This window comes from Haemaphysalis longicornis, unplaced genomic scaffold, assembly GCF_048455015.1.
Source record: "Haemaphysalis longicornis isolate Haplotype H1 unplaced genomic scaffold, Haemaphysalis longicornis Haplotype H1 scaffold_1, whole genome shotgun sequence".
Classification (NCBI taxonomy): domain Eukaryota; kingdom Metazoa; phylum Arthropoda; class Arachnida; order Ixodida; family Ixodidae; genus Haemaphysalis; species Haemaphysalis longicornis.
This window is the reverse complement of record NW_027526203.1, coordinates 426,102,743-426,174,831: the sequence shown is the minus strand read 5'-3', so window position 1 is coordinate 426,174,831 and position 72,089 is coordinate 426,102,743. Positions and strand designations below refer to the sequence as shown.

Below are 72,089 nucleotides of genomic sequence, written 5' to 3'. Positions count from 1 at the left end.
GTTTTGGTGTCCAACGTTACAACCAGTATGTTCTTTTTGTACTGGACATGTATCCCTGCAAAGCCTCTCGAGCTTGATTGGTGCGGACATTACAACGCGAACCCCAGCCCTCTGCCCTATTTTCTTTAGCCGATGTGCGATACCGTGCAAATACGGTATAACTGCCGTCTTACGGCGCTCGTTGCAGTCATGCTCATTTGTTTCGGCCGCTTTTATTACCTGTTTCTCACGCCTGCGGACAGCCTCAATGACTGCCACAATGACGTGTTCAGGATACCCTGACCGTCTCAGCCGAGAGACCTGCGCCTCCACAGCGCTCTGCACGTGATGGACACAGGATTTCTTTGGAGCATTGCTGAAGCACATCGTTGCTACTGAGCGTTTCACCAGTTTGGTGTGTGCAGAGCTAAATGGCAAGAGGGGCTTCTGGCTGCGGGGTGCGTAACTCCAGCAAACCTGGTTGTCCGAAAACATGAGGCTCATGTCCAAGAACTTCAGCGCGTTACCTTCTGGTACTTCGTGAGTTATCTGAAGTGGTTTCAGGCAATCTTCGAAAACTGCCAGTGTTGATCTCACATCATTGTCAAAGCTAGACGCACCCCTACGAAGGACAACCAAAAGATCATCCACGAACCTGTACACTTTGACGACATTTGTTGACATCAATCTATCCGCCAGCACCCGGTCGATCAGGCCCAGAAAAAGATCGCTCAGCACTGGAGCAACACAAGGCCCTATACAGACACCCTTTTTTGTATGAAGGTTTTGCCGTTCTAGGAAACATAGGTTGACTGAACTTTATAGAATACCAACTAGCCCGAACGCAAGCCCTTCCCCAATAAAGAAGATTGCTTCACTTTTTTTCCTGTGGAGCGGTACGGGACTTTCGTCTATCTACATCACGACAACTGTGAGTCTGTGAGCGAAAGCATCGCAAAGAATTCCTTAAACAAATATACTATGCGACCGAACGCTTGTGTCCTGAATTTTCGGCTTCATGCCTTTAGCCCTATTTTTATTCCTGCCCCTATGTTTCCTCGTATTTGGAGAAAACGGGGCGTCGCCTGTTGTGGCCGTGGATACACCATTTTTTACTTAAACGCCAGTGTGGTGCAGACAAAATGTAGAAGTTTTTGAGCCCACTCGAAGGGAAAAATTATTAAATTTGATTAACTTGCGCAGACCAACGCAACGACATAGCCATGGAAAATGCGAGAAAGTTCCCAGTCAGCTTTTGACGTAAATACACAGAGACTTCTTGACAAGAAATGGTGTATTCGCCGCGAGCTCGACATGTAGGTGGCGACACCGTCGCGCTGCTAGTGTGGATGCTCCGCAGAGCGGCCCGTAGGAATGCACACTGTGGGCGCGCTTCGTGCTTTTTTCTCGCAGTATGAGCGCACGAAAGGTGCAAACAAGAGTGGTATGCTGTAGTTCGGTTCCTCAACGTTCAATGTATAGCATGGAAGCGGCAGTCAGTTTTTATTACTACGCCAAAAAAAGCGACGGCTCATCGGGAATCTCAGAATGGCCGTAATTGTGACAATGAACTTGTACGCTGTGGCTCGTAGCAAGCTCGATCTTTCCCGACTATGGCTTTGAGCCTTCAATAACAGCATAAATAGAAACAAATCAGGAAGCCTCGATCTTTGAAATTCAGTTTACAACGGCAATCTCAATCGCTTTCACTGGTAGCATGACGCATTCTTGCATTTGTGGGATGCCCTGAAATGGTAACACTACTTAACTGCCCCGAAATTCTTTCTAAGAGCTTACGATATTTTTTGTGTGTTCAAAAGGCAACATAAAATTACTGAATTTTGATCAGCGCAGAGATATAAATGTAGCCGCTCTAACGGGTCTTTTAAATAAAATTTTAGCGACTCTGAAGGAAGGTTTGATGAATAACGGTTTCGGATCACTTATTTACGGCTTTCGTCGCAAGTGAACTTGCGAATTGAATTGTCAACGCACGCAGTACAATCAACATCTCATGTTTAGCTAGGTTTTAGCAAAGTGACAAGCAGGTTTACAGTGTGCAAACCAAGCTTCTGGGACCTCACAGTGAGCACAAATTTTCTGTTACGGCTGCTCTGTTGACCTATTGCGTTCCTTTTAAAATCTAACAGGTGCCTGCAACACTGAGATGTGTTTGCATTCTTGCGTATAAGGTCGCTTACGAACCCTAAAGATGGCAATAAATGAAGTTGCGCTGTTGCAGCGGTTCCCTTTCCTTTCCTTTTTATTTCTCGTTGCGAATCAGCGCAACGGGTTCCCGGTAACTACTTTGTTTTGTAAACTGAATATCGCCTTTGTCTTTTATTTCTTGAGGATTGGTTAAAAAATGAAATTCTGTGCATTTCCTTTTTTTTCGTGAAGAGGGGGGAGGTCCTGCCAACGGTGCAAGAGCAGAGAGAAGAGAACGCGTGTAACGCGAAAACCCAAACTACGGTTATCACTATTACTTACAATCGAAACTACACTAGGCGTTGTGTTCTGTAGCGGTGAAAAAGCAGTACTTTAACACGTATTTTCAAAATTAATTAACCCCCCTTTGATCCGAGATTGTCCAGGAATTGTGGCTCGCCTTTTTCAAAACTGTATTGAAAGCAAGCATTGTGGGAAAAAATTAAAAACAAAATCAGCGAGTGAAGGCACACACGCCCCTCACACATGTGGGCAACAACGTGCATTATATTACGCGTTTTCTCCTCTTTCTTTAAACTTAGGTCCACCTTAAGAGGTTAAGACGTGACCATATTAGGCATTTGGTTATGCTGAGTGAGACACGTTTCTGGACAAGGTGATTCATGTCGGATTTGAAATATATGAAAATGACACACGAAATGCCACATGACAGACGCAAACTCACAACTGCTTAATTTTACCGAAAAATCCCCCCTAAATACTCTTGCGCATCCATAGAAACGTATTTTAAATAATACGTAAAATTAGCAACTCAACACAGCTGAATAAATGTTTATTCCTCCTCCTGAGTATAAACAACGACTGTCCAAAAATGGTATTTATTTTAGAAATATATGGGAAGGACACGATCACACAGGCGCTTGCTGGTGTAAAATACGTGTCCGGTAATGTATGGGCGATAGCTCAGGGGTCGTGTGCAGTGTAAATGTTTTTGTTTGTTTCTTCTTTCTATAAGGACACAGCGCAGTTTTACAAGGGTGTGGAATTTGCACGCGTACGCAGGTCTTGTCGCTTCTTACCCGTTTCGCGTACTTAACTTTTATGCTTTAAATAATCACCACGCCATCCTAAAAAAGCACCCTTCGACGTTCCCGAAACGGCAGACGACTGCACTCAACAATAGGAAAAGTGCAATGTGTGGAAGCAATGTTCACACTCAAGCGGTGACCACGGCGAAGATGTTTCGTGGAATTAAACCAGCGCATTAACCCACAACGGCCGCTGATTATTGCGTTTCTAGAGGAAATGCGCAAGCAGAGGTAACTATGTCATTGCTTACTGCCAAACGAGCACACATATTGGTTGTTTTGTCGTGTGCAGCAGGCGTCTTGCGCCGCACGCAACGTGAAAAAGCAGACGACGCGAGAGCGCCATCCACACTAGGAGCGGTTCGTCCCGCCGCCGCCAGGGGCCGACTCTGTTCGCGCTCGGGGCGAATACCGCGTGTAAAGTACGGTAAGAGTGTTGAAAAGCTTTCAATATCTTTCACTGACCCAGGAAAAGGCGTGCGAATGCTGATAAGGCACGCAACCAGGACAACGAGATACGCTCAACGACACTTGGTCTCTTCGATTCACCTCTCCCGAATAGTCCTGGGTAGTTGGCGAGTTTGCAGACATCCCAAGGTCTGCCTTTCCCATAAGAATGCATGGGCAAAGAAAAATATTACACTGCATCTAGATCAGTTCGAGACAGTCCGAAACTCAGGAGTTCATCCCCGATTTAGCGAAAATCGCACGAGAAGGGGGGGTGGGAGAGGGTGTTCAAGGGGCTTGCGCTTTTTTATCGCGCTGTTTTACTTAGGTATACGGCTCGACTGGTTTTTTTTTTTTTTTTTGTCAACAAATGGTGCAGTAAACGCTGCTAATAGGCAGAAGTACACTAAATAACCTTTACGCAAGCATATTACAGAGATAGGTAGATATAACAAATACTTTAGCTGGCAGTCCAAAGAAAAATGCCTAAAAATTCCCTGTTTTGCCTTTCGCCCTCCCCCATACACCTCAATTGAACTGCTGGTGCTGCCGCTTTATGCACCTGAGACTTAAATTAAAGGCAACGCTAGTTATCAATGTATTACACTTTATCACAATGCCACATGGCTGTACAAAACTAGGGAAAGATGCGTCTCGAAATAAAACGCGAAGTGCCAATAAATGGTGAACTGCGAAATATAGTCGCGCTCAAATTTTGAACGGCGGTTACCTCTGTCTCCCCAGTCTGTAGGAACAAAAGGGGGTGGGGGACTGGATTTCTTTTCCCGGGGGGGAGGGTGTGTCGAAATCCTCTTGGAGTTGTTAAAGCGTTGTTGGGGGTATGTGTATAAATTCCTGTCGAGATCGACCTATAAACTGCTCATTATATGTGCCCACGGTGGCTGTGCCACCAATGGAAGAAATCGGTGAAGGGGAGCAACGACGGAATGGTGCCGCCCCCTGGCTGCACGCCCACGAAACGCACGCACATGTGCAAGGACAGCACGGGATTCAAAGCTGGGCTCTGTACTCATCTCGCAACAACGGAACCCATGTTAGGGTTATGTGCAGCAGTAAAACCTCTGTAATTCGATGTCGCTCAACCCGACATTCCGCAAAATTTGTAAAATTTTAGCAGCGCTGTAATTTCCCCATGTAAATATGACTGGATAATACGAGCGCCCAGCGCGCCTACCCAGTGCGCCTCTGTGACTTAGCACAAAATTCTTCTGCGACATCCACTTCGCTAACGCCACAGAAAATGGGTGTACCTGGCTATGTGTAGGTCGTTCTCAGGCTGCGCATTAATTGCCAAATGCGAGTCAGCAGTTCACGTGGATCCAGCTTAGAACAAAATTAGCTCAAATGCTTCCTTGCCAGCTCAGACATATTTTTTTGACGCGCTCCTGCTGCGAATGGCGCTAAGGCGTTCATTATTCCCTGTTCAGTGGTGAACAGCCTTTGGCATCAAGCTCTCCCGTGTTAAATATTGTGACTGGGCCATCGCAATATCATCCACTTCCTTCCGTCGTCGTTTTTTTTTTTTTTACTTAGCAAGCATACAGAATTCAAACTAGGGGAAGAAATTTCTTGTGGTCAACCCTTGTGCTTGCGCTGTGTTTGATTTATTAATTCATCGATTTCTCGGTGCATGTCCCCAGGGCCGGCCTTACCTCATTTGGCGCCCTGTGCGAACTGCTGCCAAAGCGCCTTCCACCCCCCCCCCCCCTTTCACCCAAGCCCGTCAAACTCAGTTTTACAGAGAAGCTGTCTATGGCTAGGATCCAGCGGACCGTCTCCGACCTGTAGACAAAAATACCACGCGAGTGTAGCGCCATTTTGCGGCGCCCACTCAAATCCCTGGAATCGTAAAACTGAACGCTACACCTTGAGCGTAAGAAAAAATCATAAAAATGAATAAAAAATTACTCCCACCTCCCCTCGCGGGAACCCCTGTGTAGATGCGACGCATAGGGGGTTCCGTTGTTGTTTCGTTAGATTGATTCTCCCATCGGGTGAAACGTGCCGTGAACCCCCTGCCGCGGCTATGACGCAACGTGGCGCGGCTATGACGCAACACAATCCAACACAATCCACTTTAATCCAATCCAATCCAATCCAATCCAAGCCAAGCCAAGCCAATCGAATCCAATCCAATGCCCCTCGCGAGAGTTCGCTATCGGAGAGGAGAGGGGGTGAGTGGCGGAGAGCGCAGCTCGCGCGGCGAGGAGAATGGGGGAGGGGTGTGGACGGACAACAACGCCGTATGGAGGGACAAGGCGAGTGAATGAGATGCAGTCGCATCTAAAATTGGCTCCAACCCACGCTGTGAAGGTGGGAGGAAAGCAAAGCTTTAAACGACGCCCACAACAATTGCCCATGGGACGTCACTTGAATTCACACACTTCGCTCTACAAAGAGTGAAACCAGAGATCCTGCCAGCCGTTACCTGGAATTCGCGTGGGCGGCGTCCCGAACGCAGGAGCGTCGGCCACGGCCGGGCTAGAGCGGCGGACGGCACCGCCGCTGTAGCCCGGCCGTGAGTCGGAAGTGAGAGAAAATGGAGAGGAGCGTCTTTCGAAGGGTGACACAGCTGAACCCAACGCTGAACCTAGCCATCCTGATGTGCTAGCTTCGGGCTACACCAACGTGCGACACATGCGCAGACACCGAAACGATTCGGCATGTGAACTTAGTGGTCCCCATTTATACCGATTTTAACTAGTTAGTTTAGTAAGTTTGAGAATTGCGAGAAAGCTGAGGGAACTTTTATAATCGCTATTTATCAGAACCAGTTGCTCCTTTCGCCCTTTGTTATAACTCTTAAAACACAACCGAATTGGTATTCCCCAATTTCGAAAACGGAGTCCCATTCATGGCAAGCAGTGCGCAAAAGGTAGCGTTTCTGTAGCGGCCAGATGTATGTATGTGGTTTGTACTATCGGCGTCAAATGAAACGGGAAAACGAAAATATGAACCTTAACGCATATATAGCGCGATTTCTTTCCATGAAAGCCAAAATGACGCGTGGCTTAGTTACAAAAACATAGTTGGGAAAAGTGGATTTCCAAATATACTAATAGCGCGCCATTATACGAACTCTACGAACAGTATTTTTCAATTTTGCACGTTCTGGTTCATATTTTCGTGTTCGCGTTTCATGTGACGCCGACAGCACACTTTGTTTTCCCGCCCTGCAAACCAATGCTTAACGTATTTTTGCTGTACGACCACTTAATTCCGTCGTGTGTGGATTACCCAGGAGGTGCTGTCGAACAAGTTAATCAAGTCGTGCGAAGGAAGCGCGCAGTGGACTCGAAGCTGCGCCAAAATATGCCCAAAACAACCGTCGCTAAAACAGACGACAAAGCCGTACCGCCGACGCGCCCGCCGGCGAGCAGGCACCTCCTCGCGGGGAACGTGCCACATTGCCTGTTCTGCAGTGAAGCATGACCATCTACGAAGGGAGTATGATTATTGAAAACGGATCTAACTCTTCTGTTATCAAAATTATCCCGAAACAAACTACATTAAAATTACCCGCCAAGACGACTGACCCTACATGCGTAAAACCTAGCTTCTATTGTGTTGAAACGGTCAGTTAAAAATCGCGAAAAAGGAACGGTTGTGTAATTATACATACATCGATGATGAAGGAGGAGTACAATAGTATACATCTCATTAATCACGTATCGGTATATATTTAGATTTTTTGTAAATGCGTTGTATAGGGCGCAAAAAATAGTCACTTTTGCGGTTCTCTCAACTTTCTTTAGGAAGGGATGCTAGATGTTTTGTAATTAGCTTTTTGCGATTGAATGAATGAATGAATGAATGAATTTATTGTCGAGGAAACGGAAAGGAAAGACCACCAGCAGGCGTAAATTGTCACACCTAGGGGTGGACACTGGAACGCCTGCTGGTGTGGGAGTTGGGGCAGATTCTTTTCGTTTTTGTAGGAGGATGTCTAATCATAAAACAAAATTGGGTTTGACAGTTCATTCACGCGAGCTATGTATTTCCGTGGCCCCCTTCAACGGGGACCGCGAATCAGTGCGCCAGCCAGAATTAGGTTCTCATGCATGACGCCACCTGAGGTACGATCAGGTCACAGACCATGTACATTGCAAGCAGATAAGGCTGCTTAAAATGCACAAACAAAACGAGGCTTGTCAGTAAAAGAAGTATTAACGAAAATTCCAGACAACTGCAGTTATTCATCAAGATGCTAGATCACACTAGCGAAGCCCCAATATTGTCTTACTGACTGTCTGATTTTGTCTCTCTGATTTTAAACCTTCTGTTGACTGTCTGATTTCAAGCCTTTATAAGCAACCAACCAGTGCTAGAGGCACAAATACGACGGGTATTACAGCAAAACAACTACTGCTATAGCTACTCTCAGACAGCAGGAGAAGGAATAAGATATCCGCATTGAAGGGACCAATAAAGCGCCATTTTTCTTTTCGTAGAATGCACCCAGAAAATTATGAATTTTTTTTACAGTACCGCGTGCGCGCGCCTTCTTATTGTTCGAATGTGCGGCGCAGAGGGCCAGACAGACAATAAAACATCGGCGAAATGCGGAAGTTGGGGTCTTAGTACTACAGAACTAAAGCACCGGGTGCGCTAGCTTCAAGTAGACACCTCAGGTAACACATTGACAGAAGGACAAAATTCCAGCGAAACACTTTATGACAGTGGAGTGGGGGTATCTTTTGGCTTTTACATAGAAAATGCACATACGGTAATCCCTCGTTAACTCTAAGTCGTAAAATACGCTAAAAATTTTGAGATACGCGGAGTTTCGAGTTAAGCGGAATGCCGAAAATTTGAGGATAGGTCGCTCATATAAGAGCTAGTGCTGGTAGGACATGCTGCACTGCACAGGGGAGCTTTCGTGATAAAGGCAAAATAATTCGCAGGAAAGCCGAATTTTTATTATTTCGGGAGAAAGAGCTGCGCGATGCTCGCCCGTTTGATGTTTGATTTTCGCCCAGAAAGGCGTTTACGAGCTTCTCAATGCATCGCATCAATCGTAGGTTGTCACCGCTACATTATACTTTGTTGCGAAGCAGGCGCAGCATTTCCTTGTTTCTTTCATTGTAGGCACTTCTCGAGACTTTTCGTCGCCTGCATGATCAGCTCGTCGTCCGCAGCTATCTCAACGATGTAGGCGACGGACAGCATTCCGGTAACGGGGACAGCCTCGTACAGGGCGCACTTCGGGTAAGTTTGCCGTTCACGACCGCTTTCGGCGCATGGTTGGAGCTAAGGGTCCGAACAGAGAGCGCAGCAGCTGCCTGCAGCGGACTTTGCCTTGCGTCCTCTCTGCCAACATTTCGAGATATCCGTGGTCCCCCGAAAAAGCGTTTGAGATAGGGAGGGGGGGAGGGAAGGGGGAATACATATCACCTACGGAAGGTAAATGCGCGGAGAAAAAAAGAGTTTCAATTTAACCGATATTCTGAGATAACCGAGTTCGAATTAACGAGGGATTACTGTATATTTTTTATAATCATGGATTAATTCGGTTCTGTATAAAATTGTCTAGGCTGTGGTCTGGGGTCGGTGCACCACTTTTCCTCCCACGCATGCGCAAAAGTCAAGCGGAACCAAGAGATTGCTGTCAATATGAGCACAACCTCCTCAAGTAATGTTGTAAACTGTGCGAGATTTGTCAGGATAGATAAGGTTAGTTAGCCTAATGCGAAAATTAGGCTTTCTCTTGCACTTTAAAGGGCATTCAGTCTCTTCTATTTCTCTTTTGAACTTTAAACACACGGTAGTAATTTAAGTATTTCTGTCTTTTTTTTTTCTTTAACAAACAGCCATGCTTAGAAATGTACGTAAGAGAAGACAGCTGTATCCACGGGTCGCCGTAATAAAGTTTCTATTCAGTTTGTTTGCAATACGGGAGGGAGGTTATTTCAATCGAAGCCAAATAATCCCAGGGATGCCTTCCACGGAGTGAAGCCCATAACATCAGCCCCTGTTCGATAAATAAAGATTTATTCTCTTTCTCTCTCTTAAAATAAAACCAACCCGGGCTTTAAAATAATGTCAGACCCCGGATATGCAATCTCTCTTTTGAAGTAGTCAGACCATTGAACGAAATGTTTTTTATATCCATGCACAAAGTAATAATGGTAGCAAAAAAAATCCTTCTTTACACAAAAAAAAAAGGTTGATTCAATTTTGTGCGTCACTTTTTTCTGCCTTAAATATATATCTATAGCTTACTTTTCGGGCCGATAACTTCGCGACAAGGCGCCCTTTCAGTATAAGTTTTGTGCTTGTTTCAGTATTTTGTTTAAGCACAAGTGTCGGAAGGCAAAAGTTACACGAGTTAGTTTTGTGAATAATGTTTCCCGAAGCCTCCTGAGGCGGTTTCTCGGAAGGTCAATTCCACCTACGCGCCCCCCTTTTTGGGTGTGAAATTGTGGGTCCATGTTGCTCGGTATCGGCTTGATAATTTGGGATTGTTTGGACATAGGCGTTTTCTCCCTCAGTTCATAGTGCACCGCCGAAGTATCTTCTTTTGATGGCCGGAAGACACAGCCGGGTGGAGAGAATAGGGAGGCAGAAAGGGGGGGGGGAAGGCGTTCAATGCAGGTCGGCGCCCTTTTCGCCGGCGCCGTGAGCGACCGCCCTGGTCGCCCACCCCTAAGACCGGCACCGCATATACATACCAGCAGCGCCTGCAGCAACGTGCGCTGAAGTTTATAAAGCGTCGTCCAAAACCCTACTGCCGCGGGTATGTGCAACTTGGCGGGTATTTATTACGTGGCTAGCTCAAAACAACTGTCGGTTATATGCCGGAGCGTATGCCGAAAATTAGGTTTAACGTTTCGCTTTGAAGTCTTAAAACGTCAACCGGCACCCGGAGCTTGAAGTACGTTGGGTACAGTGAATACTTTTTCCTGTGAATACCATACCCAATCGTGGGTATGCGCTAGTCAGTGGGCGGGTAACAAACACTTTGCTATGCTTTAGTGTCCAGAGTGCGAACACAGAGGTTATGTGGTTTACACCTTCCTATGCTCTGGAAGCGATTGATTGAATAAGAACGCGGGTTCGATTCCCGGCCGCGGCAGCCGTGTGTTGAGATTTGGGAGAACGTTAAAGATATCCCTTTTGGCCAAAATTAATCCGGAACCTTCCGCTACGGCGCGCCTCATATCCCTGGTATAGCTTCGACGCGTTCAACCCCACAATCAATTGATTGATTGATTGATTGATTGATTGATTGATTGATTGATTGATTGACTGATTGATTGATTGATTGATTGATTGATTGATTGATCGATCGATCGATCGATCGATCGATTGATTCATTGATTGATTGATTGATTGATTGATTGATTGATTGATTGATTGATTGATTGATTGATTGATTGATCGATCGATCGATCGATTGATTGATTGATTGATTGATTGATTGATTGATTGATTGATTGATTGATTGATTGATTGATTGATTGATTGATTGATTGATTGATTGATTGATTGATTGATTGATTGATTGATTGATTGATGTGCTAGCAGCGCCCTTAGCAACGCGCGCTGCAGCAGCATACATGTCTGTTTATAAAGCATTGTCCAATACCCACAGCGTGTATGCATAGCTCTGCATGTATCACTTTGATTCTTTGATTAACTCCCGGCCGCTCTTCGTCGCTGCCCCAAGCGGCGGAGTGCCCCGGGAGTCGACGGGGTGACATACCAGATGTCGCGCAATCTGGACGTATCCAACCTGCCACCGCTTCTGCGGTTCTTTAACCGCATCTGAGATCTGGGGTACTCCCACCGACTATGTTGGTGGGACTTATCTCGCCCACACTGAAGGTGAGTAAGCCTTCCGCAGATCCTGGCTCCTACAGGAATGTATAGCTGACATCTGCTGCTGGGAAGTGGAGGGAGTGCATCGTCCTTGCCCCGCTGGGGCGGATCGCGTACAATCGCGGTGTCTTCCCAGAGCGGCAAAGTGACTTCAGGCGCCACCACTCTACGGCTGACTCCGTAGGGGACGTCGTGTCCATGCTCGAGCAGGTCCGCCACGAGAAGGAGGTGGCCTTCCCGCTGCTGCTGGACATGCCTTCGACTCCGTCTATCACAGCGTCATTATGGAGGCCATTGGCGCCATCGGGCCGGGTCACGGGTTGGGCGCTACGTAAGGTATACCTGGAGGACCGGACTCTTCAGGTCAAGGTCGGCCGAGCCACCGGCGCACCCCGAGACGTTCGAGCTTGGGTGCCCTAAGGGAGAGTTTTGAGTCCATTTTAATGTGGTGATGGCTCCCGACTGTATTCCTGCTGGGAGCACGTAAAAGGTGTGGATTGCGGTGTATGTCGACAATGTGACCCTGTGGACGCACGGGCCGACAGCAGACTGCTCGGTCCAGGAGGCGCTTAGAGGCGCTGGGAGAGGTAGCAACCTTTATCATTAGCAGTAGTCACCAGCTATCCGCTGCGAAAACGCAGGCTGTGATCGATGTACCCGCATGGCAACAGAGCCCGCTGGTTGACGCCACCCATCTCCATTCAAAGACAGCCCCTGGTCCCCTTCCGTGACGCTTGACTGTGAAGCATCTGAGCCTGCTCATCGACAAACAGCTAACGTGGCTGCAGTGTGAAGCTACTGCGGGATCGCACCGCGGCTGTGTTAAGAGATGTACAACAGCTCTTGGTACGTACCAACGGGTGCACGTATGCCGTAGAACAGAGGGTGTTTCACGGCATAACCTCCTCGGCCACACGCGCTGTCTGTGTTCCACCTGGAGCCCTCCGCTGAAAGGAGTTGGAAGCCGCCCGGCACCACGCCATACGCCTCTGCCTTGGCCTACCACGGTCATCCCCGGCGGCGGAAACGTACACGGAGGCAGCCATGGCCAATCGAGATGAGAACCCTCCTGGCCCGACTGAATTGTGTAAAGCGCGCCTAATGAGCGCGCCGGATGGGGCCGCCTTGCTGCTGCGGTTCCGCAGCCGGCTCAACTCTCAAATGGTCATGTCCATCTTTGAGGGAAACGTGGAGCTGCCTCAACAGCCACGCCTGGAGCCGCCACCATCAGATACGCAGAAGGCCTTTCGCGTCGTCGAAACGCTCCCAAGGTTGCGCAACAAGCGGAGCACACCACCTTACGACAATAAGTCACTGCCCTGATGCAGGACGAAGTTGGCGGCTTCCTGCAGATCTTCCCATACGGCACGGTCTTCCCCACCACAGGCGAGGCTGCAGCCACCTGCACAGCGCCGAAACTCGACATCAGTCAGGTCTGCCGCCTGCCTTTACCCTCTTCGTCCGCCTGTGCTGAACTGGCTGGACTGCAGCTGGCTGCTGACCTCCTCCTCGAAAGGGGCTACCGGGGTCCAGGAGCCGTACGGACTCAAGACCTGCCCTTCTGCGGCTTCATGGGGCTGACCAGCCGTACAGCAACATCGGCTACGTGGAGCGGTTCCTCCCGGCGAAGCCGGCCACTGACCCCTGAAGTTGCGACATCAGGCTACACTGGCTGCCGACCCACTCCGGCAGCTGACGCTCTTGCGAGGGGCGCCCACCAGGCGAGGATACCTGCCTCCCAGGACGTGACTGCATTATATGCAGCCCGCACCGAGCTGGCCCGCGAGGTCGAGACCACGCACCCTGTCGTCAGAGGCCAGGCTCCGCAGGCACTGCCCGCCCGAATTAGCAGAGGCCCGCTCGGTCCTCCTCCGGCTGCGACTGAACTCCTGCGACGCAGCGGCCCAGCTATACGGGCAAATACGCAGCGCCCCTCCCCTCCCCCCCCCCCCCCCCCCCCGCATGCCCTGAACTGGGTGCGCTGGAACACCTGCAGTGCCCCCACTCCACCCAAGGTCCGACTTGCAGGCTGCCTACCAGCACCTGGGCTCCGCAGCATATGCCTAGCGACCCTCCGGTTCCCCAAGGGCCCCGACTTCATCCGCCGGGAGGCCTTCTGTCACCTCCTCATCTTCCTCGAGAAAACAAGGCTGATCCGGGAGCTGTAGGGAAATATACTAAAACCTGTGGCGCGGAGTGCTGTGCAGCGTCAACATCTGTGTCGTAACATGTGGGCTGTGCAGAGCGCCGCTCAGGTTTTCAGTGCTTCAGCATGCGAGCTGCGCTCTCCCGCCTGCAAAGGATGACTCCAGGTATACGGCGGCCCTAGACTTCCAACAGCGGAGCTGTTCAAGCTGCAGCTTGGTCCGGTGACGTCAGTAAAAAAATCCCAAATTGCGCCGCCTGTAAAGGGTGCACCACTGCAGATAGGGCACTACGACAGTGAAGCCGGCTTTCGCACCTGCTCGAGTGTGAGCACAAGGGGAATATGTGCATGCGCACCCCTAACTATACCATTTTAAAGGTGATAGCCCTTCTGGAGCAACTAAAACGCAAAAAAAAATTGGCGCAGCTTGCACTAGTGGTGCAAGCTTGGCTGGAGAAACAGCGGAGCTGGGGGTCGACCTTGCTTCTTCTCTTCTGGTACAGTGTTCAGTGTGGGGGACCGACCGGAATGGCCTTGTAAAATCCGGCTAAACTTGGCCTCACCCCTCAACACTTAGCCTATCCTAGCAAGAACATCGCAAAACCTAACAAAACTTAGCAAAACCTAGCAAAAATTAGCAAAACCGAGAGGCTAGGTCGACCCCCAGCTCCGCTCTTTCTCTAGCCTTGCACCACTAGCGCAAGCTGCCCCCATATTACACTTCCCTCTTCTATCCTATATTTTCCTCCCCCGCAATCCGTTGTATGCGGTGCAATGTTACTGGTGCAATCTGTTACTGGGTGCAATGATACCCGCAGTGCAACCTTCCCTTCTCATGCCCTTTCGAATAAAAAAATCTACTCCCAACGCCGGATTTTTCACCTCGTGCGGTACAAGAGGCTTGCGCCTTAGTAAATAGGGAACTGGCCAGGAAAGACCCAGATGGTGCAGGGGGAGCCTCCAGGTATCGGTTGCAGGGGGAGGAGAACCGCCGGAGAGATGGCAGGAAGCGAGCAATGGTCTCCTCCCGGAGAAAAAAGCCGCACAGGGCCGACGGCGCAATGCGTGCCCGGTGAAGGTAAAAATTCAAAATAGGCACTCAGCAGCGAAAGCTGGTCGGTGTGATTTCGCACAGCAAGACAGGTAAAACTCACACTTTCAAGAGTACCGGAAGTGCTCTATACCACGGCAGCCAAAGGTACACTCTGGCGAAAAACTTTTGGGAAACAGTACCCCCGAAACGTAGCGGAAATCACGTGAGCTACCTGAGGGACAACCCCAACTGCAGAGGCCCATTCAGCATCACGCCTACTAGATTTTCATCGTCTTCATGAATGCGGATACCACGTACTGTACCTTGGAACCCGGACCAGGTGGATTTATCTTATACGGGCTGATATGACCACTGATGGGTATTGGCGAAGAGGGGCGTTGATTGCTGTAGAGAGAGCGGAGCACACTGCAAGAGAATCGGTAACAATGGCCACCTATAAGGGATCCTCACTGAGCTAGTTTCGAACAGCCAGAGTGAATGCCAAGAATTCTGCCAAAAACACTAATATAAACTCGGGAAGGCACAAAGAATATAACCAGTCAAGCGCAGGCAAAAATATTTCTATACCGGCTCTTTTGCCTCGAAGCGAAGTATCCGTTACGGTTACCCAACGGTTGATGATGATTATGATAGTTATAATGATAATAATGCCCTTGATATGTCTGGCATGTACCCACAAAGGGTGACTGACCAGGGCTAAAGCATTGTCTGTGCTCTGGTTTAATTTATTTTCCAGAGAAGCAAATTGGGCTGTGAAATTGGTCAACACATCTCAAAGAATGTCAGTCATACGGCCATACTTAAACAACTGAATGGCCTTAACTGCGGGGAACGTAGCTACAAATAAATTCGGGACTTCCTCGACGGCCGAAAAGCCATTCTGAAGGTGGGAGGTTTAAAGTCCAATACAATTTCTCTCGGCAACAAGGGCACACCCCAGGGTGCGGTCCTTTCCCCCTTGCTGTTAAATGTAGCCCTCGTAGGCCTCCCTCCGCTCCTGGATGCCATACCAGGCATACACCATGGATTATATGTGGATGACATCACCATATGGGCCACTCATGGGTCACTGGGGGAAATGGAGACCAACCTACAACAGGCAGCCGACATTGTCTGTGAATACGCACGACAATGTGGCCTAGCGTGTGCGCCGCAAACATCTGAGCTGCTTATCGTGTCACCACGTAAAAAACTCCCTCCCGGGTCGCCAACCATCTCCCTAGAAGTGGATGGCCACCCTATTGTTCCAACTCAGCAGGTGAGAATCTTAGGCATGCTTCTACAAGCGGATCGCTCCAATACCAAACTGCTGGACCGACTTAAGCACACCACGGAGCAAGTCTCCCACATGATCCGCAGGGTCAGCACAAAAACGAGAGGTATGCGAGAGGCGGATGTGCTAAGGCTAGTCGAAGCCTTTGTCATCTCTAGGATTACTTACGCCATCCCCTACGCTGTGCTCTCGAAGGCTGAAAAGGACAAGGTAGAGACTATCATACGCAAGGCATACAAGCTGGCGTTGGGACTGCCTGTCAGCACCTCGACATAGAAACTACTACACTTGGGAGTTTGTAATACCTTGGATGAACTCCTCGAAGCTCATCACATGAACCAATTATTACGTCTGAGTTCAACCTCCACCGGCAGAACAATTCTGAACCAGCTATGCCTGCGCTCACCGATTCAACACCCACAGGCCGATGCGACTCAGCTTCCGCATGTGATTCGCCAATATATTGATGTGGCCCCACTGCCCCGGAACATGCATCCAACCAGGGGTTTCCCCAGGCATCGAATCAAGGGGGGGGTGTCTCAATGGCTCTAAGGGGGGGGGGTCATAAACTAGAAAAGCTGTTTTTTTATCCCACTAGTTAAATAATAGACGTCTGTTAACCAAACGCTCATCCCCGTGACGTACGTTTTTCATTTTCTATATATATATATATATATATATATATATATATATATATATATATATATATATATATATATATATATATATATATATATATATATATATATACACACCTGAGAGGCGGTGCCTCTATTCAATCTAAGAAAGAAACAAATTTAGAGAAATTCATTTTTTACCATGAAAGGTCCGTATTCAGTTTTTTTTTAATTTCTCGCCATTTTTCAACGTATAAGGACATTTTCAAACTTGTTACCAGGGCCAGTGACGAAATTTGAGTTCTTGAAACAATGTTTAGGTAATACACGAATTATGCAGCACTTATAAATCAGGCACCGATTGTACGCTCCCGATTTATTAAAACGCTAGGATTAGCTTCCGTAGCGTTTTGCCTCGCCAAATTGCTCATTTTAAATGTACATGCTGAAAGAGCTTCTGCAAAGATTAAGGTTGTAAACAAAGAACGGCATCGAATCAATGAAGAAAGTAAATTATATGTGTGTTTACTGCACTTAGTTCAGGTCAAAGGCGGCCTCAGTCGAAGTAATTTTGAGTGAGTGCTTGTCGATATATGCTTTGCTCGTACCTCCTCACGGGCTTGTTCTTGCTCTGTACCAGTGGCCTCTGACGAATCGATATCTTATTTATTTGCAGTTCTTATAAGTAAACTTGCACACGTCTTACTTGACGCAGCGTGAAAGCAGCGCTAATCATCCAGGGTCCATAAAAACAAAAGCAATTGAAGACCGGGCACATGGTACTAGGCCAAATAAAGACGCTGAAAAAAAATGTTCGAATTTTTTCATTTTCGCTACTCCCTGGCTGGTAGCAATGTGCTCGCAGCGTGGTCAGCCTCAAACCACTTTGCCCCTTTCCTTTGAAAACCTTTTTTGTGTGGACATACGGACTTGCCACGAGCTGTCTAAAAAAAGGAAATAAATACGTGCAACGCTAACAGCAAGCTCGGGGGACGCACTTTTGTTTATTTTGCCCGAGGCTACTGCCAAGAATAGCAGACGGGCAGCCGCGCATGCGCAGATCGATACTGGAAAAAGGCCCATACAAGGACTGACAAGAGTGAAATTTGGGGATTCAAGGGGGGGTGTCCAGAAAAACTAGGGGGGGTCTACACACCCCCTAGGGGGGGTGTAGGGAAATCACTGCATCCAACACACCACCAGGATCGCAGAGATGCCAGAGCGAAAGCAATCTTCAAACGGTACGGCCAAAACTCCACCACAGTATACACGGACGCAGTATCCTATCCCGGGAGGAGAGCTATGACCGCTGTTGTGACTACAGCTCAAGCCCTCCTCACAAGTGCATCAATTCCTACCACCCATGCACTACAGGCAGAAGAAGTGGCCATAGCCCTAGCAATTGCTCAAACCCCTGCAGAGATCATCATTACAGACTGCCAACAAGCATGCAGAACATTCTCGAGCGGCTTCCTCTTACCCTGTGCCACACAAATTCTACTGCAGCATCCTCCACAACACCGTGTAAGGATTATTTGGGCTCCCGCCCATGCCGACGTCCCCGGCAACGAAGCTGCCCACCAGCATGCCCGAGATTTGACACACCGGGCTAGTCAGGAGTTCGGCGTGCAGTGGCGTGTCTGTCCCCTTTTGTCGTACACAGAAATCACGCAGCACTACCGCCTGCAGCGATCAATGTACCCTCCTCCACACAAAAACCTCACAAAAGAGCAAGAACACCACCTTCGATGCATCCAAACCAACACCTTTCCCCACCCAACTAGAGCCCACATTCTGGCCCCCACCCTCTACTCCTCGGAATGCCGCTTCTGTGAGGCTCCGGGCACGCTTTACCACATTGTGTGGGGCTGCGAGAAGAACCCCAACCTACCCCCCCTGCCCTTCCCCTCCCCTGAGCACTGGGAGAGAGCACTGTCCAGCTCGGACCCTGTCACCCTGATGACCAGCTTTGGCTGGTGAAGAGGGCTCAACAAGCCGGACGGTCTCAAGGGGTCCTGGAATAAGGACTCTTCCCCAAGGCGAACTGCTTTATAGGGACGTTTATCCTCCTCGTCCTCCTCTTCTCCCTTAGAGTGGTGGCTCATACCTACGCAGAAGGTTCGGCCAGGGCTTCTTGGCGAGCCATTTAGATAAAAGTGCAAAGTAAAGAATGAATTTATTGTTATATCCTCCTGAGTTCCAGCTATGCAGATTTGTCCAATTTATTGGACATCAAATACCACTACACGAAGCCGCCTGCGACGTATTTTTGCCCGTAAAACCCAGTTGACCAATATTTTGGACACCTACTAGTGCCATCTATGAAATTTTGTCGAAGTTGAGCCAACGGAGACGGCAGTAGGGGTGAGGACACGGCGGCATTCAGCAAAGAGATGTTTTACGGCGACCGCCGGAGAAATAATACTTTATTAGCATACATATTCTGGGATGCGCAAGCAGCGCGCATGCGCAAGCAGCGCGCGCCCTTCCACGACCCACCGCGCTGCTATCACGCACCTGTTAGGCCGAGACCGCGACGGAGCGAACGGGCTGACTACGACGCATGCGCGCGCCAGCTGCTGTTGAGAGAGCGGAGGGAAGGAGAGGCGCACCTGCTGCGGACGCGAAACTGTTGACACCGTCCGACGCAGGAACAGGCGAGGCTAAGAAATGCTCTGCATTTAAAATTTGCAAGAAGCAATCTAGGGCCCACTTTTCTTTGTACCTTTTTTGACATTTGTAAAATTTTGTTTAATAAACGGTTCTTCAAGCATTTTTACTAATTTTCTTCAGCAAAGTTGGTTCGTGTTACTGCAAACCCTTTAGTTCACGACTTACCGGATAAAGTTCTATTGTCCAATTAATTGCACATCATGGCACATAGATTAATGAAATAAGAATTGTCACTTTTCAGCCTACACTTGTTAGTTTGAAAATTTCACAAACATTTGTGAACCCCAATATAACCCGGAAGTCGGGAGTATATACCACAGTAAGGAAAGTCCACCAGCAGGCGTAATTTGTCTCACCTAAGGGTGGACGCCGGAAAGCCTGCTGCTGCTGGGGGGGGGGGGGGCAGGCAGGAAAGGGAGAAGAAAAAGTGGGCGAGGATACATATATACCGGACAATACACTATTGGCGGTGAGCGCGACCACGGGCGGCGCTGCAACGCGCGTCTCCGTCTCTCCGTGACGTCGGCTTAGGGATTCTCGCATTTGGCGTCTGCTTCACTCGGGATCGCTCTCCCTGCTGTTTCTTTGCGCTCGGTTGACTTTTTGTGCATGCAAGCACCAGATTTTGCGTGTGCGAAACTTTTTATAGTAATAAAAGACTTAAAATCGCATACACTAGCTAAAGGCGTGATTTTAGGTAAAGTTTTTGACACCACTCCGGAAAAAACATTGCCGGCGTCGCCCCATTCCTTGCGAAGGCGGTCCTGTGCGGAGCGCGAAGAGTTGGAGCTAGGTGTCAGCTTCTGTATCCAGCTTTCGAACAGAGGGAACAGCCAGCTGCTAATAATTCCGAGCAGCGAAAATGCAAGAACAATACAAATTTCAGGCCTTCGGGGCTGTCGGCTTTGGCAGAAGGCATTACGATTCCCGGTAATCGTATGTAAAATTGAACAGTTCTTGCGAACTTGCCGAACGCTCGAAAGTATTGTACCACATCCCTTTACGTTGCCATGCATGAAAGTATGCCGACATGCACTATGGGCCGCAAAAAATGTAGGTTGAGTTCCAAATAACCTAATGTGTGTTGTGGGGATCCGCTTGATCCCCTTTCCTCCTCACGCGAGCGCGATGTTCGAACGAGCGCGCTTTCCCGCGCACGTGACGTCACCTCGCGGGCCGACGCGCCGGCGGGCACCGACTGTCCTGCCGCCGCGGTCGCTCCTCCTCGCCCGGGAACCTGCCTCCTCTCCCCCGCCCCTTATAAGCTCGACGCGCGCGCCTCGCGCTCCCTCGCTCTGGCTTTTGCTCGGGGCTCTTGCTCCGGCTCTGGCCCCATGGATAGGGGAGATGGGGGGAATGGAGGAGATGGGAGTCGGATACCGGGGCGCTCCTTGTCCCCGGCTGGCTCGTCTCCTCCCCGCCGCGCCGGCCGGTCGGGCGCTGTTTGGCCCTGATCGGACGCGCAGGGTAGGCCTCTGGTCACCTCGCGAGCGGCCCGCGTGCAACCTCGGCCATGGTCGCCTGTTTGGGCGACGCCGTAGGACGCGTGTCGGTACAGTGTAGTTCTTAACCCGGTCTTGGCGTTATTATGCACTGTACGACTCGGCCAATAAACCCCATGGTTCGCCCTGGCCCTTTGGAGCCTGTCGTCGCCTGTGTCGGTGAGTCGAACCCGTCGCGGCGTCTCCCTTGTGGACGCCGCGTACCTCTCTGGGGCATTTTGGATGGGTCATTTCCGGGCGTCGAGCAGACATCGTCGCTCAACGTCTCTAACGAGGCTCGCCGGGGTCGTTTGTTGTCCCGTAGCCAGACCCAGTATGCCCACATTGGCGCCCAACACGGTATCGACACTGCGCGACGGAACAGGCCCCTGGCCTTAGTCCCTGTGCGATTTACTGTGAGGTGAGCGGTTAGGCTTTTGAGCACCACGCTGTTTTTAGCAACGTGCTCGGGCCATCCGCCGCTGCCCGCGGACCGAGGCACTTATCGCCCAACCCGCGCCAGCAATCGGCTTTTGGGAGCACGACGCTTCGGCGTAACGCGCTCCCGCCGCTCACCGCTGCCCGCGAACCGAGGCACTTATCGCCCGACCCGCGCCAGCATCTCCTGTGTTCTGTACTACTCAACGTAGCGGCGATCCTGAGCCTGCGAACTTGACGTACGATATGAACCTGGAGCAGAGCCATACGCTCGCTACGTCGGAAACGAGAACACCTTTTGCTCGGACGACGTTAGCCTGCGGCCAATGTATCTCCACGTGCAGACGACAAACGGCTTTTGTGGCCAAGTTTGCGTTTCGCCAAGGAGCCCCTTGCGCCTCGTCGGGGAGCATCCTGCTCCGACGACGATAACGCGCATTCGTCCTACCGAGTGCATTATCGCACGCGCGGACGCCAAGGCCCTGTCGCAAAAGAGCGCATATTGCTCCCACGACACGGCCGGGACCGCATAGCACATCCCCGCGCAGGCATTGTACGACGCTTTGTTGTCGATCTTGCCGGCGCGCGTGAGATGCAGTGCGCTGAGTCCACAGCTAGGCCCACTGGGGAGCACTCTGTTTCCCAGGCATAGCTCGCCTTACGATCTCGTGTTTCCAAAGCACGGCGGCCCGCTCGCCGCGTAGTGCTACGGACTACTTAGAGATCGGGCCACACGTTCTGAACGAGTTTGACCGTTTCGTCGACAAAAGTTCGTTCGTAGTGGAGACGGACCACGTGGCATTCAGCTGGCTTAAGCGGATACGCGAACCACGCGTGCTGGCCATATAAGCTGCGCCCGTGAAAACGTCACCGTGCGCAATGGGAGCGGTAGCACCACGTGGTGGCGGATACATTACGTGAGCCCCCGCGGCCGCTTGAATGTTCCTAACGCGCCTAGCACCCGACTGGCCCCGTAGCCACGTGCTGAACGTCGGCCAGTTGGTGCGAGCCCCGAAGGGAATGCATTAAGCGTGCAAACGTTGCAATTCCCGGGCGATATCGCATACCGAGCAGACCCATTGTCAGCCGGTATTGCATTCAGCAGAGACGAGCAGGTGCCCGGTGATCAGAACGATCCGTGTTGTAAATATGATTTTAACTGGCTCTGTGTGAGTCGGGCTCTGTGTGAGCGGGCGACGCGGTCGCCGGAGGCTACTAACCGCTGGTATTGTGGTCAGCCTCGAGCGCTTTGCAGCTCGTACTGCTGCAGGCGCGTTTTTTTTTTATTTCTCGGATTCGTATCTGCTACACGCTCAATGTCTCTCGCTGAAGTTTATCTCACCGAAAGAAATTCCCCCTGAGAGTTTCACGGTGGTGAGCACCCGCAGTTGGAGGAAGGTATACGATACTTCCGTGACTCGCGGGCGGCTGGGCGAATGGCCGCAAGACTTCCCGAAGTTGTGCCGCTCCGCTACCTGGCCAGGCATGTAGCGAGCTGATCTCCACTATCCTCGCTCTTGCCGTTGCGCTGAAGGAAGGGAAACGCGAACGTGGCGGCAAATATCAGCCCCAGTCGCTAACCCGGAGTTCCTGACGCGCGCCGCACCTGACGGAACCTATCCCCACGTGCTCGCACGTGTTCGTCGGTGCGATCGTCGAAAGGAGCACTGCCACGAATTTGGCAATCCCTAGACGAGAGGCGCACCCGGGGACCATATGTTGTCCGCCGGCATCGCCTTATGCAGAACAAACCTCCTCCGAACGCAGCACGAAGGTCCGATTTGTAAATATGTAAATAGTAGGTCGTTTTGGCTCTGTGTGAGTCGCGCTCCGAGATGGAGCGGGCGACGCTTTCGTTGGAGGCCTATAACCGCTGGTACTGCGGTGGGTCTCGTGCGCTATGCAGCCAGGCTGCTGCAAGCGCGTTTTTATTTTTGCCACGGACCCGTGCCTGCGAGGAGCGGATGGGAGTTCTGCCGATAAAATCTCACCCGATAAGGCCCCACGAAGCTCAGTAAGGGTGGCGATTTACCGCAGTCTAGGGAAGCCGCGTCGAGCTTCCCCGACTCGCGAAGGGCCGGATAAGCGAGCGACCGTAAGACTTTTATTAAGTTGTGTCACTCTGCTTGAATTCGGGCCGAGCGCACATCGAGGAGCCTTTTTGCTTCTCGCTCGTGCAGCGCGTGCCACAGCGCGAAGTCCGGATCCCTCAATCTATCCGACTTCATGCAGCCAATCGAGAGGCGCAAACCACGGCAAAATACGGCGTACACTTTGGGGACTCCATCCCGGGGGCCGTAGTCGTCGGTTCCTTTCGGGCTGCCGCTGTTTGCTTCGCTGATGGGCGACATTTTTCGCCCTGCGGAAGCACTAGGCATGGCGATGAGGACAAAGGACCGCGATATTCACCCGTTCGGCTTTCTCCGCGGGCCTGATCACGCGTCCTCACGTCCGAGCGGAGCGTTGGCGCGGGGCGACGTTTCCGCCCCATGACCAACCCTACCGAGCGCCAGCGAGCGCCAACGCCGCAGCCACGGAGAGGTTTCTTCGCGACGCCCGGCTGGGCAGCGAGTTTGCCCCCTCTTCTCCGTGGCGGGCGGAAGCGCGTCACGTCAGGCGATGGCAACCAACTGGCCCAATAAGCCCACGTGACACGGCAGGTAGACCCTCTCTCATGGCGGACGTTGGAGAGACACCGCGGGAGAGGGCACGCCACTCAATCGGCGGCCTAGGGAACGACGCGGGCCTCACGCCCTTCGTTCCAGTATTCTTCCCTCCATGCCTTCGTCGCCGATAGCGACGGTTTGGAAGGGGGGGAGGATGGCCGCCGATGAAGCGAAACGGGGAATGCCGGCTACCTTCCGTGCGACCGCTGTTACGCACCACGCAGCCGTTAGCTCTCCCCAGTTTCTCGCGGCACCGGCGTTACGGCCGCTTTTTCGGCCCGAGCCTTTGCACGCCCCTATCGCTGTTCCCGGCAGGTAGTTTTGGGTTTCGCCTTTCGTCTCCCTTTTTTGCAGCACTGTCCCTTGGCTCGGTCCCCAGCCCGGGTTTCTTCAGCTTCAGTTGCCGCACCGCACACGGCCCTTGCCACACACCATCCTGCATCGACCAGCGGCTTCAACGTCGCCACTCGCCAGGGCCATGGCACACCCAAGCAACTCGGGCGCTCCAGCGCTTTCCCGGGGCACTCCCTCACGATGCCTCGTGCGGCGTCGCTCGCTGCGGCTCCTCTCCCTGGTGCCTTCGGCGAGCGCGCCCTGGGTGCTCCTTCGGGACCCTCAGCCGGTACGGCACCCTGCAGCTGCTGCTACTTCCACCTCCGGCGGCCCTCTACTGCTGCAGCTGGTCGAGCCACACCTGGCGGCTTCAACCCTCGAGCCTGTTGCTCGAGCGGCCGGCGTGAAGCTGCCCCGCGGCCTGGCGGTCTTGGGCCTGCTCTCCGGTGTCCTGGCGAGTCATCTTGACGGCCCCTGCTCGTGCCGACCACTCTGGCGCTGGGTCGAACTCTGGAACGGCGTGTCTTCGAAGTGTGGGCGTGTGTGCGTGTCGGCGTGGACTCCAACGTGCGGACATTCGCGGACTTCTTTGGCTGGGGACCCGTTGTAACCTCGTAGGGTATGTGCTGTGCCTGCAGTTGTCGAGCCGGTCCTTCAGACCGGGCTCGGTCTTGAGGAGGGGGGGATGTGGGGATCCGCTTGATCCCCTTTCCTCCTCACGCGAGCGCGATGTTCGAACGAGCGCGCTTTCCCGCGCACGTGACGTCACCTCGCGGGCCGACGCGCCGGCGGGCACCGACTGTCCTGCCGCCGCGGTCGCTCCTCCTCGCCCGGGAACCTGCCTCCTCTCCCCCGCCCCTTATAAGCTCGACGCGCGCGCCTCGCGCTCCCTCGCTCTGGCTTTTGCTCGGGGCTCTTGCTCCGGCTCTGGCCCCATGGATAGGGGAGATGGGGGGAATGGAGGAGATGGGAGTCGGATACCGGGGCGCTCCTTGTCCCCGGCTGGCTCGTCTCCTCCCCGCCGCGCCGGCCGGTCGGGCGCTGTTTGGCCCTGATCGGACGCGCAGGGTAGGCCTCTGGTCACCTCGCGAGCGGCCCGCGTGCAACCTCGGCCATGGTCGCCTGTTTGGGCGACGCCGTAGGACGCGTGTCGGTACAGTGTAGTTCTTAACCCGGTCTTGGCGTTATTATGCACTGTACGACTCGGCCAATAAACCCCATGGTTCGCCCTGGCCCTTTGGAGCCTGTCGTCGCCTGTGTCGGTGAGTCGAACCCGTCGCGGCGTCTCCCTTGTGGACGCCGCGTACCTCTCTGGGGCATTTTGGATGGGTCATTTCCGGGCGTCGAGCAGACATCGTCGCTCAACGTCTCTAACGAGGCTCGCCGGGGTCGTTTGTTGTCCCGTAGCCAGACCCAGTATGCCCACAGTGTATTGGCGCATGCTGGTTTTACACCAGGCTTCTAACTAGTATGAAGGCTTACTGAGCAAAACAGGTCACGTGTACGGTAAAATTACATGTACTAACACTATGTTTCTTCAGACCTGGAGGGATATTTCGGTACATTTCCTATCATATCTTCCCAATATTCAGATATGCGTTATAGTAAAACTGCACTCAAGAGGAGGACGGGGAGGCAGAGAAAACTTTATTTAACTGTAAAATCGAGCTGGTTAGAGGGCGGGGTCTTCAGTCCAGGACAAGAAAGTAAGAATAATTTTCTTCAATTCACAGAACGCCATTCCGCGTAGGCCATGATTTCTTCTTTCGGCCTAAAAGGGTTGGAAAACAATAAAAAGCTGCTTGGATCGGTTCCGGTTCTTGTTATAGTGGAAACCGGAACGTATACTATTTATTACGCTTGTTCGCGAGTATATAAAACCTTCACACCATAATCATGTACTAACTGTTCGGGTTGGGAGTTATTTCGTTGTGATAACGATGGTTACGACAGAAAATCGGGGCACAACAGCCGCCTTCGTGTACTCAACTGGACGTCTGCGCCGTTTCGCGGTGGCGTAGCACAAACTTTCTCATTGCATTTGCATGTGAATAAACAACGCACGCTGCGGATATGCATCTTGTACGCAGCCATAGCGAAAGCCAATTTGATTGATTGATTGATTGATTGATTGATTGATTGATTGATTGATTGATTGATTGATTGATTGATTGATTGATTGATTGATTGTAGGGTTTAACGCGCCGACGCACCGCAAGCGATGAGGCGCGCTAGTGGAGTGCTCCGGATTAATTTTGAGAACAACGTGCGCCGAAATCTCGTACACACGGGCGTTTTTGCTTTTCGCCTCCATCAGAAAATCCGCCGCCGCTGCCGCGAAAACCAATTTGTGAAGAAGGTACTGTACGCCTCGCAGACTGAAGAAAATATCCAGACGAACTTGTGAGCCTCCCGAACATCCTCAAACCTCCTAATAAGACGCCTGTGACGGTGCAGAAAAATGAATGCGTTGGTCCCAGAAAAAAATTACGCCCACCTCCCCTCGCGGGAACCTTGGTGTGATGCGACGCTGAAGGGGGTTCCATTGGCGTCGCATCAAGCAATAGTCGGGTACGGCAAGAGAGCAAGCGCAAGCGCAAGTGCGGACGACCGTCGACTGAGAGACCGGCCGGAGCGCGGCACTCCGCTTCTATGCGCAGCGCGCCCGAAGGAGAGGAGACCGCGTAGAGAGAGATTACTGCACATGCGCACAGTGCGGAGCCGCGCGCAGCGCGACCGCATATGTTGGGAGAGAGTTTTCGCTATCGGAGAGAGGACAGGAGGCGAGCGGAGGAGAGACGCAGCTGTGCGGACGCGGACGACGGAGGCACGCAGGACAGGGCCGCCGGCAAGAGATGCTCCTCTCAGCGTCGCATCTAAAAAAAAAAAAAAAAAAAACATTCATCTGATACAAGTCAATAACAACGAAAGAAATAGAAGACGGCTGTTTTATTTACTGCTGCACGATGCGTGTGTAGTGTCCCGTTGCTTGGGGCGCAGCATTAGACTCTTGAGTCTTCATAAGAGCATCTAAAAAGTACTTTAGAGAGGTCTACGCATTTTGAACACTTATCGAGGAGCTCTGAGCACTGAGTCTCGCAAATAAGCTAGAAAGGACGCGTTCCAGACGATCGTCTGACCGATGCACTGAAGAAAGTTGTTCTCTCTCTCTCTGCTTGTGTGTTGCAAACTTGTGCGGGATACACTTCGAAACTATTCAGAGGTGTCATAAGCTGCCTAAATAACTCAGTTACTGGAAATACGACTGAAAACACACACACACACACACACACACACACACACACACACACACACACACACACACACACACACACACACACACACACGCACGCACACACGCACACACGCACGCACGCACACACACACACACACACACACACACACACGCACACGCACACGCACATGCACACGCACACGCACACACACACACGGCCACTTCCGGGAGAGAAAGCGGAGCGGAGGGAGGACAGGGAGGAGTCCCGAGGCCTCCAGGTAGGAACCCACGGGGCCTCATTGACTCCGTCCCGCTCCCTGGCACTGCCCGGCGGCCACAAGATCTGTTCAAAGGGCTGATCCTTTGAGCGCGGCCAGCAGTTCTGCCCTCCCTACCACAAATTGTAGGCATTCGAGCACCAAGTGTGACAGGGTCTGGACGGTCGCTTGGCAGTGCTGGCACAACGGAACATTATCGCTTCACCTCTGTGTGGAACGTGTGGTGCTACAGGCGACATCGGTCATTTTATTATGGACTGCCGAGAGCATGCGGAGGAGCGGTTAGCTTTGTTTAAAGAACTGCGAAGGATGGCCGCTCCGCATGCCTCTTTGAACGATTTAATTTTCCCGGAAGGCCATTGGATCACGAGGAGGGACATCTTTCGTTTGATCCTGCAATTTTTACGTGTCACAAGCCTCAGCGAGTCATGGTGAATTCCCGCGCATAGCGGTAAAAAGGTGGACCACGCAAGGCTAGGTCCACCCGTCAATAAACATCATCACCACCACCACCAACGGGTCGTTGACCAGCTCCACGCGGTGTTTTCGCTTGGCCGTCCACACGCACCCCACGCGGAGGCGCAGGACAGCCGAGCGCTGCTGGCGTGCTAGCCCGCACGCCAGCAGCCCGTGGTAGCCTGTGCGGGCTGCCGTGCGACCCGCACGGGTACTCGCTGCCCCAGACTCGAGCCACGGGTGGTGGGGACTCTCCAGCGTCGCGAACTGCTGCCTTCTCGGAAACGGCGCACAGCTGCTGCGTCGCAGGAAGTGGTCGCGTGGTCAGCGAACGCACGGCGGCGCGCGCTACTCTGCCATTTTAGCATAGCGGCTCCCGTACGCTACGCTAAGGTTAGCGGGTAGCGTGACCGGACTGCGCATGCGCGCGCGGGGAGTGCGAGGAGGTTGCCCCTCAGCGGAGCGAAAGAGCGGGCATGGCGAAGGTAGGCCGCGCGGAACTAATCCACCCCACCGTGACGAATTTGCTCTCCCCAGTCGCGCCCCGCTACCCGCCGCCGTAGCGTTAGCGGACGGACACGCCATAGCGTGCTCCGTCCGCTAACGTAAATCGTGTTTGAACCTTCCGCGCAAATGTCACGTGGTCAATTGGATGAGCCACGCGACGAGGACGACGACGAATGTCTGATGCAATGTACGTGCAGCACGTAGCGCGTGCTAGGTTTCTGTGCTTTTTGTGCACTTGAAAGAACAAGACGCAATTGCTTTCATGGATGCCTGGTTTTGAGTCTCCTTTCTCGGGCGCCAAAAGACATCGAGGTGCGGTTTTCACACACGTGTCTAGCGCGCCTTCGGCATTCTGCCCTCCCCTCACTTTCGCCATACTTTCATCGTCCGCTTTCCTGATCGCTCTATCTTCGGTGGCCTCTTCGTTCTCTCGGTTATCTCGTACCTCTCGTGCCGCCTGGGCATACCGCTTTCTCCTTCGCACCGTCGCCCCACTTTCCTCCTCCGTTTTCCTTCTGTCTTCGATGTCGCCTTCGTTCGCTCGGTTGCGAGGGGCGACGGCGCCGTCAAACCACATTAGCGGGCGCTTAAGTGCTGCGCACTAAAAAGAATAACATAAAGAAGAACCGGAGATCATACCTTCATAGGGATGAGGGAAAACAACAAAATGGGTGGAATGTATCAGCAAAGCAGCCTTCCAGTGGCTGAAATGAAATCGCGAAACGGGGTGTATTTTACAGGGGAGCTGTTCATCTCTAGCCCCTGCATGCATGTCATGCGTGCTTTAGCCGTGTTATGTACCCGAACCAGGAAATGTTCGTGCAGAGAAATCGTGGCAGGGAGAGAGGGTGCAGCGAGGAGGTTTCAAAGCCATGAGGAGTTCCATAGCGCCAGCAGTAGCGAGAGGTGGCCGTCCCACGCCAGTATACCACACACAGAATACAATTGCCACAATGCAAAATGGGAGGAAAACATTGTTTGCACGCTCGAGGAGAGGTGGCGACAGCACAACCGCGAGTGTGCTTGGCAACGTTGCGTGCAAGGTGCCGATGAAGCACACATTCGCAATCGTCAAGTGTGTGTGTCTGAGGCTGCATCCAAGCGCCAGAAACATTACCACCTAGCTCCTTCGAGTTTCCAAGAGGATGTTTCTGGACGTGGAGTTTGGCCACAGTTATTTGACTTTTGCTAAAATAACAACGCAGCACCTCAGACAGATCACACAGGTCACACAGACCTCACACAGGTCACAAGGACAAAGACGATTTGTGACCTGACGCTGGTGAAAGAAGAGGATGACACAGACGCGACAGCTTCAGTGTCCAAAAGTCGCACATACCCTGGCCACAAACTGCTTTCGTAACACGGCCTTTGTTGTTTCTCACTAGTCTATGGCCGCAGTTCAATTTTTGTGCAATCCTTACTAGACTTGTATGTAGCACACTGGTCTGCTTCCGTACTCACTCATTCAACCTCATCCTTAGATGTCATCTTCGATAAAATTTTCCCCACGGATGCTAAATTACTCCCGGCAATTGCCTTTTGAAAAATCCCCTCACTGGTTTCCCCTCTGGAATGAGAAGGCAGGCGTAGGTATTTTTTCTCCGTGGTTAGGTTGGGCTTTTTTTCTCAAGTTACCCAACTTCATTACTTCTTTTCGTGCACAATTTTTAACAAGTGTCCTAGCCCTTCATAACCTAGATTCTGCTAAACAACGCACAATAGTACTTGCCAATTCTTTTTCTGTTGGCCCTGTCCTATCGTCCCCAAACACATCCACCCCACGTCAAGCCTTTAAATATTTATTGCCTCCATCCTTACAAGAACTTCATTTGGCTTCGGCGACTGGCTTACCAAATCGACAGACCGACAGACACTCCAGCGGGCATTGCATTGGATGGCCTTATGCTGGCGCCGCTAATAAATTTCACCATTTCGGCACGTTTTCATAGATCTGGCCTACTACAATGCATGGCAGGATCTACTTACATAGGTACAAAGCTAGAGCACCTCTGATACTCACGGAAGTGCCAGATTAGTCAGTCATGAGCTTGCGAAGTCACCCGTACTGGCTTTCGCTATTACTTACACCGCTGTGATTTAGCTCCTTCGCCACTCTGTGCACTTTGCAACGAATCAGAAACAATAGAAATTTTTTTCCTCTTCTGCCGACGGTTCTCCTCTAAATGACAAAAATACTTGGAAGCCAGGTTCAATCAGTTGGCCCTCTGTTCCTCTGATTTTATCATTCCGGGCGAAGGTACTCAGATTTTTCTGTGGGGATCTTTGCCGCACAGACCACTTATTCATTTCTGAATCTGGTCATCTCCCATGCTTGCTGCCAGGTAGTCCTGCCAAGCCCCTCTCTCGAACCTGCGTGCATTTTTGCTCACTACCTTTCCTCTCACTGCCTCGCCTGCACCACCTTCTCTCCGAGTTTCATTTTTTTTTACATACTTTTTCATGATGTCTTTTCCTCTTTCCTTCCCTTTTTAATTTCGATTTTATTGTTGCTTTTTATTTTCTCCTGCCATATCCCATTTTCCAGCAGTATATTTATTTTTTACTTATTTCTGTTTAATATCCTCACCTTTGTTTCCAGTTTCTCTCGGTGAGCGTCCCTTTCCTGGCCGATCCCCGAGTGGGTATCGGCAGTTTTTCTGGCCCCACCATTATCTTTACAGCGCGGATCGGAGTATGGCTGAGGCTGCTTGCACCAAACGAGGGAAGTACTACAGCCTTTAGCTCAAGACCGAGGCACTCAAATGGAACGAACAGTAAGGTAAACTGCTCTCTGCCCGTAGAAGCAGTGACATAAAAAAAAAGTATTGTTCTAGTGGCTTTGTTACAAATCAGGCAAGCATCTTTTGATGCCGAACCATACCTGTACAAAATACTTTTGGAAGGTGAGATCTCAGGGCTGTGAGACACACTTTACCCTGACAAAAAAGCAGAACAATGAGAACCATTTCAGTTGCTTCAGTTGTTGGTGTGAGATTCAGCTGCAGATGCACTACAGGGCCACCAAAGACATATTTTTTATTTTCGTATATTTCCGCACACGCGTGACCATTTCTAGGTGTTTCTTAGACTTCACCGGGTTGTAGCCACTTGCACCGCTGACCTTACTGAAAAGAAAAACTTTCTAGGCTACAGATGCATGCTCATGGCGCTCACCCACATCATCCTAATACCAGACTATTTAACGACAAATACAAACCACCGTTCACGAGGGTCAAATTATTAAAGCCTAAATTGCTTTCTCTTTCATAGCTAGTTTCAGCTGATGGTCAGGGACTGAAAAACAATTCATACCAATGAAAGTGGCGAGCAGCAGCCACATAATTTTAACTTAAAATCATTTCACACTTTTGTCTAAATGAAGGCATTCAGTTTGCTTCAGCATGAAGTGATTTGCATAAGTGCTTTAGCATGAAGCCATGACATAAAAGATGTAAGCTTTGTGCATGATTTAACTTTCAATTTTAACATGAAATTAATAACTGCCAACTGAGGTAGTGCTACGCTTTTGTACGATGGATATTCCTGCACTCATTTCAAGAATCGATGCTGCATTTGGCCTGCCGGCAGAGAAGAGTTTGCAAAAATAAAAATAAAACTACATTTATTCCCACAGGCCCCTGCTGCCAGGGACTAAGGCAGTGATCTCATTGTCAGCAATACATATTAGCCATTACGCCTCCACAGCAGATGATACATTAACAGCATAGGACAAGTGAAGACTGTATTAGTAAAATGTTCAGCTTTTGCAGAGAAAAACTAATTTTGCTTCACCTAGAACCAATCTTCGTGAGCACAACACAAGGGCTCCTTACTTAGAATTAACTTCACGAGTTACCAAGTTTGCAATAAGGAAAAACAGCCTCCGTTTCAAGACACTTTTTTTTCAGTTTGCTAGTTTAAAGCAGCCCTTAAATATGGGAATGATATGACGTACTGAAGGGAAAAAAAGAAAAGATACAAACTGCTTTGGCTGGTGACCTGGAACCAGTCTAATTGTCCAGTGCAGTTCAGTTCACCACTGCAATGGTTCTCGGACTCCATTCATCCGAATCATCACCCCATTCATCAGCCTGTTTGTGTACACTGTGAGACAAGGGCCTCTCCCATGTTTTTGCAAATGCCCCTTTCCTGCACTGCCTGAGTCCATTCTATGCTCCCTAGTTTTACAATTTCATCCTCCATCGAGTTGGTGGCCTCCCTCTACAGTTAAACTTCGATGTAATGAAGTCCGTGAAATTCGTAATTTACTTCGTTACATCGAAATTTCGCTACATTGAAATTCGCGGTTATAATGAAGTGTTCATTGCGTGAAGCGTTTCCTGCAAACGAAAGCGTGGCGCGCTGTTTCTGTCGGAGCTTAATCGTCTACGCGGGCATCAGCGTGAACCGCATGGAGCGTTTTCTCCCCGCAAAAACGCACCCCGCAAGCCACAGGCGCGCTGACGCAGCCGCGGAGACCAACCGCGCGATGTGGGTAGCACCGGCGGCGGCTTCTTACCGCTCGCTGAAACGCAACTATAGGGGCAAAGGAGAGGGGCATGCGAGAAAAAAAGCGTTAACGCAGGCGAAATTTTCACTGTAAAACGTCAGACGCGCCGCTTACGAAAGCGCCCATCAAATATCCTCCACGGTCGTAAGCCTAATCGTCTCTGGCGGGGCCAGCCGGCATCCCCTAGCGCTTCGAAGCTCCCGCCATAGGGTGCGCGCCTTCCCATTGGCGAAACTGGTCAGGCTCCTCCCACTGTCGCGCGCAGTGCGAGTCGCTTTCTGGCCAAAGGCAAAGGCAGCTAAGGCGCCGCCGGCGCGCATTCGCGGTCGCGGTCGTGAAAAAAACGCGCGCGCAAGGCTCAAAGATTCACAAATGCTTGCTGGAACGATTGAACCCATAAGCATGAGCGAACTCGAAGGGCAAAGCGGCTTCATGCGGCGACAGCGGCCCCGCTAGAGACGATTAGGCTTACCACCGTGTAGGATATTTGATGGGCGCTTTCGTAAGCGGCGCGTATGCCGTTTTACAGTGAAAATTTCGCTTGCGTTATCCGCTTTCTCTCGCGTGCCCCTCTCATTTTCCCCTCAAGTGCGTTTCAGCGAGCGGTTAGAAGCGGTCGCTGGAGCTGGGACTCGCTCACGGACTCCGTGGCTCGCATTCGCGGCGGGCGGCCGTGTCGCTGTTCGCGTTTTGTTGAGACCCCGTTGACCCCGTTTCGGCGATTGCGTCTCCCCCAATCTACTTTTACAACTGAAATTTCGTGCCTGAATCTTCATGAAACTTCGTTACATTGAAATTTAGGCAAACGGGACTTCGTTACACAGAGGGTGAAAATACATGGTGTGCATACACTTGAAGTTATGAAAAATTCCGTGGTTCGTTACATCGAGGGTTTCGTTACATTAAAGTTCGTTGCATCGAGGTTTAACTGTACCAAGTCCACTTCTTCCTGCTGCTAAAAACATCACCTATGAAATATCAAGGTTTCAGGCATAGCTTTGCAACAGCTCATCTCACAAATTGCCCTTTAAGGGCTTATGACGACCTGAGCTCGTCATGAGCAGTTGCCATTATTTTGGTTATGACGAGCTGTGCTCGTCACGGGTATTTTGCAAGGCTACAAGAGGCTTATGACGAGCCCAGCTTGTCAAACGGTGCTTTTATATTTACAACATAGATGGCAGCACGGGTTCCACTATTGGCACTTGTATTCAATGAGAGTTTCCACACCAGATTGCGGAATGGGTGGTTTCTTTCCCGCACGGTATACAAACATGGCCTCATCCATGCGGCGTTCTGGTGCGAAAAATCTGTCTTCTAAAGATGATGAAAGCAAGAATGATGAGGATATCGGCTGTGTGTTTGATTCTTCAAGTGAAGAGGACAGCGATGACGTTTTTACGGACAGCGACTCCGAAGGGGAAGACAGCCGCTATGATACAATGGAAAGCTCCCGTGAATGGTACCGCATAGACCCCGAGGAGGCTCTCTGTGTAGTGCCGCGCTCTGAATGCTACCACACAGATGGTAGCCTCACCTAGCTTCAGGTGAACTATCGAGGAAGAGTGCGTTCTCTGCGCGGCAATTGAAACCCAGCTTTTTTACTTTGTGGAGGTGCAGAAATTTATTTGTGAATATATTTGATATGTCCCAGGTATATGGAGTGGCGAGTGACCAATAAAACTTTATTATATGCCGTAAAATATTTGAAATAATATTTTTTTGTTTTGAACACGTTACTGAAGCATATCATCTCATTAAAAAAATTGGCCATTTTAGAACATTATTCTTTCGTTTAAAGGAGCCATGAAGAGAAAACAAAAGTTTGTTTTATTCGAAAGATTAGGTGTTTCATAGTACCCCAAGCGCTTTCACGGAAGCAAATGATGCTTTATTCACTGAGAAATAAGGCAATTTAAGCCAAAATTTTAAATCTCCCGCTAAAATTGCACATTCCGTCACGTGAACAATGGCGTCATATGAGCCGGTCCATGAAACACATACTTAGTATGTCGACTCCATATAGCACCCACACGCGGGAGTCAGACAGCAACCGGAAATCGTGCCGAAACCGAAACGACGCCCATTTTAAAAAAACTAGTAAAACCTAGTGCACCCGCAGCCCTAGTCATGGAATCGCCTGATCCGGAGAACAAAACTCTCGCCGAGGAGCTCGGGCTTGCATTTAACAACCTCACACCACTTGAACGCTCAATGCTTCTTAAGTGCACGAGCGTCAGGAGTTGTGGGATACGCGGTGGACGGGAAAGCGACCATTCCGCGATAGCCACAACAGACGAATGCCCTGCCGTCGGCACCGCTGCCTCGCCAGCCCCATCGCGACGGACGAATACAGACTGGTACGTATGTGCCGTATTTTTATTACGGTTAATAATAGTTCAATTTCAGTACCAGTATCGCTTATGCCAGTTGGCCGGTGTCGTGTATGGAAAGCCGTTCGCGCGAGCTCTCTGCTCCGACCAGAAAGATACGAGCGTCAATGCGCGGTGTGTACGGCATTTTTTCCCCCAAGGTCAGAGCGCTTTGACGGCGATTTGACGAAGTCGGCGACGGGCACCAGCATGTCCCAGGAGTGAGCTCACGTAAGAGTCCCTGCCGTAATCACTTCGTCAGAAATGAAGCGAGCACACTCGTACTTCCTTTAGCTCCCTTTCTCCTCCGTTTGCAAAGTTCACAAAACGTAGCCACTTGCTTCGCCGAGGTTCGTCGTTGGGCAGCACATGAAAGGAGATCTCTTCACCAGCGGGGATGTCGCACACCCTCGACGATTTGCCCGTACTACATGGGCATTTCAAAACGCAGCAACGAAATTTCATTGTAAAGTACTCGAACAAACTGAAGTTTTCAGTGGTTGTAAACTGGAAACGAGCTCGTAACGACAGCAGCAAGCCAACACTATTCGAAACTTCTGCGACGACTGGCACTATCTCGTCACTTCTTGCTTTTCCTTACTCCCCTCGTTTCTATTTTTACCTTTGCTGGTTCGCGATATGACGGCCAACCTCCTGTCAAGGGATTAAGATACCAAGCAAGGTCGCGGCTGTACGTGCTGGAACGGTTCGTTGGCTCGTAAGAGCCTCGAACCCGAAAATTCGTCTGCGAGACGGCGAGGTGTCGAGATCGGCCGGTGGTAGTTTCGTACGCATTGGCGCACACGCTTGCGTGTTCGTTCGGAACTTCAACCGTTTACTCCACCGTTCTTTGTCATAAAAAGAATGTGCAGTATGTTTCACGGGCATATAGCTCACTATGCAAACTGTAAGCCCTGCCTAACATGCGTTTGATTTTGCCGGCCTCCGCCAATCGCAGAGCATTCTCGAGTGACATCATAGGTTCTGTTGCGGAAAATGAGCTGGTGGGTCGCATGGTCATTTCCTTTTTTCCTAATTATGTAGCTTATTTGAGCGAAGTTTGCGTTATAAGTGGTGTCGTTATGGTTCTAACGAGGCAATCTTTCGAATGAACCAAACTTGTGTTTTCTCTTCATGGCTCCTTTAAAGGTGAAAGAATAAATACACTTGCCACAAAAATGCCCTTCATGGGACTTTCAAGACAAAGCCACTACACTTACGAAGGCAATAAAAGACAATCAATTTATTGTCACTTAAACCAACAAATTACTCTATCAAGCAGACAATGTGATGGTGCACTGTAGACATTAGCTATTCATATGTACTCAGCATTACAACACTTGCCTCATCTCTCTGGCGTTGCTGCACTCTCACATAACATTAATTGAAACTGTACATTCTAGCAAAATGAAAATTCAAGACCTGAAAAAGGTCATTCTTAAACACATCTCTAAAACTTGCTCAGCTAGAAGTGAAAAGAAATTATAGCACGAATAATGAACAGCATCAAGAATGGGAGTGAAGCGGTCATGAACTAGCGGACTGTGGCTTCCTGTCTTTATCCGAAGGGGGTGGCTTGCTCGTCTTGGCGTCGTCTTCAGGGCCCTTGTTCCAAGACTCAAGGCCCTTAGGTAGCGAGGTATCCTCTTCGAAAGACCCAGTACCTTCGACAAATTCCTCGTATGTCGACTTTTCTGGGAAGGGCCTCTTGCCTAGAAGCTCAATCATGTCGTCTCTGCTCAAGATTTCTTTCTCAAGAAGTCGCTTGGCAATCTGCAGGAGGAATAAAAAAAAAAAAACACTTCGGCTCAACCATCCCCAATTTCGGAAAGCTATACATATGGGGCAATAGTCCCAAGATTCGACAGAATCCTCTCGACACCTTCAGTTGTGCGTGCAGTCACACATTTAAACATAAACATCCGCATTCAAAGCAGATGCATGGCTTGTGGGTGTCACAGTGACTTTTACAAAACAATGAGTGTCATGGCTGGACCAAAACTTTATAACATGCCAGTATGTCAATGAATGGCAGTAAAGGTGCCATGACTGAGTGTTGTGCATTTGAAAGCAACAGCAAGGCTTATATATATTTAGAAGGGCCCCTAAATAGGCTTCCGAAGGATCGCGATTTTAAGCGCGATCGCCAGATTACGTGTTCACGACAACATGCATCAAATATTACACCTCTGTGTAAAGCAGAGGCCGCACAGACATGCAAAAAAGATCTTTCCTTTCTTTCCTTGTTTCCCTGTCAATCCTCGTTGCCATTCTCACACACTCTGACGTAAATTTGTGACTGACGCAGCCTCTATGATGCAGCTGGCGCTGAAGACTACAGCGCCACTATTGGTGGATTACCTTAAATGCTGCAGCGAATCAGCATTCCCGGATGTGGGGGAAATGCGGGTGCACGTTTCGACGGTTCTGGCGAGCTGCACTCTAACACGGCGTATCTTTGGAGGAACGAATGTTATCGTCGCCATCCCTCACACGAGCTTAGCTGAGTTTGCACATATCGCGCGTCGTTTACAAGGTATGAATAACGCTGAAAAACCTAGAGAGTCTCTGCAGGCAGAGATGCCGCTACATGCGCGACCACGGCAAGCACCCGCCTACACAGTCAACAAGGAGCCCACTGTGGGGTGTATGCACGATACACCGCAGCAGCTAAAACTTGTCACCGCCTGCCAAAGTGGGACTATTGCTGAAAATCCGTTTACAAATGACTGAAAGAGGGTGACAGTGCAAGACTGCCCTGGTGATCGTTGTCGGCATGGCTTCATAAAGCGATGACTGAATAACTGCGGCAATGCTAAGCCTTTTCTGCACAACCCGACCTCGGAGGGCCCTGTTCACCGCGACAGCGTCGCATGTGGAAATGTTAGTGGGCTGCTAGCCGTCGATGGAAATCTTCAATTACTAGCGTGAGCGAGCATGTTGTGTTTGGGACCCCCCTTCCTGGCCTTCAAACGCACATTTTCCCTATTCTAAAACTGACTTGCAGACCCAAGCACAGCCGATGCGAGGAGCCCGGCCACCCGACAGTGCAAGCGGGCCAACTGCCAACCAGCCCCACTCAGCAGTAGTAGGTGAAGCATGTGTGTCGGCTGCTAAAAAAATTTTTAAAAAGGGGGGGAGGGGGGAGGGGTGCCATACCACCGAGCGGAGTCAGTGGCTGTGCGCATATCTCGAAGCCGCAAGGGCCTTGTACTCTCTAGGTGGTCTTGCGCCGGGTCGGTGCCGTCACAGCTTCCACAGTGCTTGGAGACACGAGGAGAGAGTGGAAGCTTCAGGCCTTATTGCTGGCCCTTTTTAATGAACGATAACTCGGATAATGTAGCTTATTTGTCGGATAATATTGTCGGATTATTGTCGGATAATACAACGCTTCTAAACCATTTTTGCGGCAGGACGTTCCTTGCATAGTATACCAGCGATTGCGCATGTAAAATCACAACCTTTGGAACCCTGTTCAGGGCCCCTTTAAAGACCCAGATGATGGGCGCAAGGTGCATGGTATCCACAAGAGCAGTCCAAGCAAACCTCAAGCTTTGTACCACACATGGTGGCAGATGCCAAGGTCATGGCACCAACCCCACAACTAGATTTCTGCACCCGGCAGTGAAGCTCTCCCTTGACTCTGCCCGAGCTGCTCCTATAACTCCCAGGCCTACCTTTTCCACATCCGCCTTGTGCTCCTGCAGCAGTGCCATGGTGCGGTCATAGGCCTTCTGCACCATCTTGCGCACTTCGGAGTCAATCAGCTGCGCAGTCTCCTCACTGTACGGCTTGTCCAGCACCATGTCACCGGGCTGGGGCATGTCAAAGCTCAGGTTGCCCACTTTGTCGTTCATGCCAAACTGCACCACCTGCACACAAAACCAAACCGGGGCAGGGCCTCAGAAACTGCAGACGGAAAACCCTGCGGTTAAATAGATGCAATCAAAATGAGGGGGCGGGTAAATGGTGAGAAAACATTGGTTCTGAACAGATAACCCATACATGTATACTGGCTCATTTAGAAATTGAGCTGTCATAACTTCGTTCCAGTTCAAGTGAAACAAATATTGTGGCAATTTCTGAACTGGCCCCGCTTACATTTTGGCAGCTTTTTTGTGTCAAGTATTGATCACCAGCAGTAAAACTGCTGTTATAAGCGGCACTTCATTAAAAGTGGGGTTGCTGTGCAGTGCATGCTCTGCTGTCTGCACGATAAGAAACTCCTCATGAAGTGAGAATTCCAATACAATAACAGTGTTACAGTTGAACCCCTTTATAAGAGACACGTACCAGGGAGCAGTTTCTGTCTCTTATATGAGATGTCTCTTATAAGCAGGGAACCATGTTTTCACTTACTGGTCAACTGCTAGTTTAATGTGGGCACCGTATGACTAAAATAAGCTCAAAAGAACGCTACAGCATGTTTCAAAAGATTCATTCTAATTTATGTTTGGCCCCCAGAATTTATGAAACAGTTCTGAATCTTTGTTTGCTTCATGAATGTATTTACACTATTTCTTACAACAGATTCTACAAGCTTTTTTTTTTCCACTGTTTGCGGAAGAGGAATCGTAGATGTTGAGTTCACAAGCCTGATGAATAGCTAGAGCGCACAGCTTCTTCCGCTGTGTGCTCAGGCTATTCATTACGCTTGCAGGACTCAACATCTGCGATGCTTCTTGATTGGGAGCTACGCGAGTGGGAGAGCCTACATGTGCGATCGCGCTCCATCCAATGGATGCCATTAAGCTTCAACCACTTCTGTAAGTTGCATTTCCATTGGCAGGGCTTCTCATTGTCATTTCATAGCTGACTGAACCACTGTGTGTTTGCTGAAGCTATAATAAATAGCGACTGCAGGCATCTGTCGTCCACCTGTGTTTCCACAATGGAAGCAACTGCAATTAGTGACTGGTGGCACTGCATCTGAAGTTCAAATGTCTGTTACAAGCGAGATTATTGATTAAAGTTCAAGGATGACTTGTCCCTTATAGCCGTCTTCTACATCCGATGTCTGTTATAAAAGAGGTCAATTTAATGGGAAAGATAGGGCAGCCAACCATGTGGGTGAATAGTGTCTCTTATACCCATTTGTCTCTTACATCCATGTCTCTTATAACGAGGTTCAACTGTATAACTAGAATTTACTGTATTTACTTCTCCGATTTACACATACTTTTTTAACTTTTTAACCTCAACTGTAATTTCTTAAGGAGTATGAGATGTAAAAAAGTAGTTGCTTTACCTCAAAAACAAGCACCAGCACTCTAACTTCTTTGCAAGGCAAAACAAGCTTTTTAAACGGCTTGAAAAACATGTAATGCTTCCTGGTGAACTGAGTTTGACACCAGGCTCAGTAAGACATTTTAAGGCTTCCTTCAACTAAAAAGCACTACTTATGTTAACACTAAAAATAGCCCTCATGCCATCACTATCAATTGCAATTCACACCAATTATGGTTCATATGTCTGGATTTCTCTCTTTACCCTGTTTCTTCTGTTAAGTGCTGCCTAATGCCCTTTGGTATGCCAAAAAAAAAAAAAAAAAAAGGTTAGTACCATGCCACTGACATTATGCACAGATGCATTTAGTACCTAATACAGCAGTTATTGTAAATGCTCCGATTACAAACGGGGCGTTTTATGCAAACAAAATGCATCATATCAACGTGCCTGGCAGCATTTAATGCAGTGGCTCAATGGCTGAGGCATTGCATCACTTTGCCCGAAGGCACCGATTTGATTCCCCCCTGCCGAGGCTGCCTTTCTGATCGATATGAAAAAACAAGCTGCCTGCACTCACGAGACTTCAGTGCATCTCAAGGAAAACCCCAAGTCCTTCCTAACCTTCAAACTACGCCGTGCCTCATAGTGTATCCTCAGTCGTAGTTCCCAGCATTTAAAGCGAGATAGAGTCTTTGAAAACCTGTGCAGCTCAGTCTTTTACAAGGAAGAGGTGATGGTGGTGGTGGGTGGGTGTGGAGGGGGGGGGCGGGGGGTGAGAGATTTTGCTTTCAATAGAAATGAAAAAAAAAATAATAATAATAAATAAATAAAAGTTTAATTTTGCTTCTGTTAACTGATGTATTAATGCATGAAATACACTGGTCGTACATGACAGGCACCACGGCACAAATGCAGTTCGATGTATCAAGTTTAACTCTTTCGGGACCGCCCGAAAAAGTGATGAAAAAGTGAGGTCTCGCTACAAATTTTTTATTACATAAAGCAAAGGCACCATCCTACCTTAGCATATACGAAAATGCAGCTAATTATATGTTCTTTGACATACAATACCAAGTTTTACTTCAATACTGACGATAGAACCATGAAAAAATCTCAAAGTAAGAACTTTGTAAAAAAACTACAGAAAAAGACAGAAAAAAGCGTAAATATAAAAATATTAAAAAAGAATAAAGTTATTTCAGGATATACAAAATCTAACACAATGCTTTGTTTCTTCATCGGGAAAGTTTGATGCGGCTAGGTGTAACTGGTTTTTTTCTTTTGTGCGTGATCTCTTTGGCACTAGGGCCATGGCTACGTCGTCGCCCAGGCACACGCCGGGCTTTCGTCTCGGCGAAAACTTGATCCCTTTCTGAGATGGTGGCAGGAGATCACCACCATAGGTAGTTAACATCCTAGCGAACAAATATAAACCAGCCAGAACATATTTCAAGCGCACATACCTACTCCAGAGACAATTGAAACCGAAACCAACACCCACCTTTGAGCGCGATTTGATGTTCCAAGCTGATCGACACCTGAATCCTCACTCGAGCTGAAATCCGATCTCTAAAGCCGCATTCCGACTCTTCACTGCCACTCTCATCGTTAAAATCCACAGTAGAAGGCGAAGATATGCGAGACGAGATGAGGCGGATTTCTTATCACGCTCGCGCGAGTATGACGCCATGTTTGTTTACATTCTAAACCACTGCCCGTCAGAATAAAATATCTGATGCGTTGCCGCCTGGCGATAAAAAAAGAAACTTCACAAAAGAGAAAACTATAGTTTTCAAACTATCTCCTAGATGTCGCTAGGTGTTCCATCGAGCGAAAATTTGTATTCTGCAGGCTCATGAAACCATCGATCATATGTGATCGATGGCCTATGGAGCGGTCCCGAAAGAGTTAAACCTTTGCGTATCTGAGGCTTAATTTCAGGTTGTGTTGCGCACTTTGTACAGGAGAGAACAAGTAAAAACAGCATTGAGCAGCATTTGTTGCCACTGTGGCAATGGCAACAATAAAGTAATAAAAACAAGCATCTAAACACTCAGTAGGCACATACCTGAGCGTAAGCGCTCTGGGTGACTTTCTTCAGATCATCTTGAGCCCCAGTTGTGATCCTACCAAAAAATATTTGCTCAGAAACTCTGCCTCCCAGGGTCATGCACATCCTGTCCAAAAGCTGCAAGTACAAAGAAAAGAGAGACAAGTAAGAAACACAGCGCAGTATTATTGTCTTGGAGCACTATCAAAGGAGCACAGTGAAAAGTGGCCTTACGGTACAAACATTTACATGGGGTTTATGGAAGCCCTAAGCTACATGTACTGCTTGAATACTGCCAATAAATTCAACCATTTCAAGCAACTGTAATATAAAAACTTAATTTAAAAACAATTTTAAAATGAGGGGAGGGGGGGGGCACATCAAGCTCTTGCTGCAACTGTAAGCGGAGAAGAGTAAAAAGCAAGGATTATAGTACAATTAAACCAAAAAGACCATTGTGTGGCTCCATATTTTTTTCCTGTCCCCTTTTGATTCAAGGGTTAATTTATGGGGCATGGTGATACTTGCTATTGATGTTATAATTAAAGCTCATCCTTTAACAGACAATCAATAATCTCTCAAGCCCTTCCTACCTATGAATGAAAAACAATAAATAATTAACTCAGACGAGGGAAATAGTCTTCATGGGTCACTAGATGTTTGTATAGGCCCTTCTTATAACAGTTAAGCATAACATCAAACTTGACACCCCCAAAAACATGAAAAATGACTCCTAAAATGTGTCGTAGCAGTCAGTAGCATCAGCAGTGAAGGTCAAGCTTATCGCATCAAGGTCACTAGGACTGTACCTGGTTTACGAGCATACTGAGGCAAGCAACACAATAAAGCACAGGTGCGCAATACCTCCAACACCCGAGTATAAAATAGGGGTGGCCTGGTGTTGCATGCTTTTGTGTTTTGCCTCACCATTGCACAGGAGGCAAAACACAAGGAAAAGACGGCTCCTGTGCTTTTTATATCCCGAACAGAAATTTCCCACTGTCCAATGAGCGTGAAATCCCGACTCCTTGCGTAACCCAACCCTAGTGCCCGTAAGTTGTAAATCATCATAGAAAAATTTTAATGTGCACATGATGAGAGCAAAATCAAGGAGCACAGTAAAACCAAGAAGGATGTGACCAAGAAATTACAAAGTGATTTGACCACATACATGCCGCAACTTCATCCAAAGACAAGAAAACATGAACCCTGCCCCTCATCCAATCCCTTGTTAGCCGTGCTCCTCACCTGCTCGGTGGTGTAGAGGTACTGCTCCTTGGGCAGGTACTGAGCATAGCCCAGGCCCTTCCCCCGGGGGATGATGGACACCTTGAGCAGGGGGTCGGCATGCTCCAGGAACCAGCCCGCCACAGCGTGGCCTGCCTCGTGGTAAGCCACCGTCTTCTTCTCTTCCGGCTGCAGCACATTGGTCTTCTTCTCCATTCCTTAAATTAAGAGAAGCCCAAACACCAAGTCAAGGTGAGCGAAAGAGAGGAGAACACATTTAAGCGTGAAGCCCGACGAAGACTAAGAACACAGAACAAGTGCTGCCATGTTCTGTCATAGTCTTTAGAGAGTTTTAGCAGTCCGTCCGTTCCGTTCGTTACGTTGTTACTGGGTTGACCGGGACCAGTCTGCGCCTGTCCGCGTGGAAGGGCGAGGAGGAAGGGCAAGGAGGTGCGGACATGGCGAAGGCAGGCCTGCCGAACTAATCCCCCTACCGTGACGAATGCCCAAGTGCCCAGATGGTTCCCGGTCAACACGCTAGCTACATACGCGACGGAACGGACAGACTGCTAAACCTCTCTTTTGTCTGCCTTCGCGCTGCAATGTATTCCACAGGTGAGTACTAACTTCCCCAACAATATATTCTTCTGCAAAAAGAATCTTCAGAAGTTTTCTCGACACACTACGTCACAACTGCTCACCATGCGGCCACCTTTGCCACAACATCAACAGATACCTTGCCAGCTTCATGTTGAATTCATCAGTTTGGATGATCCATACAGGATCTTGCCATAACCACAGGTCACAGCTTCCAACAGATGTTTTTCAGCATCCATTCTGATAAAGATTATGCATTTAAAAGTACTCATGTTGGTTAAAATGTGGCTTTTCCACCGGAGATTATGCAACACAAGTTTAACTCTGACTTCTGAGCAAATGACTGTGCACCGGCATCATCATAAGTAACGTTTTCATTCCAACTTCAAAAGAAAAATGGTGTAATAGCTATGAACACTGGAATAACAGAAGCCCTTAGTTTAGGGCATTTCCACAATGGTGGAGGAGGCCTTTCCACCATTTAGGGGATGTTCTATAGCACCCAACTAAGCTCGAAAACATTGAGTTTCGTAACAGGTTATACTAGTAAAACCATGGCTATCCCGGCCCACCGTGATTGAGTAGTAACACTTAGCTTACAAACATAAACTACTCCCAACTTCATATTTGCCAATCAGCAATTTGCAAAAAACTCCAGACTGGTATACATGCAAACGTCTCAGCTTCATCAGAAGAAGCCCTGAAGGTGAGGCCTGTATGTTCTTAAAATATCAGTTTGAAAGGAATGAAAATGAGCCCAGAGGCATCAGGCTTAGAGGCTGATGCATCTGCCGCATTTGCCTTTTGCATTTGCCCTAGAGACAAAAAGCAGAGGCTAAGGCCATATCAATAAAGAAGTGATTTTCTATGTACAGTGAACTTTTTCTAAATGAAAATGACTTAAATTCCATGAACAACAACACAGGAAAGCAACACAGCAGTATATAGTTCTGTTAACACCCTCATCAGCCAAAAGCAATTCTCTCTCATTAAATAGAGCGTAAGATAAGTAGAACAAATTTGCCCTGTCCTTTGAGATACTATATAGTGAGCACCAGTATAGGAATAGCCCAAATCACAGAATATGAAACGGAAACACAAAGTGCCTTACCTGCGACAACGCGTTCAATAGCCTGTTCGAAATGCTTCATGTTGATGCTGTCATTGAGATCCCGGGCAGCTATGAGAGCAGCTTCATTGCAGACATTGGCAATGTCCGCTCCTGCATGACAAGACCCAACCACATAAAAAATTTGGAGTCCCCCAAGGTGCTTGTCGCACAGCATGAACTAAAGACCATTTCAGTCCCTTGCAGGGCCAAGGAACATAACTGAAAACCATACCCGTGAAACCAGGTGTGAGAGCCGCCATTTTCCGGGCAAGGTCCATCTTGTCCAGAACAGTTTTCAGAGGCTTTAAGTGCACTTTAAATATGGAGGCACTGAAAGGTAAGACGAACTGGTGTTTAATCAAAACATAACAAGGAAAAAAAAATCGATGCAGGAGTTTTCCCGTACCGTCCCTTGATGTCTGGGGCAGGCACAAAAATTTGACGGTCAAAGCGTCCAGGCCTTAAAAGGGCCTGGTCAAGGATGTCCACTCTGTTCGTTGCAGCCAAAACAACTACGTTTGTAGTCGTGTTAAAACCTATAACGGAAAGGAGAGAAACATTTAGCTCAGTTCTTCTGCAAGTTCTGTCCTCATCAATATCAATCAAGCTAGCTACACAACCTTTCTGAGCAAAAAAAAAACCAAGATGCCTCATGTACTAACACTAAGGATATAAAGAATGCCTCAAACAATGGCTTTATGGATCTAAACTTACTTAGAGTTGTCACTGAACACTAAATATGAATAGGTATAGATGTACACTACAGTATTTTGAATTTACATCCGCATTCTTTACTAGTGTTAAGTTATCATTGTACAAAATATTTGCCAAGCAGATGTCTGTTTTACATTTTATACATCTGAACTCAACTACAGCCAAAACATTTTCCTAGGTAAACCTGACAGAAAATGAAAAATTTTATTCAGCGGACTTTATGTGATGAAAAAATTCACAGGGCTTAGGCTCCCAAAAAACATTGTTTCTCGACATAAACTACAAGCAGTATAAAAGTTACGTTGCCATCAGGTTGGTCCGTTCAACAAACCCCATGAGAGGTTAGAGAAGTACTGATACAAAATTTTGAAGGCGAGGTAGCTTGTGAGATAGATTGGTGTGAACACACATACATCATCTACAAAATATCAGTGGCAAATGCAGCCTAGAACATATTTAAAATCAATTTTAAAGTGTGCATAACACAACCGAGCAGCCAGCAGCGGTCCTCGCGAGATCCACATATGCTTGGATGTGGAGTAAATAAACAACATCCAAACGCGTCACGAGTTTGTGTTGGCCGCTTCCTCACTGCCGACATTTCTTGCCGGCTCGCCGCTCCAATTGGAGGTCGGTGCATTTGCTCTCGAGCTACAAAAGATCCAATCGTTGGCAGTGATGGGATTTCATTGGTTCATCGGGCAGCTGGCCGCGACCTAAGTTCTACAGCGATTCCAGGCACTCTAGTGTAATAAAAAGCAATAAAAATAGACGCAAAAACGCACTGGGCACATGAAAGGCACACTGAGGGAGCCGTGTATACCACCAGCACGGTCGCTGTGAGGTGGCGGCCACGAAGTGGCACAAGTAGCTCGAGTGATAGCTTGTTACTGCTCCACTAAATGGGACCCATGGCGCAAACAAAGCTGGATATACGAGAAGGAGGTAACGATGTGATGGCAAATTGCATTAAAAATCGTCATCTGCACCGCTTACGAGAGTGGCAATCGAATGTCCACTGCAGTGTTAAGCCTAACGTCTGTAGGCGGACCTGTAGGCAGACCGGCCGGCTGCTCCCAGTGCACGTCTCCCCACCCACTGCCTCGAGCGGTGCACGTCGTTCTCTAGCCGCGGCAGCAATTTGCACTCGCCGCACCTGCATTACGTCCACGGTCGCATTTTAATTAAGCGGCTGACGAGATCAGCACGTAGGGGCATTAGCAGAAACTGCCGCCGACGCTGAATCGACAGTGCTACGGCAGCTCTGCTCCGTGATATCCGTCTGACAGCCACGTGGACAGCTTTGTTTATACAAAATCCAACTTTTCGCGGCACCCACTGAAACCGAAACTGCGAATGGCCGCTTTAAAAACGTCTCTAATTAAACAATTGTTGCATGCTGAAGCAAATGATGTTTCCACCCATGATAAATAGGTCATTAGCTACTTATCGCAATAAAAAAAACGATGCAAAATTTTTGTGTCAGTGCCCCTTTAAGTTAGGTAGGGTTGGGTTAGCTTAGGTAAGCTTACATTACGGTTGAGGTTAGGTTATGCTTAATGGATAGCACAAAAATAGTGCTAAGCAATATGCTTGGCTTTATTGAGACAAGCGAAGTTTTTAAAACCAAAACTGAGCTCTGCTTGCAGGCACTGGAGATGGAAGCTGAAACTTGAAGTTGCAGATAATATTTTCACATACATTACGAAAAATTATTTCTGATAATGATAAATGAATAACTCTTCTCTGTTTTTAGGACACCTAAGGCAATGTGCACGCAATCTGATGCTATGTAGGTATGTCGTCCAGAGTAGTAAGCACTGTCCGAACATTTCTAGATACTATATGAGCACCCTCAGTCACCAGTAAAAATCACAAGCTTTAGAAACCCTGCATTGTAGACAGAAGAAAAAAAAAATGTGCACGCAACACAATTGATCAAAATCTTTCAAAACTTGCTTGCACCGGTTCTAATCAGCAATAAGGATTCTCAAAAAGTTTAAGTCAACTGCTTTCATTTACAAGACAATCACCACAGGCTTTGCATTTGGCATGAAGAAATCGTCAAAAGTTTTCGGAAAGTATACAACAACCAATAAACACATTTTGATTCCTGAAAAAAAAAAAAAAAAAAAAAAAAAGGAAAAAACGGTGCAAAACATATTCCCTAGCTATAGCATTGGACATTAGACTCGACAGGGTCAAAGGGATTCACAGCATCATAAGAAGTGACAAGCGATCTCAGACTGAGGGTACGGGTCAACGTCGCTGTACACAAGGCGACCACTTACCGTCCATTTCCACCAGCAGCTGGTTCAGTGTGTTCTCCTGCTCACTGTGCCCGCCAAAGCTTCGGCCACCACGCTTCCGACCAACCGCGTCAATTTCATCAATGAAGAGGATGCAAGGGGCATTCTTACGAGCCATTGAGAACATGTCCCGCACCTAAAAAGACAGACATGTAAAGGAAAAAAGAGGCTACTTAAATAAATGAACAAATGAACGCATTCCAAAAGGAATGGTTCATTACAGGAGAGCAGGTTTAGTACTTCAATGAACAGTAGCACACAACCTTGTTGGTGTTGATCTCAGGCAATGGAATGACTCTTCCCTACTTTCAAACTTCAGCAATACAATGAGGCAAAAAAAAAAAAAAAGTGCTCTGCTTCTGTGCTCTTTCTTTACAAACGCTCTTTGGCCACAATAATAAGAAAAATACCATAACAAAAAGTGACTACTTACACGTGAGGGACCAACGCCAACAAACATCTCAAGGAACTCGGACCCAGAAACGGTAATGAATGGTACATTGGCCTCGCCAGCAGTTGCCTTTGCAAGCAGGGTCTTGCCCGTGCCAGGAGGTCCCGTCAAAATGGCTCCCTGAAAAGTAAAACAAGCTATGTACAGGCAAGTGGCAACAAAGAAAGAAAAATACCGAAACCATACTTTCTTATATTTACTAATCCACTACACTCTGAAAAGTACACACAACCAAGGGAAAAGCATGAACACTGAAAGCAGATGATTGCTAGAAACGAAAGCATATGGTATGTTAATCCCAGCATGTGCTGGGATTAGAGATTCGAATTCAGACCCCATGCTATGCCTAACTGCACTAGTTAGGCATAGCTTAGAATAACAAACAACCTATTCTGCAAACACTGATCAAAATATTTCCAATAAAAAAAAATCGTTGCACACAAGGGTAAACTTTTAGAGTTCGTAGTGACATTATACCTTCGGGATCTTTGCACCAAGTTCAATATACTGCTGTGGATTCTTCAAGAAGTTGACAAACTCCATAATTTCCACCTTTGCTTCTTCACAACCTGCAACATCCCTAAAACCAAACAAACAGAAGTATTTCACACGGAGTACCACGAGTTGAAAGCGTCAATTCTATAGCTCGATTGCTTAGCCTCTCTCCTCTGTATTTGCATAATCTCTAAAAATTGAAGGTTTATATATAAAAACAAAACCGTTGTACATAGGCACTTCCAAAACTTTAGATTGTGGTCAAAGCACACTAGCATCAGTTTCATTATTTTGCTTACTTATTATGGAGACAGCCTTTTTTTTCTGCAACTAATAAAAAATCTTTACTTCACACTCGACCCCTTAAACTTTTTTTTTCCTCACAACTTACACTACCACCACAAGCTTCCGTGGCCATACGAGAAAGAAGCCAAACACATTCTGCATGCATACATAGCCATTTCTGTAATGCCCTTATCTTACTCCACGAGTCCCCTTGAACCCCACAGATCGTTACCTCTTTATACCTAAACAAACAAGGAGGACAAAAAAGAATAGGTCCTCTCTTTCCCAAGTAGTACTCCTTAAAGGGGCCATGAAGACAAAATTCAACTCAGTTCAATTTGAAAAAAACTAGCCTTTCATAACTCATTCACCTCCACCACTGCAGCCATGAAAGACGTTTTTTAAACCGAAAAAACACAAGAAATAGTGAAAAACTTTCTAACTTCGCACTGCAGTGATGTCATATGGGCAGCAGCGACGTAATATGGGCCAGCCCTAAAAGCATAGTTCTTGGCATGCTAACTGCACGTTAGAGTTCAAGTGACCCGACCAAACAAAAAATAAGAGGCCCCACTACAATCGCCCAGTCATGTTCCTTGGCGGTGGCTTCGATCAATGGCCGCCAATCAGAGCCGCCAATGGCCGCCAATAGAGAAATCTTCGGAGAGTGGCTGGGGAGTCGGCACAGCTTCATCTGTTTTCTTGAATATCCTGATTTGCTTGAGATCAAATTGGTGTCATTGTTATCAGGACAAAGCAGTCCTTTTATGGAACTAAAACTGTATTTCGTCTTCATGGCCCCTTTAATTACGCCCTTATTTCCTCGAACCTTCGTTCCCTATATGACTATCTCTTCCTCCCCTGCCTCCCATCCTTGTATCCCCAATGTTTTATGTACTTCCATGAACAAACTCCCTGCACGCAGAGGGACCTATTTCAAACCTTTATGTGCTATCACAATTTTCACGTGACATTGTCTTCTTGTGATAAAATATTTATGAGGATTAAAGATTTTACAAGTTAATTTTGTGAACCGAGTCATTCTTATGCTGCATTTACACGCTTCCTTGTTTATTCTTTCAAAATGTTACATTTTAAAATGAACAGTAGTTGCGAACAAAAGTCATTTCGACATGGTAAAAAGCACGACAAGACGGGGACACAAGAAGAGACAGTTACACAGGATGAGCGCTAGACATCGACTGGGGCTTTATTGACGAGAAAGGCAACACACATAAATGCACAGAAACGCTAAAAAAAGAGATGAATGGTGCAGCTTCCACAGAGAATGTGATTGTAGCTGTAGATAGGCTTTTTTTGTGTGTGTGCAAAGCCGGAGAGGGTGTGCTTACGCAATCATCATTTTACTTGTTAATAAAAAAAACGCCTCGACGATTTCTCTTTGCTGTTTGCTGTGCAGGATGCGTGCTCCCTTAAAGTCAGGCATGCAAGAGCACTGCCGGTAGTAATCTGCCAAATGTCCACCCCCCAATGAATTCACGGCTGCGCGATGCTCTGTTAATCGCTCATTAATGCAGCGTCTGGTCTGTCCAACGTAGCCCTTCCCACAATCTAGTGGAATCCTGTATACCACACTGACTTTACATTCCACGAAGATGTAGGGTGCTTTGTTGTGCATCCAGCTTTTTCAGCTTTTTTTGTTCACAATTGTGCACATACGTGCAAGCTTGCCTGGCGCTGAAAAAAAAAAAAAAAAAAAAAATACTGGATGCCGCATCTTCCTGCCACTTTCTTGAGGCAGTGGGACAGGTTGTGCACATATGGCAAGACCACAGGTCGCACCTTCTTGCGTTCAGGTTGATTAAAGCCTGCCTAGCTCCCTAAATTTGCATCTTTAACACTTTCACTGGCACTGACATACCAGTGTGTTTTCGCATTTCCCCTCCGCAGTGTCACTGACGTACCGGTACGTTCTCCATTGTGCGTTCAAAAATCTGCGCCATAGCGCAAAGCTGGCGTACCTGAACTGTTCATGCTATCCGTCGAATCTTTCTAATGGCTCGTATTTTTTCTCGTCAGCTCTCTACACCGGTATATTGAAGAGTACAGAGCGACCGCGCCCACCCTTCGTTGCCGGGAGCATGGTCGTTCCTCACACTGTACTCTGCCGGTATGAGTAACCATGCAGCACGCGTGCAATTACGGGTGCAAAAGTTGCTGTACCATCACAATGAGCATCTTTTTTTTTTTTTTAATTATGTTCCCGCGTCTGCTACGGTGTGCCAGGTAAACCCAGCACGCCGTTGCCTCTCCAATAGACCGAAACACGATTCAATCACCGCCTTTGCTCGCTCGCTGCGCTCTCACTTGTTGCTGTCAGCAGCAAACAAGGCTGTTGTATCAGTGTTGTCTCCCCTTTTTATCTGTACCTGCCATCCTTACTTTGTAACGTGTAATTTCTCTGTGTTGTGCGGGCTGCTGACAGTGCTCCCTCCATGCGCAAAGTCGCTTTCGGATGGCTGACCACGCGGGTCTTTCGACTGCAGACAGGAGTGATGGTTCTTCCAATTCCTGTCCGAATGCGAGCCAAGCTTAAATTCACATTCTGAGAGTTTCTCATCTGAGGAAGGGGTGTGAGGAAGGGGCGTGAGCGTCAGATCTGATGTTGAAACGGTGCGGTTGTTGTTCCGGAAGCGTGCACGTCAAACTGAAAATATCTGGAAGAAAGGCAACTTCTCACCCACGCTCTTTCTTTTCGACGCGGTACATTCCGGACGCTATCATAATCAAATAAATCACTATGCTGCTTCCCTGATATTCCAGAAACCAAGCTGACACTTGGGGGTGCGTCACGGCCAGAAACACCCGACAGTGAAAGGGTTAATCCGGCTTTCTGCAATGGAAGCCAACAATTCTGCGGGAGAGCCAGCATTGCACAGACATTGTGCTTGGAGCTGAAGGCTACATACAACTTGATGGTCACAGGACTTTTCACAATCTTGGAATGGGCCGAATCGTAGTGAAAGACTGGTATGTTTTTTTTTTTTTTTCCAGCCCATTCCAACATTCCAAAAGCCTATCTACAGCTACAATCACATTCCCTATGAAAGGTGTGCCATCCTTCTCATTTTTAGCGTTTCTGCACATTTATATGTATGTTGCCTTTCCTGTCAATAAAGCCCCAGTTGATGTCTAGCGCTCGTCCTGTTTAACTGCCTCTTCTCGTGTCCCCGTCTTGTCACGCTTTTTACCATGTCGAAGTCGTATCACCAACTAGCCCAAATTTCTGCATTGAACAAAAGTCAGTTCTGATTATCCATTTAGCAACTTCTGGCTTTTAGCTTGATGCTTCAGTTATACAACGTTAATTTTGAACTGTATGGGAATGGCATATATGTTCTTAAAATAAAAAGATATAGTTTTGTAAACAATTTGTGCAAGTATACGATTATAAATTTAAACAAGGATTCCCAATGGAATGTCCTTCACCACCTTTTCTAGCAATGTTGTTTTTCAATTTGACTTTTCTTTTTCAGCACTAACGCCTCAGCGCTTATTGTTTTCCATGAGTGTGCCTCAAGTGAATATCCTACTTATCCTACTAAGACACCTTTAAACATTAAATTGAATATCGAATTCCACAAACTTATCTACCATGCAGCCACATTCTCCCAATATTCTTGCACAAGAAAAACAGCAGCTGCATGTCCCCCAAGTTAACTTTGCAGGCGGGTGGTAACGATACTGCTAAAGCTGCTCTAGCAGACAAAACCTGCTTTTCATTTGATGATGTGAAAGTGAACAGGTCATTGTTAAACTGGACAGGTCATAAAACGTAAACTTCATGTCCAATTTGAATGCAAATGGGTGGGCAGTTTAAACAGCATAATGTTTTTGGCAGTCTTCATAATAGCACTGCCCCACTCTGCACACTGCTGCCACTAGCAAAGGCTTTGTACCTACACTTCCAACTACAACTTCAAGAAAAACTCAACTCACTTGAACTTGACGCCAATGTCATTGGGGTTGATCAGCTTGGCTGTTGTCTCGCCCATCCCAAAGATGCCACCGCCTCTTCTTGCCCCGCCACCTCCCATGAAGCCAGCAGACCGTCGCATTGTCCAAAAAAGGAAGCCAAACAGAAGCAGCGTTGGCAGGATACCAATAATGCTTGACCTAGAAGGAGAAGAGAAATTGTTTTCTGCAGCAACAGTCCACTACTATAAATACTTGCAAAGTGCCAACAAGAAACACCATGCAAATTAAAATTCAAATTTATTCAGAAAAATACAAAAGTATGTATACATCGGGTAGAATATAATCTCCCACTGACTTCCAATCGCTCCTATACTGTGCTATCTGAACCCATTCTTTGCACCCTAATTTCTTTATTTCATTCTTCCATTGAGTCTTCCCTTACTTCTAGCCCCTCCCTCGGTGGCTATTCTGCTATTACCTTTTGGCAACAGAATGGCTACATGTTGGTGACCGGTCCACCTGCTGCTAGTCTTCCGCATAACATGCCCTGCCCAACTTCACTTCTTTTTTTTAAATTGAGCTAGGATGCCTTCTGCCCAAGGTTGCTCTATAATCCAAGGCGCTCGTTTCCTACCAATAAACGTTACTCCTATCATTCTTCTTTCTGAGGATCACGGAGTTTTCTTTCAAGGCGTTTACTAAGTCCTGAAGTATGCATCGAATGTACCTATACCATCCTTTTTAGTGACAAAGGTTCATTACTGTTCATTACTTGAGTGCTGGCCAAATCCACTACAACCCATGGAAATTATACGTCCGACTCCTTTTTCCCTGTTGGCTGGCACTGAAAACCTGCCTCAGGCAGCCATATCCACCCACCTCTTCTTGTACTTCATTACCTAGATAAAGAACAACAAACTCTCAGTAGTTCAGGAGCAGGACACTTGCAGCTCCTTGGCCCTGTACTGCCTAGCTTTATCCCTAGCCTGGCAGACACAGTCGTTTCCCGAAATGCCCACAGTGGAAAAATGTTTCCTTCGAGCAGATTCTCCAAGTATGAATTGCATTCAAGCAGCCTAAGTTTCTAATTGTTTTACAAAAGTGGCTGCCGACTTGCCGACACTCACTGTCTCTCCTGGCACACTTTGTGGACACACCACCGCCACCGCAGACATGTTGGCAACTAAAGATTCCCTTTGTCCCCCACAATGATATGTCTGATGAGGTCATTCTTTGTGCGTCTGGTCATAGTTCCACCCTTGACAATCGAAGTGGTTTGCACTCGGCCAGTCCCTGCACCCTCCCCGACACCTCACTTTATTTCACTACTACTATAGCAAAACTGATATCTGCCTAAGCATCCCCAGATGCAATGTACATTGTGGTATAACGTGCGACATGCAACAAAAATTGTTGCTGCTCTACATAGGAATTTTATCATCGAACGGGCATCTCTACTGCAACACAAAAACACCCTTTTCTTTGTAGCAACCATGTGTACAACAACACTGCCATCACAGACTCCGAATAGAATATCTCTTTTTCTGATAGTCTTACCCATCCATCTCGTTCTTGTAGATCACCGGCACAAAGTTGGGAGGCTCAATGTTAAACTCCAGCTGAACATTTTCCAGGTTCCTCTCAAAGGTGTCCACACTTCCAATGTTGAACCAGAGAACGTTCTGCATAAAAACATTGTATACAAGCAAAGCATGCTCAATATTCCATAACCAGACATTCCACTTCAGCCTTGAAGAGAAGAAGATGTTGTGTACGACTAAGAGCCTACACCAACAATAAACTCCACACATGTGCAAACACCAGTAAAAAAAACAAAACAAAACAAAAAAAAGAGCACTTTCACAGCCCTTTTTCTATACTGCCACGAACCATGTCTTGGGAATTGTGTGTTTATTTTTAGTTGCCAGTGCGTGGCTGCACCTGGCCATCTTATCCTGTGTTTCAAGAAAAGTGCCCATTTGTCTTTGTTGCTGTGCCGCACTCAGCAATTCCGTTTGGTAGAGAAAGGGAGTGACTCGTTTGTCACTGAGCTGTGCTGTTCTGGTTTGATCAATAGTGTTCTCAACCCGATGGGATGTTTCTGAAAAAGACTGCGCTCCCAGATAAATGCATGCCGACGCAATGCTGCAGCATTCGATTCACCAACGCTTCACTGTGCACATCACTTTGTTGAACTGCTTATTCAACGTTTGTGATTTTTTTTAGCTTATTCTAGAGCACAAGTTCAATCTAATAAACTTTATTAGTACAAGAACCTCGTGTTGTTTTTGACTACACGACAATATTTACATTTTGCATTTAGTCTCTTTAAATATAATACATAAATACATACATATATAAAAAAAAGGCTATGAAGTTGAAGGTTTGACGGAAGCCCATCTGGTCAGGAGACATGCTGCAGTAAAAACAGAGACACCAGCCAAAAGAAACCGTCAAAAATTGGCTAGCAATTACGATACTCCCTAATGCGATTTAGGCGCAGCAGCAGTGCGCTGAGGCAGCACTCCCTCGTGGGTTCTCTCGACGGCAGCAATGATGAGCCTCTGTGTCGTCAGCGTGAAGCGAGTCTCAGGAAGGGACCGCGAATTGAGTCTTAAGCGAACGCACATCATAGTCATGCACACGCCCCCTCCGGTTTCGCCAAGTGCCTCGCTGTCGAGCATCTCATGTGGGTACAGCATACTGCCCCCTCCTTTCCCCCCACCACACACTTTCAGAGAAGGCTGGCTTGCGCCGCCATGGCAAATTGCCCTCCCCTCTCAATTTCGCTACACTCTCTTTGCTTTTTTTCATCGTTCGCTTTTGCTTTCACGCGTCGGTCTTGCCATCGTTCACTCGGTTACGCCGACAATGCGGCTCAGCCCAGAGACGGCCACCAAAGGGCTGCGCCCTAAAACTTTAAAACAACAAACAAGAGACATTTTGGCTTCTCTATTTATTTATTTATTTATTTATTTATTTATTTATTTATGGAAGCCTTGTTCACAATGGTATAAAGGAAAGTTCATGGCCGCTACCTAAACTTCCGGTTCGTTCATCCTGACGCTCACAAAAGGTCTGTTGCTGCCTCCCTGCTCAATCGTGCAAACAACATTTGCACCAAAGCACAAGACCGTTTAACCGACCTCGACAGGGTGCGAAATGATCTCTCAGCAAGCAGCTATCCCACGGCGTTCCTGAATGGTGTGGAACACCACCTTTCCTGTTCTGTCTAACCGGCAGATCCTCGACCAAGAAGCGTGCTGCCATACCCTGTGTCCCTGGTGTAAGCGAAACCTTGTCTGGGGGGCTGCGTGGTAATGACGTTGAGGTGGCACACGTGCCTGCGTATAAGCTGAGGCAAGCACTCATGGGCGGTAAGGACAGGCTTCTGCGAGAATCGTTTCCTGGTGTGGTTTACAAGATTCCCTGTGCAGATTGCGACTATGCATACATCGGTAAATCAAAAAAGTTTAAACAGATTGAGGCAGCATCAGAACGATGTGAAAAAGAAGCTAACAGCATCGAATGCTCTTGCAAAGCATGTGGATGCAACGGGTCACGAGATTGACTGGGAAAATTCAAGAATCATCAGCAAAGAAAGGAACTTGAAATCACGGCTTCATCTGAAGTCGTCGGAGATACAGAGGACACATCACACACTCAATCGAAATGGAGGACCCCCCCGCCATCCTACACGTGCTTCTTATGTCACGTACTGAAGAAAACATAAACTTCCATGAACTTTCCTTCACCCCATCAAAAACAGGGCTTCCGTAGAGAAGCCGAAATGTCTCCTGTTTGTTTTTTTTTGAAGTTTTTAGCAGTTTCTTTTGGTTGGTGTCTCCGTTTTTACTGCAAAACAAATTGGCAAAAGTTGCCCTAAGTCGCACAAGGCTTGAACCACAGCGAAGCTGGAGGATTTCTTTCTACGTAAGCACTGAAGGACACACCACCACACATTGCATTAGGTTTGAGATTGTTTATCTACATGTTCCGTCGTCGCTTTTCACTACGGTAGTAGTAGTCATCGTCATATCCACCTATACCGTCGTCTTCCTCATGCATGACTGGTGGGCCCAAATCATTTTGACCGCAGGCTTTCAGATTTATCCCGAAGTGGAACACATCAGCATGCGCTAGAACCGGTGGCAACTGGCTTTTCAAACTGGGCACCTGTAGTGCGAGCTGTCTTGTGCTCCCCCCTCGAGGCGCGGACGCACATGAACTCTTTTCTTGGTGTTTTTTTTTTTGCAAGCGCCACGCACACGCCTGGATGACGCCAGGCACTCCTTGTGAGGCGCGTGCTCACGTGCACAGTAAATGATGGGAGCAACAATGACCCCGGGTTTTCTGATGACGCCGCACACATTACGGCCAGCAACAACAGTTCCGTTGTTAAAAAGGCTATGATCAGAGCAAATATGAAACTACAACTCCAGACAAAACTTTACTGCATTACTGCTTTGCTACACACAACGAGACTAGACTGCTTTGAGGTGAATAAGAATCAATTAGTCAGGTTCAAGTCAAATCACAGGCATTACTTGATGCTGTAGTTTCATCATAGTTGTATTTTGCGTTTTTTTTTAACTCTATGCTTTTTTCTCACCTTGGTTTTACTAACAAATAATGCCTTCCCCACAAATAATTGATTGATGATAATTGTTGTTGTGCTTGCATTTATTTATAATGTTTTTTGAAATTTTGCAAAATGCATTGGCTCACAGAAATAAACAAATGGCATGGCCACAGAACAACCAACTTTAACGTCATACACTAAATACAACAAACTCTAACATCTATAGCTTGAAAATTTATCAATGAATTTGGTTGGCTAGCCTGCCTATCACATAGTTTTTCAGTGCAAATACCTAAAAAATCATGCAGTGTGTGTATCAAGTACAAATTGAATTTTTGTCACTAATGAAAATACCTATTTATGCTACTATACAGCAAGAACTGTCCCTACGTTTTCATTGGCCCAAAGTACCGCATGAAAAATCAAAAGACTTGCAATGAACACTACAGCATAGCCACTTTTTAGTGGCCCTACCATCAAAGTTAATTGGAATGCAAAAGTGTTCACTCATTACATTTAACGGCATTTAACAAGCAAGGTCCATGTCACCGCCAGGTTCATTATAAGTGGTCCTGACTGTACCATGAATGGAAGTCTCTCCTTTTTTTCTTGACGAAGGAGGTACTCATGGTGTGGTAGCTATTAAATGAACTATCCAATGATTACAATCCGACACGATTGTTCCTACACCATAGATTTCTTAATGAGCACCAGCCCATGATTTCCACTGACTTGATGTTTTGGAAAATGCTGCTTAGGTGTCTCGGGTCCTTTGAAACAGTTAAGAAAAAACATGCCACTGTCCTTCAAATATAAAAACACGTGTGCTTACAGAGGCAGGTATCACTGAAGGTCTGCATTTCTTCAAAAACAGCACGCACAAACACTTGAATGGGCAACTCCCTATCTCAGGTAGGCATTGAGGTGCTGTATACATCTCAACACGTTAGGCTGCTTTGTCAGGGAGCCGCACAGCCTATTGGTTGCCACTGAGGGCTGCCACAGCAACTGGAGTACATAAACTAGCTTTTGTCAGTCAGTGTGGATGGAACCTGTGGCAGAGGCACCATGGGCCTCATGCTGCATTTTCATATTTCAGTGGCACTCAGCCTTCCCATTACTTGCAACTATCATGCTTGACACTATTAAGTATGAAGCAAGTAGTACTACTACTACTATAACAACAACAACAAAAGTAACCACCAAGAAAAGGGCAACAAGATGTGCGTAACGATCAGTGGTGATAATTTTTTTTAAAAAGAGGAACTCGCATTCCATGACAATCAGTGAAAGCAATATTCTATGTGGTATTTGAGCCAAAAGCTGTACACCACCACGAAATTTCAAATGTAGGGTAAAACTTATTTGGCTTCAAATATCAAGAAAATGCTTGGAAAAAAAAATTATTCATGTGACTAATGCATGATGGCCTCTTTTTTGTGACAGTGTGAACGTGCACAGCAGCAAGAACCTATCTATACATCTTTACCACAGCCCTAGCTGCATAATTACACAGTGAAAAAGTAGCCAATATTTCAAGAAATTAAACTTAAGTAATGTTGCTACGAAGGACTCCAAATTATTTGGGCCATTCGGGAATTTCGAACCTGCAGCAACATTGTGTACACCACACATCAATGTAGTAGGTATGTCAAACAAACTTACGTTGCCGTCAATCTGGTTGCCAGGAAGAAGCCTCACTCGTACCCATTTTTTGTTAATTACTTCAAGCTTTTCAACCTACCAGAAAAAAAAAAAAAAGACAAGAAATATGGACTTACAAGTACAAAAAAAAAAATAAACACTCAATGTGCAGTTGTCACCCCCCCCCCCCCCCCCAAATGCAAGCAATGGTTTCCCAGGTACTTTTCAAACTGTTTTTGGCCATGCTTGAAATTCAAGTTTTTGAAATGATATCTCCTTTCCCCTTCGCCAACACTCAGCTAGCTATTCATACCATGGTGGATAATCAAAATATTTTTGTACATATTAAAAATTCACTCGTTACACCATTGCAGTTACACTGCGAACAAAACTGAACACAGCATTCAGAAGAACGAAAAGTACTTTCAAGAATGAATTTACCGACCACAGATGCAATCACAGCACTTAGCTTTGCAGTAGTTGATTCTACACAAAAGCCCTCAATTGTGCCCTTAGAAAGCCATTCACTGAATTTCATTGCATCTACAAAATGGCTTAAGTAGGAGTAATAGTTGTTATGCCACGAGTTGTTTGGGCAGGTTAATCCATTGGCGCTTTTCCCACAGTTTGAGCCAATTTTCAAATACTCCATGAGCAATCTACCGCCATTGATACACCCTCTCTACATTATTAGCCAGATATAGTGAAATAATGTTGCACTAAAAATCAACAATGCAGCCAAGCATAACACACTTATGCGGAGGATACTCCTGCCATGCCTTTGTGAAGCACAAAACTGAAAAATTTAAAGAAACGTTCATGTGAAAGTAAATAAAAACTGTAAAGTGCATAAGAACATTTCCAGTTCATGCACGTCAGTTAAGTTGATAACAAAATATTTAATTGTCATACACTTTGCACAGCCATCACTACGTGAACACTAGACGACGATTAAAATAATGGTGGCATCCAAACACAAATTACATTGCACCTGCCTAGGAATCTCATCCATGTCTTATGTATACAGATTTGATCACATCGTTTTCCTAGTGCTTTTAGTTGTTTGTCCCACTATGGTTAGCGAGTACTTAAAGCTGTCAGGCACGACTCAAACATTACAAATACATATTCCTGCACAACTATCCACCAACAAACTGATTGCTGAAGTGATTTAACACTGTCACTTATAATCATCAGCGACAATAAACATAAAATAAGCCCAAAACGAACGACTCACAATGCCACGAGCTAAGTAAGCATTGACAAAGTCTTTCCACGTAATCTCCTTGTAGCGCATCTCGTTGAAGGCAAGCAGCCCCAGGATGCCCAAGGTGGTGACCAGGGCTACCGTCATCATACGGTTCTGGTCATCCGGGTTAAAAGGGTTGCGACCACTCCGGCTGCAAAGAGCAGCCAAGAGGAACACGGGCTTGGCAAAGCATTCGTAACAGCCAGAACAAGGAATAATACTGAAACGCGTACAATGCTTCTACCTGACTAGCCAAACAGCAGCACTAAGGACGTCACACAGATGAAGAGGACAATTAACACAACCCGTATACCTGTCACGGCAGCTTACAGCGGATAAAAATTCTCTTGAAGAAGACTGAATTTCGTTTTGAAGCAGCTGGAAACAGGCCAATCTGAATGTTTGTAGAATCTCACATGGAATATGGCAGCACGATTCAAAACCACGACAAAACACAGTACCATAAGCACTGCTGATCTTCATACAAGATTACTGCTGTTCACTAAGCCTATTGAGAATGGATATTTCAGATCTGCCGATATTTCACTAGGGGTTACAAAACATGATGCTGTTCAACCCATCATTAAAGGTGCATGGTGTTTTGAGTGCAACTCCAACTACACCATACACAGTGACATGCGTGCATCAAACTCCACCCCAACATGAATCAAATTACACTTTGCAACAGAAAGCAAATAACTTTTGGCAAGCTGAGCTTAAAATTTTGGGCTTAGTGCGACAAAGAGTTCACTGGGTTATGAGACTTGCCTCAGTAGGGGGTTCAGGGTGAATTTCTACTACATGAGGCTCCTTAACATTCACCAACATAGTGTATCTGGATGTTCCTGTTGCTCACCTTCATTAAAATACAGCCACAGTGACCTAATTTTAAACCAGAAACTCTGAAGAAAAAGTTATCAAAGCACATTTCTCGCTTCTACCCAGCCCTTGTAAGTTCTTTCAGTTTAATGTCGGATATTGTCCAACTTGCTCATTCAATAACTTGCAATTAAAGAGGAAAGATGACACACTAATTCCTCAGTCTACACAAAGTACAGTTTTGAGCTAAATAAACTCACTTCCACCCTACCACTGTAATGGTGTAATAAGAAAATGTTCGATGAACACAAGATAAACAACAACGCAAATTGGTTACATTTAAGGAGGCACACTGGTCTTAAAAACTTTTTTTTTTTTATTACCAACCAATTTCGATGAAACCTGATGGGCATGTTCAGTTTGTTTTAGCTGATTTCAAATATCCAATTAGTTCTGATGCAAGGTAATTATTAGCTCCTGAGATAATTAAAAAAATTCTTGATAATTTTTCTCAGAATAGCAAAAATACTATTCAACAAAATATTAGCAAGGCATGAATAGATACTAAAAGTAGTGGAGAATGCAATGTCGGAAGAAGTTTTTTGTATGGGAAATCACATGCAATTTTACATCGATTCTGACTTCTAGGTTTGAAGTATACCTGCTAACCAATTATAAATAAGCTAATCAAGCAATTATTTAAACATGAAATGCAAAATGCTTCCCTTATTGCACGGTTTAAGCATTCAGCTTCGCTGTGCAAAAGAAATTACCTTTCTAGCTGCACTACATGCCCACTACAATTTCCTATCACTGCGATACCGCTCATGGCGAAGAAGAGAGAAATTATGAAAAAACTTATTTTTCCGTCTACATCGGGCCTGTATGGCTTTTATAAGTACCTGGTAATGTTCAGGTACAGCCTTTCGGAGGAAAAACTGTGCAAACCAGGAGAAAAGTTATACCTAAAAAAAATGGTTTTTTGGGCAAATTTTTGGTCCCAAAAACCTATGCGTCCCCTTTTAAATTTGCTACGGACATAATGCTTTAAAAAGAAAAAGAAGGCAATCCAAAATTACTTGTTTTGCGCATACTGCACGACCAAATATAAAATCTAACACAAGGCATAGTTAGAGAGAAGCGCTATAAGCCTATTAGAGGTAAAAAAAGGTGGTCAATACCGCTACATACTTTCCCTGTCCTCCAAAACTGAAATTCCATTGTGGAGGCTTGCTTCCAGAACTCTGTTTTGCTTGCGAACCACTTTGTGAGGGTGCCTCTTTTGGGAGCTCTGCAAAAGGGAATTACGCATAAGCGATAAACAAAATATTTTCTCCTTTAATGGCATACTTAATCGCTTAGTAATTAAAGCACACTAAGAAACCAAAATAAATGAAGAAAAGATACTTTAAAAACGTACTGACATGAATGATGTCCACAGACACTCACACTTCCATGTGCAAAATCCCACTTTACGACACAAAAGATTACATGCTGCAAAAATCAATAAATTCTGGGTTTACCACTACAAAGCTATCTCGGCTGTGATGAGCACCATAGTAAAGGAGTCCCAATTATTTTTTATCATGTGGGGTCTACTAACATGCCCCAAACATACTGCACATGGATGTTTTTAAATTCCTCGGAAGTGTGGCAGTGTAGGCCATGCATTGAACCCATGACTTCCTGCTTACAGACAGTGAGCCTAAGCCACTCTGACACCACAGCAGGTCCATATCTACCATTCCGCATTCTCCCTATCAACGAGGCCAAAGGAGCTACTGTTATAAAAAAAACTGCAAGATTCTGGACACTGCATTACAAGCACTGCTTCTTCGTTGTACGCAATGAACAAATACATAACATTAGCAAGTAAGGCTGCAAATTAAGCGACCGGATGCCTGGCGGAAAGTGGTGTTTTACTGCTCGCTCACGCAAAAAATAACCAGGACGCCCGAACACTCGCAGGAGTCAATAACTAATCTAGACTAAATTTGCCATGTTTCAGTACTTGTTTTCTCCTCTGACCTGACAAAGCCATGAGGGAAGTAGATAGGGGAGCTAGCACAACAGCACCTGCCCTCACATAGTGCACGGCATATTAAAGGATATTTGAGCTTTAATAGAAAAAAAGGAGCATTACAATAGAGTTGCACTTCGGCGGGCACGTTGCCTGGTGAAAGTAAAGATACTGCAGCAGAATTAAATTCCTGTAATATGTAGCAGTCTTTTGTTTCTAACATAATACTGTCCAAAGCTACACGATGGCCATTAGTACCTTTGAATGTGCATTGCACACAGTTACGGTAGTGCTAAAATACTGCGCACAACTATTGTTTTTTGAGAACTGCTGATGCTGTTTTCAAGCACATTGTCATGAAGTGCTTACATCCCACAAATAACCACAAACAACTGGCCTTGCAAACCATTTGTGTAAAACATAAAAACTTTGAAAACAAATATTGAAACTCTGTACCCTTAAACCATGATCACCATGCAATCTCAAATTTATTTTATAATGAAAACTGAAAAGAAAAGTGCTGTCAGCAAGAATTCAAACTACTTCATTCTCACCTTCATACCATAAAGCTTCCAAATTGTAAACGCTTCGTAGTGCACTTTTAGAGTTCTTAAAGCCACTTAAAGCCACTTTTCAGTGCATATGGCTGCTTACACAGCTTTCATTGTACAATATTGCTGGTTCACCACTACCTTTTGCACACACTGAGCTGACCACTGGGCCCGATGGTCAGTTCATGCCAGAAGAAGAAAAAAAAAGAGAACAGATGAAATATAGCTTATGAGAGAAAAAGGCCTTCACAGCATTTTTGTCTGGACATTCTGCAGCATTCAGCTTTGCAGACTGTAAAATATAAACAAACTCAAATAATTTACAGTATCTGAAGACAGCGAAATTGTCTAATGATGATAATTGTAAAGATAACAATAAAGGCGTGCTCATAGGCATGCTGTGAAACCTTCTATGGTTATACTTGACTTTCAAGGAACAGTATAATAGTCTCCGACAAAGTCAAAGTAAAAATAAAAAGACATTTTGAAAACATTTTGTTTAGTTTGACTTGGTCAGGGACTGCTACATTGCTTCATACTGCCTGACGAGATGAACTTTTGTCGAATTCTTGCCTTTGCTAGCTGGCTTGTCCCCAGCCTGCTCCTTTCCTGGTTCTTTTGGCTCGGCCTTCTTCGATCCTGGGAAGTACTTCTCGAATCCTTTCGGTGGCCTCTCGCAGAGAAGCTGCCACTGCTCCAGTAGAAAGTGCAGCGGCGGCAAAGTCGGGGGAGCCCCGTTCAATGCCAAGATCCTGGTACAGATCTGGAAGTAAATGGATTGGGATGTCATGGAGTATCCTGCTCACATAATAGCTCAAGTGAGTGCTGCTTTGCTTGCTTACAGCACATATTCAGGCTCTAGATGTTACACATGTGACCTTGTTGTTGGTAGGGTTGATGAGCACAGGTATGAAGTTAGTGCTCAGAGGATCAACTTGCCAACTCATTTGCAGACGCTGAGGTCAGTCCCTAGACTGCAACCGTTACAATAAAAAAAGTGACTGTTTAGTTTTTTTACCACTAAGAAGACGTTACGTTTCTTGCTAATTTTTTTTTATTAAAAGCTTGCCACTACCTTAACGGTACGTACAACATGCACGACATTCACCATTGTTCAAGCACTCTTTAGCCATTGAATTTTACAAATAAATACTGATGCAGCCTTGCTGGATGAATGGGTCTATTTACAGTGTTGAAGGGCAAGTACAGTCCTGCCCCTCAACGCTGTAAGCATCACTGCAAGCTGTATCACTGTAAATATTGCTGTAGCAGTGTGTCAAACTGAAAAAATACTAGTTTGGTTACAATTCGGGTGGAATAATGTCGTTCTGGTTTAATTCCAGTTTGACCAAATTACACACTGAACTGGTTCACGAACCAATTCGCAAGCCTTAACCAGTTTGTAAACCGGTTCGTACGCCCGAGCCAGTTCATAAACCAGGTCACAAGCCTGAACTAGTTCAGAAATATGAACTATAACGAAGTGCAAAAAAAAATTAACTTTGTAGTTCAAGGGGACCGGGACCAAAAAATACCAGTTTGGTTCATTCAAAAGATCGCTTCGACCCAATAGCATTGATGCCGATCTTAGTGGCAACTTTAAACAACTGGGCTAGATGATCAGGAAAATAAATGAAGTTCCTGCCATTCACCAGGACCTTTCTTGCCCAGCCCTTATGACGCCACAGGGACATTTATATTTAAGCAATTGGCAGCCGCCGACCAAAGCTACCGCGCTAAAAATCAGGTCTGAGAGATTCTGTGGTGCCTCCAGTCTTGTTTTACCACACCTCGTGATTGCTAACATGAAGTTGCCACATTGATAAATATGTTTTCCCACATCACGTCACTGCGGACGTTGGGTCAAACTTGAAGGTCTTTTAACAAATATAGTCTTTTTTTTTTTTTTGGTGGACTCAACATCCTGCAGGGCTGGAATATCGTAGAGTGGGTTACCAAAAGGTATTTCTTTCAACAAAAAAAAAAAAAGAAGAAGCACAGTTTATTTTGCTTTTGCTTTGACGCCCTAGGCAGAGCACAAAGGCCCAGCAGGTAAATAGCGCCAACCACAAATTTAGGAGAGATCGGTATGGATCTGCCTTTCCTGACCAGAAAAAGGAAGGGAATTCGACCTGCAGTTTAATACTACTTTTATACAAAACAACGTGGTTGCGAAAATTCTGGCAGTTGCCTACTAATGCGGAAACATTTTCCAGTCACTCTCTTATGTAACAAGCCTCTATAGAGTCGGCTCCACCTCTATACAGAAGCAAATTGTTGGGATGATATTTTACAAAGAGTAATCTAGGCAGTTTTATATCACAGTATGAACGCACCATGTATCCCTCTGCGTCCTCGGGAATTATAAAGCGCAACAAGTAGGCACTTTTGGGGTGTTGCGCAGTGCAGCAATCTGTTGGTACATTTTTTTTATTACACTCGTTTCTTAGTCAAACAGGCAATCGGTGACTTCTCCCGCAGACCGGACAGGGAACGCATGAAAATGTCCCGTGAGATAGTTATGCACTACCACCTAGAAAAACAAATATACTCCACCTTATAAATCCTCCCAACAATATTCAGCAAGCTACCTGGAAGAAGCTCCAAGCTAATACAATGTAGTATACCCCTTGTAAATTATCACCGATTTATCCAGGAGCTCAACGACCCTAGAGCTCCTCATGTAAGGCTAAAAGAGCAGAGTTATCCCATATATTGTATGGCTGCCCGAGGACCTGTCTCCTAGCGGTCTGCAATTACCCAATTCTGAGCAGTGCAAGGGCATGATGCTCAGGACCAACCCGTTGATGCAGGTTTGGACCATGACAAGAGTGCTAGATGTTGCTGCTGGAAAGCATGGTCTTGTCGCTGCCCACTGTGACCAATAACCCACCATCCCATGCCCCTTTTTTTTTGACGAAATTAGGGTTCTATCCATTAAGCAACTTAATGCCCAAAACACCACTGCCCTGCCAACAAAGTATAACAGTTTCAAAAAACTGAATCATAAAATTTCGTTTTCTGTGCTGTGTATAAAAATAAAATATTATGCAAGGTATTTATCAAAAATTAATGCTTTCGTCAATTCTACATTTATTTTGCATTGATGTAAAATGCTTGTATAGTCGCAGCAAGACCTGCATCCGGAAGCACAAATCGGAAGCACCCAGAAGCACATATCGCCTGCACACAGCCGAGGCTGTGGTATTTCATCTATGGGAGACGAGCACCAACATACAATTTCAACATTAGTGTGCATTACTTTCCTCGAGTTGCGATCACAAATAGGGAGGGCATTGGCAGTGTTGTGATTGATCTAAGGGTAAAAAAAAGTCCGTGGACGATCACGAAGCTGCTGGTACGTAAAGAAGAAAACTCCCAGAATGACACTTGTCGCGCTATATCAACAAAGGACGTTTGAACCGTTTCGTCATGAACCATTTCGTCATTAATTTTTTCGGTTCAGTTAGGGTTCAGGGTGCTAAAAAAAAAAAAAAGTTCGGTTCTGGTTTTGGGTTTGGCTCGGTTCGACACCCTGCTGTAGGCAGTCAGCTTCAATCCCCACCTCAACTTCTTCTTCTACCAAACCATAGTGCGCTTGGCCAATCCCTGCCCGGCATGCACCTTTTCTCCATTTGACAGAATCACTTTTGGAACTGTTGTCCACCCCCTTGACATTTCACAGTTCGGCTGATTCCTGTGGTCAACGGACTAACCTGGGGCCTGAATATTCTGCAAGTCTTATAAAAATGATAAATAAATCACTACCTTCTGCGCAACGGCAGGCATTGCAAGAAGTGCTGGCTCAGCCCACCTCAGTGTTTGATTTTGCACAGGGTAAATACCCTTCTGCGCCGCCCAAAACTCGAACGCAGCATTAGTGGAGATGAAACACCCATCTTGCAAAAGCCTTACCACACATTGCCCGCTGAGTGCAGCATATGATGAACAAACCGAGGAGACTCTCTGAAAGGGTGTCCTTTAGGAGCCTACAAGCCCATGGGCTTCCCCTGCAATTCTGCTCAAAGAAAGACAGCACGAGGGGCTCCTGCGTTGATTACTATAGACTCAACAATATAAGAAAGAAGGACGTCTATGCTCTTTTACAAGTTGATGACACCACGAAGTGTCTGCATTCTGTCTACTACTCCCCAGACAACCTTCAGTCAGGCTACTGGGAGTTTCCTATGCCCCCAGTGATAAAAAAAAAAAGACTGCGCTTGTCATACAAGATGAACTCTTCAAATTTAATGTGATGCTGTTCGGACTGTGCAATATGCCTGCAACATTTGAGAGATTTATGGACACAGTACAGCAGTGTCCAAGTGGGAAATCTGTATGGGTTACTCAGACCATGTAATTAGTTTTAGCAGGACGTTCGACGAATGCAACTAATGGCTTGATGCTGTCTTTCAGCGCATCACACAGGCTGGCTTGGTTTAAATTCCAAGAAGTGCCACTTCGGCAAGCGCCAGGCTTCCTTGATGACCAAGATTGAATCCACCCCAATTTACCAGTTCGTGACATTGCTCGCCTGTCCTCGCTCGCCACGAATGAGGACATCACTCGCTCACACATTGCCCGCCACGATTCCCTGTCTTCTCATGGTTCTTTGTAAAGACGCCCTTCATGTGAACTCCCGAATGTGACTCTTCTTGAATACATGGCCCCTGTAAAGGTGCACTCAAATGCCAGTGCAACAGGTGTCAGCGCTACTCTTGTACAACCCCCTGGTGGTTTCTGGGTTGGACTGTATCCCTTTGAAACGGGTTGACTAGCACCGGGAAATCCTGTGAGTGCAATAGCTGGTTGATTACACTTCCGCACATCATTTTAAAATTCTGACAGACCCCCACTGACTGTGCTGGCTTGTCAGACTATGTGACTTTTCTTGTTGAATCGCCCACTGGTCCTTATGGCTCCAAGAATTTCAGTTCTCTGTTACCTACAAGAGCGTGCACCGCTACATCTTGGTCTCAGCCACGGTTGCCATTTTTACGATGGAGGCAAAAAAAAAAAAAAAAACGTGTGTGTTGAGATTTAAAACAACCTTCTTACATGCCACTGCGTAAAATATTTGATAGCTGCCCTGAAAACTGTTTTTGAAAAGGCCCCTTCAAAGGTAAAAATGATAAAACCACTAAAATAGCTTTGCTTCCTGTATTTCTTGATAAATGGTTAAACCTGAATGTTCATATTTGGATGTTATTGGCAAAGGCTACACTTGGACTGTGGGTGCACCGTAGTGGAGGGTTAAGTTACAGAAGCTAGTGAACCAAAACCTCAAATCTCATACACACCGGCACTTGTTTTTCTCACTCCCATTACAAAAACAGCCACAACGGCCACAAGTTGAACTTAGACCTTCTCTCAGCAACACACCTGGACCACTAAGCACTGCGGTGGGTTTTGATAAATCGCTAAAGACAGCCAACACATCTGAGAAGGTAAAACGTTACCAATGCAAGTAACTAACAAGAGTAGTTCAAGGCAGTTGACTTTCCTTTACTGGAAAAAAAGAAAGACAGCTAAAAGGATGTCAACAGAAATCAAGATGCAAATAAATACAACCGCAACACACATTTACAGGGACGGTTCTCACCCCAATTTTGTACAATCTGTTGCATCTTTTTTCTTTTCAGTTTAACACGTACAGTGTACCACAGCTGTGGAAAAAGGAATGATGGAATTTCTACTGTAGCAACATTGACATGGAATGAACACGGACGTTGAATTTATTCCACATTCTAATTACTTCCCCTTAACCAATGACAATCACCACAAGTGCATTTATAGCATTAAGCCAGGGGCATTAAGAGACCTAGAAGGACCGTTTAAAAAAATAACACATTTCTACAGCTAGCTGATCTAAATGCACCAACCTGTTTTCGCAATTATTTCATTCGTTTCACGAGCCAGGCAGGCAATTAAACGCGTCTGTCGGTAAACGCATTTAATTGATGCAGTATTCTGCTCGCTATTCCCGAACGTCTTCAAATGTTCGCAAGTTATTCGTTGTTTCAAACAAATGTAAAGTTGTACGTACAATGTAAAGTTGTACGTACCCCTATTTCCACATTTTCGTATGTGCGTGCAGCAGAGAAACAAATCCAACCCCCCGGTTAGAGAGCGTAACTATTCTGACCGCCCAGGGCACCCCAGCTTCCTTCACCAGGTACGAAGAAAACACAGCAGTATTCTTCTGAAGCCCTCCCACACAATCGACTTTTACCCTTTAGGAGAACCAATTAAAAAGTCATTGACTCAGAACCAAAAGTGGTTAGCGCTTACTGGCGATAGCATCGTAACAGCACACGTTTTGTCCGAGTTTCACATCTAGAACAAGCCGCCGCTTCACACGCTTTTCTGTACTATACAAGTCTTCAGTCCTCTACACGTGCACATAAAAACTGACCGGTAAGGGTTGTTTTCAGTAATTCAAGGCCCGCGTGTGGACACAAATTGCCGGTAAATTCCCAGTGCACAGGGGAAGGTCAGAACAAAATTGTGGTCAGTACCAAGGAAAGAATTAAGCCGCTGTAACGGGTAAGATTCGTCGATCGCAACTAACCTCGTTTCGAGACAATCTTGTCTGGTGCAACGTCCTGAGAAGACTTCTTTCGATTCGCATGCCCATCTGAAGATACCTGCTCGCCATCGTGAAAGCCGTGTGCTTCACGTATCCAGGCGAAGATTGTTGTACTGATCTCTCGCTTCCTTTCCGGCGCGTCTCACTTTACGAACATCTCGCGACAATGTAGGACCGACAGGGCTTGCAGTCAGATGGTTTATATTGCATCAGGAAAAGCACGCCGCTTCCTGGCACCATGAAATGTTACACTACAAGCTGCTACAAGCTGCAGCCTGCGAGCAGAAGGAGCACACGGCAAGGCGGGCCAAAAGGCTTGTTTAGCAGATAATCTTCCCAGAGGGAGCTCCAAGCCATTAAGAAAAAAAACGTTGGGATTATTTTCGCAATTAATTTTAAGTAAAGCGTACGTAGATCAAATATTACAATTATTAGGTGCTCAGTCAAACAAAAATTGAAACATCAGCTTTATTGAACGAGCCTCCTGCACGCAAGTTGACTTTCGTCCAGCGTCGTGCGGTCGTGCACTGCCTGCTGTCGACACCAAGGTCGACACCGGAGTTGTGTTGGTTGTGTGTCGACAGTTAAGATACTGCAACAGTTAAAAGCATGCGTAAGCATAGGAACATAGAGGAAAGAATAGAAGGCTCAAAACGGCCAG

At 47.1% G+C, this 72,089-nt stretch overlaps 1 protein-coding gene across 1 annotated transcript; it reads right to left on the bottom strand.

The window, feature by feature from the left end:
- Positions 1 to 36,788: 36,788 nt before the first annotated feature.
- On the bottom strand, positions 36,789 to 71,729 carry Afg3l2 (AFG3 like matrix AAA peptidase subunit 2). The gene is made up of 17 exons (XM_077687291.1): positions 71,411 to 71,729; positions 65,413 to 65,602; positions 63,460 to 63,559; positions 61,438 to 61,600; positions 60,222 to 60,296; positions 55,532 to 55,656; positions 53,996 to 54,172; positions 49,733 to 49,835; positions 49,238 to 49,375; positions 48,787 to 48,940; positions 46,188 to 46,317; positions 46,014 to 46,111; positions 45,782 to 45,892; positions 44,095 to 44,291; positions 42,865 to 42,984; positions 39,245 to 39,439; positions 36,789 to 37,340 (listed from the first exon to the last, which is right to left on the bottom strand). The coding sequence occupies exons 1-17, from the start codon at positions 71,495 to 71,497 to the stop codon at positions 37,095 to 37,097; spliced, it is 2,409 nt and encodes an 802-aa protein (XP_077543417.1). The 5' UTR covers positions 71,498 to 71,729; the 3' UTR covers positions 36,789 to 37,094.
- Between the last annotated feature and the right edge of the window lie 360 nt (positions 71,730 to 72,089).

Coding starts and splice junctions, on each gene's coding strand:
- Afg3l2 (XM_077687291.1), bottom strand. CDS start 71,497: ATGGCGAGCAGGTATCTTCAGATGGGCATGCGAATCGAAAGAAGTCTT. Junction 55,657..60,221: donor GCAACCAGATTGACGGCAAC/GTAAGTTTGTTT, acceptor GTTTTTATGCAG/AACGTTCTCTGGTTCAACAT. Junction 45,893..46,013: donor TCTCACACCTGGTTTCACGG/GTATGGTTTTCA, acceptor CTTGTCATGCAG/GAGCGGACATTGCCAATGTC.